This window comes from Lepidothrix coronata, unplaced genomic scaffold, assembly GCF_001604755.1.
Source record: "Lepidothrix coronata isolate B3197 unplaced genomic scaffold, Lepidothrix_coronata-1.0 Scaffold113, whole genome shotgun sequence".
In the NCBI taxonomy this organism is placed as follows: domain Eukaryota; kingdom Metazoa; phylum Chordata; class Aves; order Passeriformes; family Pipridae; genus Lepidothrix; species Lepidothrix coronata.
Window position 1 is genome coordinate 2102069 of NW_016690293.1, and position 72089 is coordinate 2174157.

Consider the following 72089-nt stretch of genomic DNA (forward strand, 5'->3'; position numbering starts at 1 on the left):
GTAATGAAATGATTTAATAACAATGTATCTTCATATTTCCTAAATGATTTTAAAACCTTAATGCACTGCAGGAATCAGCCTCAGTGACATAATGAAATGGGACAGTTCAGATTGCAACCTGCTGTGTGAGGTTCCCCCTGTGTACAGAGCAGCATGACAGTTCTGTCTCCTTTCCTTTTTATCTTTCTTTTCCTCTCCAAGTGCTGGGTCATATTCTTGAAGAGGGAGATGTCACTCAGTATCTCACACATCCAGCTGGTGTTTAATTTACACAGAGTAAAGATGAGATACTTCTTAGAACTTAATCTACTGCTGCAGTTTGATCATGAAAGTTGCCAAAAGATTCAGTATATAGCTCTCTAACTATTGGGTAGGGGTGGAAATGTTAGCCATTTGCTTGTTATGACCAGCAAATTGGCCTCTACAAACACACTGCCTGGACATATAGACACAGATGTACAGCTAGGCATAGAGATAAACATATATTTAGAGAGAAAGTAGGAGAAAAAGAAATGTGTACACACAAGCTTACATATACACTGCTGACATGATGATTCTACCTTGTCTAAGATTGCAGGCAGCTGGGAGGGGAAAATGGATGCAAAAGAAAAGTGTAAGTAAGCAGCATAAAAAAACTTCACAAGAATTTGAGCAACCCTTAGAACTATGAACCTTCAACCTATATTTAAATAATCTGATATTCACTGTGTTACAACCACTTTTCTTTATATTCTTTGGGTATAATCCTGGTAGCTTCATTTAGCTGTGCCTATGGCCAGGACAGAGCAAAAGTAACATTCTAAATAGAAGTAAATATACTGATTGCTGCTGCAGCCTTCTAGAGAAAATGTTTGCAGATCAATAACATTCATGAAGGGAGAACATAAGATCAGTTTTGGCTGGAAAGGAGTTTATCAGGGAGGGCGAAGGTGTGCCACTGGCTGACTATATCTGTTTACCAAATTGTCCTAGTGTAACTTTGCAGAGGCAAAAGTCCACCTCAATCTGGTGGACAAATAACAGTATTGAATTTCAAGTATTGTTTTGCTCAGGGGAGCTGAAACACCAGTCCTGGGTTAAGTTTGAAGCTAAAATCTACTAGATACTGCACAAATTCAAAATACAAGGAAAATTTTAGTTCCAAACCATAAAGTGTCTTGACTAGACATTCAGGGTAAAAATCGTTTCACCTAACTTTAATGCACAAATTTCTGCATATTCTAGGCTCTTCTTTGAATCAAATGGACACTTCTGGGCATTCCTGAGACCTATTTTAGATGTCTGCTTTAGGATAAAATGTATTGGACCCTGAAGTGCTTATTTCTCTTTATTGGTAGAGAGGGAGCCTGAGGTGACTGTCTTGAGTGTAGATGGATGAATCTCTATCCCTCTCTCTCTCTTCCTAGAACAGTGTTGCAGCTGAATTAATGTATCTGGTGGCACCCTCTCGAGCAGAGCTGCACTACTGCACGAGGATTAATAATGTAGGGGATCCTGTTCTGTGCAGGATTTCTTTACCTGAAGATGAGCTAAAAGTTATTTTAAGTCGTATCTTATTTTGTATTTAATAGTAACAGTCTAATGTGTAATTTTGCTCTGTGTACGTTGTGTTTCTAGCTTTTCCAGTCATTGAGTTGACACATCACAACACATGAATACTTCAGTCTATAACAGGATTAATGAAGAGGGAAGAACTTGAATATCAGTAGCCCACCAGCAAGCTGGTGACATGTAAAGCAGCACAGGATTTTTTGCTACCAACCTAGCCTTCCTACCTTAGGCTACATAATTCCATTATCATCTTTACCACAGGATTTCATCTCTTTCAGGGTTGTACTTTACAAACACTGTTTAAACAGTGACACATATTTCTTTAATGTGAGGCAGATGACAGAAAAGGGAATCCACTTCCAGATCATTAGACTTTTTGCCAGCTAATTTCCTGTCAAATTTTCCTGATCTAAAAGTCATGAAGCTGGTTTTTCCATATATTTCAAAGAATCTTAACTCTGTCCCCTAATGGTAACCCTGGATGACTACAGATATTCCATCATATATTCTTTGCTAGTTTTTTATATGTAGTTCCTTTTATAGGACCAAGATCTATCTGTGCCTTAACTGTTAAGTATGGAGATACTCTTTCCTAATAATCCACAGCCATGTTCACTGGTAGTTAGCTGTGTGACTTCTCACCCTCACTAATTTTTAAAGTTTCTAATATTCATTGCAGGTAGGCACAGATCAGAAGATATCATAGAATCATTTACATCGGAAAAAATCTATAAAATTGAGTCCAACTCAACCTAACACTGCCAAGCCCATCACTAAACCATATTCCAAGATTTGTATGTGACATATATTGCTTCATTTCAACTCTGCTGTTGCTTAATCTTTATTTTCGTTTCAGTTGCTGTTATACCTGGGCTATGTAAGCCAGAATAAATAAAAAAAAAATTACCGTCCTGAGAAAAATCTATTAAAATCCAAGTAAAAAAACTTGAACCTCATCATAACCTTACCACTAATAGCAATATCAAGACTGAAGTTAAGATCATCTGAAGATTTAATTTCTTCTTTTGTGCATATTTGCAGAGATGAACAAGAAATATGCTTGCAAGCAACTACTTCTTCCTAGGCAGCATGATCTTATTATTTTTTTTTCTTTTAATCTGAAGGCTAACTGAAGACAAAATGCCTGAATTTGCAGTGTTGTGCGTGCATTAATGCTTCCGTGTTCCAGTTAGCTAGGCCGCTGATGAAGGTGCCTAACTTGCAAATAGAGACATAGCATTCTGTCTTTTTATTTAACAAAAAATGAAAACACCTAAAAGGTAGTTCATCCCTCTTAAGATATCAACTAAAGAAGTGCTGCCTCGCTCCTACTGTGCTAAGGCAGATGCAGGTGACTGTGCCCCTCAGATGAGGGTCTGCATTTACACAGAGTAACCCCGGGCCAGCGTTTTGAAGCAGAGAAAACAAAAGCATTCCCCTCAAGCTGATGACACTCCCCTGGTTAGCAAATGCTGCACATGGCAGCAGAATTGGGCTGGGTGGATCGTACAGCAGCTGACTTCTGCAGCCTTGGCAGGTGAAGAGGGTTGTCAGAGGAGGCAGCAGGAGAGCACAGCTGGCGAGGGACCAGAGGGCAGGAAAGTGATTCTCTGCTCTGCTCAGGTCCAACGTGTTCGGGCAGCATCAGAAAAGGAAGCAATCGGTATGTTCACACCTGCTTACATTCAAACTATCTGCTAACTGCTGACCCAAACCTTCTATCTTCCTACTGAGACATCAAGATAAATTCAGAGGAAATGGAGCTGTACAGAAAAAAAAAAACCCACCCTACTCGTTGCTAAATTGAGTAATTCCTCTAGGCTCTGACCAACAGCTTGAGGTCAACATAAGCAGGAGAGACAAAAGAAAGTCCCTCAGGGATTATTCAGAAGCTAAAATAGAAAATTTGCTCAGCTCTTTTATCACCTGGGTTTGACCTCCCAAGCAATATCTCTTTTTACAATAAGAAGGCAATGAAGGATTTGGCAGTGAATGAAAGGGAATTCATCTTCCCGACATTTTGTTAGTGACATTCTGAGGCTCTGTTTCTGGCTTGGATTTCGTTTGGAGTTAGATCCTCAGGCTCGTTAGGCTTCTTCTTCTTCCCCTTTTTTTTTTGTGTGTTTTTTATTTTTTTTTTGATTGATTGGTTTGGGGGTTTTTGCTTGTTTGAATGAGCTGGTTTTTATGTTGTTTTGTTTTGTGTTGCACTACATCCATGAGCAGCAGTGCCAGATGCTGTGTATATTTGCAAGACATAACTGGGGCCAGGTTTTACCTGTGATTTTTTTTTACCTGTGATTTTTTTCTCAATTCCTTCCAAATAAGCACATCAAAAGCCTTTTATTCTTCATATCTATCTTTTTCTTTCCTGTTGTAAATCTGTTGTCATTGAAAGAACTTATCTTACAAGATGTCTCAAATCCTCCTCTCCCATAGATGCTGCCACAGCAGCAGGTGCTTGGCATCTCTCAGGATCAAACCCTAAAATGCTAGTTTCCATGGTGACTGAATGTGAAAGAACAATAAAGAGCTGTTTACCAGTGAAACTTATCAGCAGGGCTCGACAAAGCACCACAAAACTGTAATTAGGGTTGCGTTGAAACAGTTTTATTTCTGCAGCTAAAACTAGGCAACAGCCTTTGCCTTTGATTTCTTCTTGATATTATCCCTTGCATCCCTTGTGTAAGATCCCACCCAAACTCTAAGTAGATTATAGCAGAGTAGGCAAAAATTAGCATTTTGAAAAATCCATGAAAAACAAGGCTGCAAAACTGCATGCAAATGATTGTATGAAAAATGGTGCTTTGAGAAGCAGAGTGCTTTGAAGCATCCTACACACACAGAGGTTGCTACACTCCACAGCAATCTGCAGATCATGATAGTTTAGCATACACATTCGGATGCAAGGATTCTTTTCATATTTTTGAAATAAGATTGAAAAGGCAATGCCCCAAACAACACACAGAATCATTGTTCATGTTAAATTTCGGTTGGTTTTTTGCTTCTCAGGATTCTAGTTTCCTATGCTGTTAGTAATACTGCTGTCATAGCTGACAAGTTAAAACAGATATTGTTAATAGTAGTAATCAATGTTAGCTTGGCAGCTCTATGTCCTGAATGAATTCAGAGGTGCATTGTGAAAAGCATTTCACAAATACCTGTGAAGGGAAGGTCTTTACAGGGAAAAGCTTTCGCTTTAATTAAGTGAAACAGATGGTGCTGGAAGGAAAACAAAGGCACAGAGAGGTGAAGCATCTTGCTCACAGCTGATCACTGGCAGCTTTCAAGTAGTTATTCTCAAATTGTTAGGACTCTGAACCAATGTCAGTCATCAGCACAAATCAAGGTACACCTTTAGCATTCAGCTTAAACACCATGTATGTGACGTGTGTCTACAGGTCAGAGGTGATGTCGTGGATCACCACCAGCCCACAGGCAGCAGTTCAAGAGTCTCTGTTCAAGAGTTTCAGTGTTAGATGCACATCAACACTCCTATTTCTGTATGCAGGAGTTGCACATTAAGGAAAGTTTCAGTCTTCTGTCACAGCTTTCAGGAGGGTATTGGCAGATTTCGGCAACTCAGCAGGAGATATTGGGAAGGCTCATGTAGTTGTGTCATTTATGTGTTGGGTTATATAACAAAAAAACTAATGGTAAAAAAATAGTGTTTATTTAAACAAAATTCTGCATTAAGGATGCCATAGATAGAGACTGCAGCATTCATCCTCCCTGCTCTCCCACAAGGTGTTTTCGTGATGCCTCCATTGTCCTTTTTCTGCAGGTTATGTTGCTTCTTCAAACTTTCATGCAAGTTGTTCACCATGTGACTCCCAGAAATGGGGAATTTTTAGCACTGTTTCTGTTAGTGCAGTGTTTTAATCAGTTAAAATCCAAAACACTAACACTGCTCTTTTTAATTTTCTGTAGCAACAGATATCTAGTATGTTAACCTGAGAGTAATTTTGCTGAACATGTAAAAAGCATCTCTTGTGCATCCTCTAAACCATGCTTTTATATATGTAGAAGAAATGGATCATCTGTGCTTCCAGACAGAACCCTTCAGCAGTAGATAGGGAGTGATTTTCTAAGAAGAAAAAACTATTTCTTTCAACGTTCAAAACTCTGAACCGATTTCTCTTCCACTTCAATGTAAATCCATTGCTTTTGCTTCATTGTGTTGCTGCTGGATGACAGAGGGGAAAGTCAAACTCTTTGAAGTGATATTAGCTGAACTACAAACCAGGTCTTGAAGAGAGATAGTGGGTGGAAAGAACACAAGCCAGGACTGATCTCTGCATAAGCTGCAGCTGCTGTCAGTATCAGGAACACTGAAATTTGCACCACTGGTCTCTGATAATTAGCTGCTACATGAAGTAAAATGTCTGGTGTGTCCCAGGTAACTGTTGTTGTTGTGAGAAACTAGGAAAGATAATGATATCTGTTTCCTGCAATGTTCCCTCATTTCCATCACTCACCTTTGGTAATCACCAGGAAATCTCCTGGAATGCATTCCTCCCCCCCTGGCCCAGGGTGCCCTGCATCTCCAGGGCAGGGCATGGTGAGAGCTGCCCTGAGGCAGTTGCTGCTCATTTCCCAGCAGGTTTGAGAGACTTCAGAGGTAGTGTGAGAGGGAGGAAAACATAAGTCCTGGTGCAGAAAGAGTTGCCAAGACATCATAGTAGAAAATGAGAGAAAGGAATTAAAAGCTGGATCATAGAGCTGCAAATGATTGTTCTCTGCAATGTGCTGCTCTCCTCAAAAAAGCTGCTTTTGTCATTGACTACCTTTTTTTATTTTAAGAGTGGGACTCCATGTTTATGTGTCCAAGTTTTCCTGGCAGTGAAAGAAGAGGCAAAGGGCTTCCTCTAAGATCCCAGATACGTGGGGCTTGGAGGTTGCTGCAGTTTCACTGCTTCATACGCAGGTGCTGCCTGGTTCTAGCACAGATATTCAGACATCTCTTTGCTCCAGGTGAAGTCCTGCCCTATTGACCCATGTGAAACTTGAAAGGACACAGAGATCTTTGTGTTAGACCACTCATAATGAGTTACACCTATAATGAAGATGATTTCTTATGTCATTTAGCTACACAGAATCTGAAATGAATTTTGTGGGAGAAAGGAAGTTACGTTGTGCTTCATGAGCTGGACCCCAGCAACTGTTAGCTGTCCTCTGTTTTGATAGCAAATCAAAATAGCATCAAAGCTCAAAGTGTTGGGTGACATGAAAAAAATGTTTTGCTTAAGAACAAGAGTAAACACTCAGTTTGGGGGGAGACATCCTCACACTGTTGTGGCTGGTTTAAGTCAGGCTTCTGATGGAGAAGGAAACGGTCAGTTAGTGGGGGCTGGCAGACACCTAAGTTCATCCCACTAATTTTAAAGGCATTTTCAAATGGACATATGTCTTGTCCTCTACAAATGATGAAGTAAGCCTACATGGATATCTTGAATTATCCTAATTTCAAAGGGTGAGATAAGTGCCATCTTGTAGAAGAGGCAAAATTCTCATGAACGAAAGGTGTCACATGCAGTAACTAAAATATACAAATCAGTGAGAGCTTACCAACTTAACATGATAGGTGAAGCATAAAGTCTCATTATGAATCCTCCAATATATACACATACTAAACCTTTTCACTACCCACATTTTTTTTTCCTTAAAAACTGCATTTTCCTCCTAAGGTCAGGAGTTTCATGAAAATGCATCAGTCTGAGAATTCATTAAGTTCCATTAAACTGAATGGCCAGCTGAAACAGATTGTACCTGGGTGGCTTTGAACTCTATCTCTGAAAACAGGATATAGGGATAGATAGTTCAGTGGTGTCAGAAGTAAAGTACTTCACCCAACTATTAGGAACTTGGGATTTTACTTCATATGACCATTCCTTTACAACCAGACTCCATATGTACACTCACAATGAAGGAAAAATAGCATTCTTGAAACCAGAAAAATAACACAGAAAAAAGTTAAGAGTTACAAATATGTATTGCAGTATGTTGAGTATCAGCTTGTAAAACGGAAGATATTACTTTTTGGGGAAAATAATCCAAAATACAAATATTCCATGATATATACAAGTCTGTGAAAGTAAGGGCAATACTGATGGACTAAGGCTGGTAGTAGAGAGGAAATTAAACATAAGTTTACAGTGCATCCTATAAAGACTGCCATCTGGGGCTCCATTCAAAAACATGTTATTACCTCGCCAAAAAATGGTCAATATTTGGTAGGGCTTTTCCTCAAATACTGGTTTTAGTTATTGACACATAGTTAACAGACAAAAGCAGGAAAACTTCACAGAAATTATTGTGATAGAGGATAAACTATCAGGAAAAAAAAAAGAAACACAATATATAGTTTCCTTCAGCTGCACATTAACTGTGAAAGCCCCACTGAGTATCAGCTGCAAGACCTCTGATCAGCCTAGGTAGAGTATTAACCCTGGTGAAGGGGAGTGGACACAGAAACTTTACTAATATTTGTCAGCAATACAATGTAGGGTGGAGTAAAAGGATAAAAGAGAATGGAGCAGCACAAGGAGATGGTGTTGAAGAAGAAACTCAGAGGAGATCTGAGTTATTTCCCCGCTTTGCATAGACTTTCTATATGATATTGTCCAGAACTACTAAATTTGTTTTTCTCAACTTCCTCTAAATAACTATGTGGTTGTCTTTCATTTTGCCTGCTAAAATTACAAGTATGACCAGTCTCTGTGGATGTTGCTTCCTATAATGGGACCTATATTACAGCTATGACTTCTCCTACTACTTAATTACTATCCTTAAGGAGTAACGTAGAAGAGAGGAAATAAATGTGTTCTTGTGGTACTCAGGGGTGCTGAAAGACTTGTTTCTACCTTTGTTTAAAACTGGATTCAATAAAATACTGCAAAATTTGCTGTTAGGTGCTCTCTGGCAGTAGGAAATAGGAGACGAGTCATGTGATGACATTTCCATCCTAGGGATGTTATGCATAACCATATGAGTATTTCACTCTTTTCAAACACACAGGTACAAGTACACTCACAGTAATCTGGATTATACAGTGCAAGTAAGCAATCTATGCAGGTGTTTTTTAAAGATGTTATGAAGTATTTCTCAATAGGACAGATATAAATGCTATTCTGGTTTTCGATATATTTGTTCATTTAACTATCAAAAGAAATACATAAATGCAGCTCAGGTTGTCATATTTTTTCTGGTTTTCACTTGCTATCAAATAATATTTAAGTGGAAGACTGCAAGGAGGTAGAAAAGCTAGTTTTAATTAATACACTATCAAGCAAAACTAATCAAAGCTGCTCTTCATACTCCTGGATAAATCCTGCAATTTCACCGTCTAGGATCATGTTATAGATTTCTACGTAGCATTGTCTGACAACGATTTAGCCCACAATCAAACATAAACCTAGAATCAAACTTCTGAGCTTCCTTGTTTGTTGTCTTTCCCCTTCTTTCACTTCTGTCAAGATAAGAAAACAGAGCAAAAGTCAGAACTATTTTCTTTCAGAGGATACTGTTTTAACATGTGTTTCAACCTCCAGGGGAAAAAACCCCCACATATGTACACACAGAAAAATCCAAAATACATCCCTCAGATGTCCCCCAGATCCTTACTAAAGCACTAATTCCAGTTTTAATCTGCCCACATTATTTTCCTGAGCATTCAAACTTCAACAATAAGGCCATTTATAGAATAAGCAGATTTATTGTTGCACTGAGCACACTGTGTTGTATGGTCTGCACACTTTTAGTGAGCCTAGAAACAACAGTGGAAGAAAATGCTAGATTATTAGGTTATACTTCACAATTTTATGTCAACAAATAGCTTCTACTTTTCTAGCTATGCTACCTGTCTTTCCCTGTCAGCTGTCAATGGCTTGCTTCTTTTTAATGAATGCTGGGGCCTCCAAAGTTCCCCCAGGCACACATACATCAAGAAAAATGCTGAGATTTGTCAATTCCCCTAACATCCATTTAGGATTATTGTCAACATTTATAAATCTATAAGCAAAACATTCCCTTGAGACTAATTCTTTTTGACGGTTAGTTGAGGTAGGTCACCCAGCAGGGAAAATCTTGTTGGTGTATGGCAAGGATGTGCTGCCTTTAATGCCTTCTTTTTATCACTGATCTTTGAGACTTTTGACTGCTTCTAGGATAGAATTTATCATTTCTGTATGCATCAAAACTCTTCATTTTGTAATGGTGTTTGTGCTTTTATATAGAAGTGCCCTTTTGGGTTTGGACAGCATGGGAATGAAACATGGAAAGGCACAGAAACACCTCTCTCGTTAAGAAAAACATATTGAATTTTTATTTTATTTTTAATTATTTTTTGCTAAAGCTCCTGCACATATTCTTAGCTTGTTCAGATAGAAAAAGAATTATAAAGTAGCTCAGAAATCATTTCATTTAAGTTCACTCAGAAATTTGTCAGTTCTTTTAAAAAAGGGAAGATAAAGTACTACTCCATTACACAAGGTAAGGAAAGCAAGTAAATATAGAGGAAGGGATATTGTCAGGCCATCAGTTAAGGTGGGCTATATTTGTGTCTAACATCTAATATTAGGAATCAGTTTGGTCTAAAGGATCTCTGATGTACATCAGAATTATTCTCAGAGACATTTATCTCCACTTTTTTAATTGCTCAAACAAATTCAATTTGCTAGGTTACTAGGATAGTCTCAAGGATGAAGGACCACCACCTCCCTAAGATCTTGCTTTATGGTGAACTTGCCACTGGCTGCTGCATGAAAGGAGCTCCGAAGAGAAGATACAAGGACTCCCTAAAACAACATCTCAGCCTTGGCCATATTGATCGACATAACTGGTCTACTCTGGCCTCCAATTGGGAGATCTTGAGACACACCATTTATAACGCTGCTGATGCTTTTGAGAAAGCACGCAGGATCACTCTTGAGGAGAAAAGACAATGCAGAAAGAATCGTACCTTGCAGAATATACCACCTAAGGAGTCTTTCTGCTGTGCCTTTTGCAACTGGACGTGCCTGTCTCGTATTGGCCTTTTTAGCCACCAACGTGCTTGTAACAAACATGGGTAGAGCCCTTCCCAAATCTTCATTCACGAACCCTAGCCATGATGATGAGGACAGTCTCACGGCATTTCAGGCAATGAAACAACTTGCTTTTTAACAAATATTCTTAGAAAGTCCACTTAAGATCTGTACATAGATCTATGGGTACAATTGACACTAGGAAGCTAATTCAAATACTTTCTAACCTCCCTGAACATCCTGGGAACTGGTTGAAAGACATGTGAGGATTCTGAGCGTGTAGAGGAGTCCAGGGGAATATAAAGCTTCAGAATATAAAGTGGTTTGTAATGGTTCAGATCAAAAGTTCATTTAGCTCAGCAGTCTTCCTGCTACAGTAGGAATAATACAAGGACTGGACAGGGCAGATTAATTTGTCATTTGCATATGCTCCAAGCCTCCACAACCTGAGGCTGACAGTCTTCCTGAGCTGGATGTAGGGTTGTTACAGCTCATTCCTCACATGAAGAACTATGTGGCTCAGTTTTGAGCCCCTGTGAGCTGCTAATTTCAGTGTCCTGTGCTTAACTTCACATCACATGAAGCAGAATTGTGTAAATTGACACTTTGTGAATCTACCTTCTTCCTGAGGAATCTCAATTAACCTCATATATAAGTTTTTAAGGAGTCTTAAGGCTGGCAAAAAGAGAATGGTAGATCAGTTCATAGGTTACAAAGACCATGAAGAACTAAACAAACAAATTGCAACAACAGTGCAAGCACTTGAAGCCTTGAGGTTTTATCTGCATCTGAATGCTTCTTGTTGTTATGCAAGCACCACATCTACAAAATTAAAATGATTTTGAAAGTTTGATGAGTTGGGAAAGAAAAACAAAAAGGTTCTGACACTCAATTCAATGAAGTAGATGGTGGGCCATATCTGCTTCTTCTCCTGTTAAGATATGCACACTTTTGAATGCTGGCTCTTAAGTGGTTGTCCCATGCTCCTGTTATTTTTATGCCTGTCCAGGTTGGTCTTCAAGCATTTAGGTGGTTGCTCAGGCTTTGGGAAAATGAATGAATGACAGAAAAGGGAAGAGTTTTGTGCAATCAGCAAAGCTTGCTTATGAGTACAACATTTCCTTATGGACAGAACTCAACTCAATATGTGACTTCTTGCATATAAAGTATGCAATTTGACTTCAGCATTTCTTACCAATGGTTGTCAGTGAACTTAATAAAAACTGTGAGAAATGCCTGGTCGCTGGAGATAAGGAAGCTACGAAACCCAGTGTTGTAAGAAGAATTTAATGAGACCTCATATTCGATTGTGAGGCAGCAGGATTTGAGTAAGAGTAGAATTTCTCTGCCTCATCCAGCTAATTAAAATTTGTGCCAAAGGCAAATGACTAACAGTGGCATGAAAGGCCAGCACCTCAGTGAGGAAAGCTGGGTTGCAGTGGAGAAAATTGCAATATTTGGTTATGGAACTAGCGGAATGCTGCCATTTCCATAGTGAAGTTTAGAGGAGTACCCTAATAAATTGCTCAGGCAGCACGTTTATGTGTCAGAGAGAAGGGGGAATTGGAGCAGAAAGTGAGGGAAAGAGACCAGTGTATGGAGGAAAAGAGAAGCCTTAGTGTACAGAGAAGGAAAGCAAAGAGAAAAGCATGAAGAAAAATGACCCATGAAAGGTTATAGCTCACAAAGAAAGGGATCGTGTGTATGGCAATCAGGGGAGCAGAAAGTCCTCCTAGGTTGACTAAGCAGAGCCAGTTAAAAGGCATTCAGTCACGCTAGTGATTATTAGTCCTTTGAATCTTATTAATCCTATTATGAGGCTGTGGAGTAATTTTAGAATTTAAACAGACAAACAACTGTATTTAAACTTTTTTCCTTAGGTTTTCTTTTGCCTTCTTTCTTTCCTTTCCTTTCCTACTTTTAGGGTTTTTTTTTCTCCTTTGCAGCTTTTCCTTTTTGTCTTCTTGTTTTTTCTACATTTTATTAATCTTCAGATTAAAGGGGAAAGGCTGTGTGACCTTTACTACCAGCATTCCTTATATTAGGAGGATGGGGAGGCAAAATAAAGCTCCTGGAATCTTTCAGGCAAAACAGAGTATTATTGCATACACAGTAAAATAGTTCATAAAAGGAGTTTAGAAAGGATACAGTAAACACTAGCGTAAGCAGCAGAGTTTGGCCTCAGCCCACAGGTTCTGCCAGGCAACTGAATGCTCATCAGGCAAAATGGCAGCAGAGCCAAACAGCTGTGTTTTCCTCAGAGAAGCTGTAGAAACACATGGTCTTAAAAAGAGATCTTTCTCTTCTTTAGGCTTACAGACATGCTGCATAAGAGTCAAATTTTTACTCTTGCCTTAAGCAGATCTCTGTACTTGGAGAACTGTGGGAGTACTTGTTGTATGGACTCTGTTTTAGGTAGTTACGATCCACATGTAGTTGAACTTGCAGTTACTCACTGAATTGTAGTGAGGGACACTTTGTCAGCGCAGACATGTCCTATTCTCTAACTGCCCTGCCTATTGCCATCCATTTACCATCAGTGCATAATGATTCTTCCCTGGGCTACTGCCATCCCAATGCAGAATGATCCTTACCTGGGCAACATCAAGTAGCCACTGCATCTCATCCATGTTTGCTTCCGATTTGGAGGCCAAAGTCATAAGGCACATAGTAAATTGTTCTGCATCAATTTTAGTTCATGTGTATATAAACAGGCAGCTGCTTGCACACTTTATAAATCACAGCTTTATAATTCACAACAAAGAATGGGGGGGACTGTGAAATGCAAGAGAGCCATGCACTGTAATCTGCTGGGTTGAAGGACAGCTTGCCAAGTTACTGTAAGATCTCCGTGATCTAAGTGGATGATTGAGTCAAGGTGTCCCTAGTCAGTCAGATGTAAGGGGAAGCCTTGAGAGGATCACGAACACTTTCCTCCTAATCTGCAAAAAAATATACAGCCACAGGGTTGCAAGACCAGCCAAGCAGCATTTGTGGAATTCACAAAGGGTGAAGTGCTGTTCTCCATAGCGTGCATATTTATTTTGATGTGGTTGTCTGTGGGCAGTAGGTTATGAAATCAAACCACACAACTGACACCTACATTACAGAAACTTCGCTGCGATCTGGCAAGGGGGAGAGACCTGAGAGCAAATACAGCTGACCTTGCTCTCACCAATGTTCCTTCTTATTACTAAGTGTAAATGACAACAAGAGCCAAGCTATTGTATTAACACTCTTGTCATAACTACTTGAGAATTAATTGTTTTCACATCCATTTCTTTTTTTTTTTTGCAATGACAAAAGGATGAATCCTTCTGGTAGGCCGGTTAGGGTAAGCACTCTGTTTCTCAGGATCTTGTGTTTGAGAAAGAATCCAATGTGAAACATGTATGGCACTTTCCCCATGCTAATGAATGCCTACGAAGCACACATATGGGTGAGGGTCTCTATTAGGCGAGTTCACACTGTCTGTTTATCAATGTCTATAGTGCTGAAAATGTAGACAGTAGATATGTACGAGTCAGTCAGTGTTACTTGCATTCCTGAGACCTCATTAGCCACCAAAACCATTTGCTTGCTATTAATTCATTAATCAATTTCTAGTGTAAAAAAATGTTTCGTAGGGAAAAAAAATTCTTTCTACACCATTTCTTCTCATGTGTTCTACATTTTAAAAATTCAAATTTAATTTCTTTACACACCCCAGAATCCCATTTTCTAAGTCGATGAGTTTTGGAGTTTACCATAGTAATAAGCTCTCTCAACTCTTCTGCATGTGTTAATACTTTTCATACGAGAAAGAAGGTGCATTTCTGACAGAATGGTTAACCATTGGAACAGACTGTTAGTGGATTCTGTGTTTCCTTATCCTTATTCCTGAGCTTATCAAATAAGGGCTATAAGCCTTGCCAAATGCTGTGCTGTATTCAGATACAAGTTAGTGGTCTCTACAGTGTTAAGTAGAAAATATTATTTTACTACATCCATAGAATGGCCTGGGTTGGAAGGGAACTTCAACATCATCTAGTTGCAATCCCTATGTTGTGGGTAGAGACATCTTCCACTAGACCACGTTGCTCAGCGCCCTGTCCAGCCTAGTCTTGAACAATTCCTGGGGTGGGACATCCACAGCTTCTCTGGGCAACCTGTTCTAGTGTTTCACCACCCTCACAGTAAAGAATCTCTTCCTAATATCTAATCTAAACCTACTTTCTTTCATTTCCTTTCTGTATTCTTAAAAATAAATGAATGTATGAAATCAGGATTTGAACAGAAGAAAAAAAGATTGCTGTTTCTCTTTTGTGGGCTAAATTCCACAGATGATTTCTATACAGGATGTGTGAGGATACAATTTTTTAGGCCTTTTCTGAAGGGATATAATGTTTTTACAGTAAATGTTCTGTTGTAGAATAGTACAAATTTCAATGAACATGAAAAGAGAAAAAATAGGAAAATAATGGTATTTGATTAAAATGTAAATTAATAAACTCATTATCAGTAGATAACGGACACTAAATATATTTATAAAAACAAGTGATCCCTTATTATTTAATTACAGGGTGGTTTAATGCTTTTTTCACTGAAATTTATCATAAATATTTCACTGGTATATGCTAGTGTTTAAATATTTATGGAAGGAGAAGAGCTCTAACATAAGAAATTGGGATTGTACTTAATGCTCTCATGAAGGATATTGGGGATCTAATTTTAAATATCTGCTCCCGGTCAAGCTAAATATTTGAAAGTTCTTGATTTTCTTCTATTTCAAAACCAAGAAAGAAATTGCAAGCTCAATAAATGAAAAATATTTCTGTCCTTTACCTATAAGAAAAATTTAATGGCAAAATAAAAATATTTTATTTCACAAGCCTATAGGGTTTCATTTTGTTGACTTAGGCATTGTGTAACTACTATTTTTCTTTGCTATAGAAGAATCTATTTTTTTAAAAAAATATGTTTTACTTTATTTGCTGTATTTTATTGCCAAACTAATGATCAAACTAAATAAGGTCTACTTAGCCTAGCATCTCTTCTCTGACAGTGGCGAATACTTAATGCTTCAGACAAAGGTACAAGAAAATCAATGGTCAATTATGCCACAACTCTCCAAGAGTGAAAGATTTTTTTCCCCTCTGATTCTTATTAGTTAGTAGATAGCATACATCCAGTAGCTTGCTCTTTTACCTTGTCTATTACATATCTTGCCTGATGCATCTGTGAAATTCCTAGTCATCATTCAAATGTTTAAACTCCTTAAAAATCCCACTATGTACCCAATATTAACATGTGGCAATGAGTTCCACAGATAATTCATTGATATGGTTTGAAGCTGGCTCCCTGCCAAGTCTCCAAACCTTACCACCAGAAGTCGTCTCCCCCTCCCCCCGAAACCTCAGGGAGAAAAGGGAGAAAAAAAACCTAAGAAAACCCGAAACGAGACAGACCGCTAAAGTGATATATATAAATATATATTTACACTTATATACAATTAAAATATACAATTTCACAAGGGAAAGGGAAGGGGGAAAGGAAAGGGAACAAAACTAAAATAAAATATATATATATGTATCCTGATTAGTGACCCAATATCTAACAACTAAAAGAGTTAGCAAAGAAATATCTCACTACTCTCCTTGGGACAACCGAGAGTCGCTCCGGAACGATTGCCGGCAACCTCTGTCTCCCAAGGTCAGCAAGGCCTAACCAGGCCTTGCTCCCCAACACAGCAGACCCAACAGCAGGGAACCTGCACCTCCAAGCCGCCGGAAGGAAAGAGAGCGAAGGCCTCTCCTCCTTTCTTCTTATAGCCCAGCTTACGTAAAAATCGTAGGGAATACCGGGTAAATCTGGACCCTTCCTTGGTTACAAAACTGGTCACCAAGGAAGGCCTAGCTCAAACCACCACATTCATATATGCTGAAACAAACATATTTCCTTTTTATCAACCAAAAAAATGCCGTCTTTCAATTTGAGTGCATTTCCTTTTTGTTCTTAAGATGTAGTAAATACATTGAGAAAATACATTGTTGACAAAGTCAACGGTGGTAGATCTGGGTTTGATTTAGCCTTTAGTTCCTGATTTAGGAGGCTTTAGCCATTACTGGACCAAAACCACTGGTTCCCACTTATTTTTTTGTGTATTTTGTACACTATGATCACTCCTGTTCTGTCTGACCCAATGATATAAACTTAAAGTGCAGACATCAATGCCCTTTGGTACCAAATGTTAAAGCAGGAAGGTTATGCAAAAAAGCACTTTCTAAACCTCAGAGATGGAGGAATTAATTGAGTTTAGATTTCCTGTTCTCTGAGAGAATGACTAGGTCACATTGTGAAGAGAAAACTGGAGGAAAACCTAATTATGAATCTCACTCTGTTATAGGCATGAGTTACTCTGCAACATCTTAAAAGACACTTAACACAGCAATAGCCATGATTTCAAAGAGAACATGGAATGCAAAAATCTCTAAGGCTCGGAGCATCAATTGCTCAGTGCTAATATGGATATGTTTATAGAATAAATGCAAAAATAGATTTTTAAGCACCTCAGGAATTTAAAAAAAAAAGTTCCTTCAGTCCTTTAGTGTGTACTGCCTTGGCAACCTCAGAGACTGTGTTATGAGAACTTATATTTTGTATGTAAATGCAGAAAACAACATTTAAATATGAGTTGCATTCCTACATAATTTTGTGGATGAAGGTCCTGACTATGAATGCATTAATATTTGTAACTCTTATTTATACTTCAAATGTCAAATTTTTCCAGCAATGTTTATAATTTCCATCATTAAATGGGAATATTATCATACATAATAGGCATATTATGACTGCATAGAGACAGTATAAAGGTACAGTTATGTATAATTCCAATGTGTGCTTCTCTTATAGAGCAAGAGACCATGGATGATGAATGCATTCTGAATGTACAGTATGATCAATGGCATAATAATTGTATCTGTTTGCCTGTGTATTTTTCCATGTATAGTCTTTATAGGCACACAGGTATCTTTATAGTCTCAGAAGTGATAAGAAGCAATTTGAGAGTCTCAGGTTTGTAGGAGGTACTTTCTAATTCTGCTCTGGCATGGACTGGAGAGAGATTTGCTTTCTTATGAGGCTCTTAAGGGGACCATTGTCTAAGGTTTTAAAAGGCCAGACTCTTCTCTACTATTCACATGGTTTTGCCTTGAGGGGTTTTCTTGGGGGTGATAAAAGAGGAAATGTCTAAATAATTAAACTGACTAGATACAAAGAGACAGATTTGTAGGCTTCAAAACTCATTTAGGTACCTAAATAAGTGGCCAGATTCTTAAAAATCTTTGCATCCAGCAGGTCCCACTAAGACCAGTTTGCTGGGAACAACAGCAGCTGCTGCATGCCAAGCCCTTTTCAGAACCTGGTCTTTGTGCCCCACTAGTTTAATTTCTGCTCCTATATGGTCAATTAATGAGTTCATTTCCCCTGGTATTTGTTCAGGCCTTAGACATGTCAATGAAGGAGAAAAGAAACATTTCCTAAGAGGAATTACAGTAATAACTGACAAGGGCTTAGGAACAGCATTACTACTTGACCCAACATTGAACGTACTATTCATATCATTAAAAATATTTTTCGAGGTCTGGAACTCTTTTAGATAACCTTCTGCTGATTTACAGCCTCCAAATCTGAATGAGAGTCCTCTGTGGCCTGCTGAGTTACTGGTCCTGCATGAAATCGATGTACATAATACTGGACCCTGTTCATAACAGAGCCATATAGGGCAGACCTTTACACCTTCCTCTGAGGAAAGCTCAGAAGAGCTCTGCACTTAAGCCTCATAAAGGAGGGGTCTGCCCACCATCAGTGGATTCCTGTTACAATAGGATTAGACAAAAAGCTACTACAAAAGATTCAGAATATAATGATACTCCTGATGCTTTCACTTTTGATGCCTTAAAAGCTGTCTTTGCTTTATATGCTACTGGCTCCATTGCAGACTCTGGGGCATTAGGGTAAGTGAACATGCAAGGAAAAGGAAAATCAATCTCCAGCCACAGATGATGGAACTACTGGTGCAGATGGTCACTAAAAACCAGTGGTTTATAGGCTTCACTCTAGGGCTTGAGTTGCTGAAACGATTCCCAGTGGAAAAGGAGAAAACTTACAGAAAAAATATGGAATGTCCTTCTTCTTATTGGGATCATATGTACTTCAGTGCGCTGACTTTTAGTATTTAATCATAGCCTGCTCTGCACTCACAGCTTGATGTGAGTTGGGAGAGCAGCTCCATTTTGTTTGTTTTAATTCCACGTTCAGTCTCTGCCTCTTTTAGGTCTCAGATCCCAAGGTTCATGCCGGAAAGTGTCAAATAAATGGCCAGTGTTCATGATGATGGATTGCAGTGTTGTGCGAGTTACACAGGAGAGCGCCATTGTGTGCAGTTTTCCATATAATTAGCCAGGAAATAGATCTTGTTGGGCACATACAGCCTTTAGAAACAGAATTTTTATACTTGCAGCTGACCCTGGCCAGAGGTCTCACCAAGGTTTCATTAACAGTAACAATAAATACTCACGTTTTTATATACAGGAAAAAGATCAGAACTTAATGAACACAACTCTGTGTGTTTTAAACAAATGAAATACATATTTAAGGAAAAAACATGCAAATCTGAAAACATTTCCATTTCCTCACTTAGCCAATCTGGTAATTTGAGTTCTCAAGAATAAAATTCAATATCCAAATTCCTTTGGGCTTCCAGTGACTTTTTGTTTACTCAGATGTATGTATGTATTAATGAATCCAAGATTTGCAATCTGATTTTTAGAATGGCATTTTCAAAAACAATTAGTTATTTCATTAGTAGTAGAGTTGTCTCTTTTGTGATGGTCTTTGAAAAAGTCAGATCCTGATTTTTTTTTTCCTGGGGGAAAAAAAAAGGTTAAAAAAATGAGTAAGATTTAAAGAAAGAATAGGAAGATATATTCAGAGGACATCTTTCTGCAGGCTTTTTAGTTTCTAAACTTTTCTGAAATTTTAAAAAGTTTACATTCTCTTTACATTTTTTACTGCCATCCCTATTTGTATTTTTATATACAGTGGATATGGAGGAAACTCAGAGATAATAGAGGAATAGCTGGATTAAATGTACTATATTTTTATGGACAAAACTCAGTTAAATTCTCTACATTTTTTCATATCACATGATGCATTAATGAGGACCAGAACAATAGTTAAAGACCTATGCTAATTTGTACTTTCAATTTCATGTTGGATTTCTGTGGAAACATAATTATTTGCTAAATTATTTTACTACTTGCTATATTATTTTCATGTGTTTTAAAATTTAGGCATTAATTTTTACAGACTTTTAGAGTTAAATTATGTTTTATTAATGCATACATTCTGCATTGTTTTATTTTCTTTAATTGCTTTTAAAATTAAAATATGCAATAACAAATTTATGTAGATATTTGTCATTACTTTTTTATGGAGCTAGTTGATACACAGCTCTTCTCAGGGCTTAGTTAATTCAGCCTATCACTTTTGGAAGGCTTTTATTTTTTTTATCTTTTGACTTCAGGGTTTTTTGGGCATCATTTTACAAATACAAATCCCTGTTCAAGTACAGTCATATGGAAGAAATCTCATAAGATTTCAGCATGGTTTCCTACATAGGGGACAGTAAAAGAGAGTTCTCTAGGGAGCAATCCAAAAGCATGGTTCTCTTTTCTTTCTCTCCTTCTTCTCTGTCCTCAAAATGTTACTGCAAAATCAAGAGAGTCTAAAGAAAATCGATAGTAATGGTCGAGAACCTAAAAAATATTTCTTACCAAAAGTAATAAAAAAGTGTAGATATTTTAAATAGACACAAGTCAAGGGAAACATGCTGAAATTACATGATCTGAAAATTGAAATGGTCTGAAAACAAAAGTCCAGGGAATATCAATAGGAACTTCTATTTCCTGGAATAAGAACAACAATGTATAAAAGATGGGAAATTCAAAACAGAATCACCAGAATGTTTTTCCATGCAGCTTTGTGATTAAACAGTGGAACTTAGAAAGTAGATGAGAGCAATCTCTTGGCCAGGTTAAAAAGTGAATGTGCATTTAGAAGACTGCCAAGGCCTCAATTAAGAAAAATGAATAATTCCAAAGGCTTTTTAAACAGTCAGGTCTTAAACCTGTTAGAAGACAAAGCAAGATGTTGCTGGGGCTGTTTTATACCAGGTGCACTTGGTACAGAATTTTGCTAAATCTTATGTACCAACAGTTTCAGTCCTGATGGGAAAGGTGCACTGCCATAACCAGCTGGGACTGGCACTGTGCCTGTGCTCCATTTCTAAATAAATACACAAAATAACATATACTTGTATTTGCTGAGATGTGAGCACTGGCCTCAACATAACACAGTCCTGTTTGTACATTGGATTCCTCTAGTTTCTCCTATTGCAGGGTTTCTCACATGCTGCTACTTCAGTAAGAAGTTTGAGGAAGGAAAGGAAACATCTGGAGCAAAGGCAGAGGGTAAAGAGGTTAACGACTGATGGAAAATACCATCCTTACCTCCAGTTCAGTAGACATTCTGCATTCCTTTCCACAGAAAAACTCACACACATGTTTGCAAAACTATCAGCGTTTGGTGTCAAAATGCCAGACCTCCTTCACTTTCTTGTAGCAATCTGGATGTAAAGGTTTTTTTGTGTATGTAGGACCAGCTAAGCCCCTACAAGGATGATGGGCTGCTTAGTGAGCGGCAGAGCAATTTAGTTCTCTGTTTGAAGTGGGAGCTCAGCAGTCCCAGGGGTGCAAAGGTGATAAACTGGCAGAAACACTCTTTTTAACTGCATCTCCCAAAATGGGCAGTGAGCCTCTGAGTGGTCCAATTTATAATATTAGTTCATAAAACAAAACCAATTATAACATGAATTTATAATACTTCTTACTGGGAGGATCTCCGTGCTAGATCTCTACCGATATTTGATTTTCCTAGTTAGAACAAACTCCCCTTGTGTTTTTTGGTTGGTTGGTTGGTTGGTTGGTTTTTTTAGGGAAACTGTGCAATCACTTTGGCTTCAAGGTACTGCTTTCTCTCTTTAAGGGAAGTTTTATATTGTCCCATGTTGTTTAGGTTCTTTGGAGAAGGCAAAAATGCTAGCATGCCATAAGTTAGAATCGAAATGAGCCTTTTTTGCCTTTTAGACAAACTACATTGCATTATAGACTCATTTTTGCTCTGATTCCAAAATTTCCCTCCTTTAGCACATTAACTTTGTCAGCCCTGTGTTTTGCTAAGGCAGGCAGACTGCTCTGGATTTGTGTTCCCCTCTGAAATCAATAAAATAGTAATGAAGTAACAGTGGACAGTCGGGGCCTTGCAGCAGAGATTCAGACCCCATGCTGGGTTAATGTACTAAGAGATTTTGCAGCAGCCAGATTTTCATTTAATGAATTTCCTTTTTATTTCCCCCCTTTTTCCTGAACACCCCCACATTTCAGTTTGCTGCCCTTGCTCTTGTCCGCTCTCTCCCTTTCATGTGACAGCAAGTTGAACTTTAGCAGCTGTTGCAAAATAGGAGCTGTGAGAAAGATTGTAGAGCCAGGAGGGTCAATGATGGGTGCTCCTGGCAGGGGGGTTCTGAGAGAGTAGGTCAGGGCAGCCCTCAGTTGTGTATGTCTGCTTGGAAGTCACTGCCTGTCAGCCTGCTGGGGTGTGTGGTACAAACGACATTAACCCTCACCCTGATGCCAGCAGGGATGTCCCACTAATATTTTTGCATCTCGTGAAATGTCCTGGGACAAGTAATGAGATGGCTTATTACTACAGTACAAGAGTAGCAATCGTTGCTGCTCTACTTAAGGTTGAATACAGTTTTGTCTTCTCTCTCCTTGTCTGAAATGACTTTGACTCTTTTCGACCCTTCAATATATGTAACAGAATGAAATGCACCTAAGACACAGCCTTTCTGGAGCTTTTCAACGTGAAAAGCCATATTTTCACAGAGTTCAAAGAATTGATAATCTTATATGACAATGAAAATTTTTATTTTGAAGAAATGTTGTTTCCTCCCCTGAAAAAAGAGAAGAAAATTTCCTGTTTCCAGAAATACTTGGAAAGCTGCTTCGTGATCTGCTACATGACTCTATTCTTGCCAACACTTTTACATTTGCATGTTTTCTCCCTACATACTGAACATCTCTGAGGCCTGGGTGTAAGGCTGGTGTGCAAGCAAAGAGCAATCCCGTTTCATATGTGCAGTGGCTCTGATACGTCAGGGTGCATTTGAATATGCAGCCCACATATCAGCCACCATATCTGCACTTGCACAGCAAATCCAACATGATTTGTGTCTGTTTCAGAGTCAGTGGTAACCATCAGATTAATCTGGTAGATATTTCTTTTTGCCTAGAAAATGGTAGCTGGAGAGGCAAGGTCCACTTCCGAATTTTAAAAGTTGGCAAGTATGATAGATCTGCTGAAACATTGGAAAAGATTGCTGACTTAATGCCAAAGCATGTAAGGAGTATATGTGTGACTGTTTGGCAGTATGTGTCTTTGCATCTTCTGCTGAGCCCGTGTGCACCACTCACCTGGCTGGGAGAGCCCAGACACGCTACTCTGACATCACCTGCACAAGGTATTGGCATTCAAGTCCATCCTTAAAGACATAAAATATACTTCTCTCATAACCTGCCACCTTGGATATTTCAAGCACTTGAAACATTGTTAAAGCTGACTGCTAACCTTAACAACAGTTTTGAAAGCACAGGACTAGTTCAATTGTCCAGGACATAACAAGTGTGTGCTCTCTTGCCTGGTCTGCGAGTAACCTTTCATATGGACCTATTTTTACCACTACAGGAAGAATATTTTCATTAGGATTAATCATTGTTGCACACGTTCCCTTGTGTAATCACCCCAATGACTGATGCTTAATGTAGCCTTAAATTCCATTGTGCCATCTATTTTTGCCTATCTTATTTCACATACGCTTTTGCAATGCAACGCAGCAATCTGCACTGGATTATTAGTGAGGGTGGGGAAATCTCACCACTGAGTCTTTAATTCTTTCATATGGAATAGGACCAGAGAGCTGGATTTGCAGAGTGGAGAGTCAAGGGATATAAACCATCTTCCAAAATGAACTTTCTTTCTATTTGGAGTAAAAGGAATTCATTCTGGATACTAAGTTCTCTAAATATGACACAAATAGTAGACTAAGAGAGAGCCAGGAGAACAAAATGAGGTTGGTAAGCTCACTAAGTAGGTACCTGTATTCACTGTTTTCTTGTTAGGTGTTTACTCAGCAGCTTATGTCAAACTGATTCCCCATCGGAAGCAGATGTCTAACAGGAGGAAAAATAATCTTTTCTTTAGGAAGTTTCAGTGATTACCTGGGAAGTGCAAGACCTGGATTTGGCATCTTCTCTGCCCCTCCTACTGTACAGATGGCCAGAAAAGCATTGGGGGGAGCACTAAGTGAAAGTGCATCTGACTGTAATACACAAAAAAGACTTTGTAGGGTGCTATTCCTTATGCTGCTTATCATGGCTGGGCTTCATGAACGAAGATTTGGGAAGGGCTCTACCCACGTTTGTTGCAAGTGCGCTGGTGGCTAAAAAGGCCAATACGAGATAGGCATGTCCGGTTGCAAAAGGCACAGCAGAAAGACTCTTTAGGTGGTATATTCTGCAAGACATGATTCTTTCTGCGTTGAATGCTGCTTATACATTGTAATTTATGGTATTAAAATGCACAAGGAATCTGTTAAACAAGACAAGATTCCCTCTCCTTTTCTTGAGTCAAGCTAGAGGAATCATAATAGTCTGCTGGGCTCACAGTGAAATATGCATTAGTGTGGCAATCAAAAAAGTTCCTGGGAAGTTATTCTTTCTGATGGCATTTAACTACATGTAATTTTATTCAATTTTTGTCTCCCTAAGTATGTACACAACACTGGAACACAGGATAAGTTTTAAAAGTAGGTAAAGTAAATGACAGTTTCATAAAAGATAAATGTTGCCTAAATATAACCAAATCTGTAAGATTATAGACCCTGTCTCTGAATTCTACTTGTGGTACAGTCTGCTGATAACATGTAAAATTTCTTGTGTTTCGAGAAGTATTTATATGTATCCCTGTCCTATGATAAATATTAGACAGCCACTGTAGAGCAAATCTGGATTTGACATCACTGCATCTTATAAAGGGAGCACAACTGCTCGCTGTGATCAATAGATGCCTTTTACATTAAGCTAAAATTATTTAAGTTGTTCTGATGGTTTTAAATGTAACATAGTAATCAGTATATTTAAAGCAGAATTTTTCTTTTATTTCTTCTGAGTAGACAGCATCCAAAGAAGATATTTCAGTCTTTACTAATGCAGAGCTTCCATTATGCTTTAAATCATTTTTCTAGACTAAGGACTAGTAAAAGAGAGTAAAAATAACTGATACACCTGAGATTTGCACACATGCTTAGAAAAAATGTAGTAACTATAGTGTATACAACATTTTTAACATAAGGCTAATGTTCATATGTTTAAAGTTATGCACATTCTCAAGTCTTAGAGCAAGGATAAAAGTTTGAGACAAAAATCTCTGTCTACTTCTGCATGTCATGCAATTATGTCATATAGAAATGCTTGGCATTACTGTTCACAAGAGTTTTCCATGTGCAAACCATACAATTGAAAAATGTCTGTGTCCTTTGGTCCTTTTCACAACACACTCTCCTCTGTTTTTAGATAAAAATAGTGTGCATATATAGATTTTTTAAATTCCAACTTAGAATTCATTGAACTACCTTTTCACATTGGCATGCACATGTATATTTGATCTTTAAAGCCTCATTTGATTTCTTGCTATTTATTTAAGGAAAAAATAATTTTGTAGTTAAAATATCTTTTTTGGTACGGTTTGATTCAATCAGCTTTTAACTGTACTGACAGTTACCGGATGGTCATAAAAAGAAAGCAAAGTGAAAATGACAAAAAGCCCCATGTTTTTCAGAAGTTCACATTCAGTGCATCCAATCTGCAGTCCCTAGAGACAATAAGAGAAAAGAGCAGGTCTGTAATGCAGCTGCCAGTTTAGTGATCAAACCCAACAGATTGTGGTCTGGCCTGATCTGGTGTCCAGATAAAAATGGCATTCATGCTAACCATCTGCCTACAGGTCAGTGGGGACAAAAATTAAAAATAATTACCTCTAATGAATGAATAGACAATGACAATCCTGTGTGAGGTATGGTGTCATCTCTGTGCATGCACACATGCGCGCACACACACACTGAAGAGGGGTTGGGTTATTTTTTTTTAAATGCTGTTAGCTACACTTTTCATTTATGTTTTATTTTAATTGCCTAGCTGGCTTTATGTTATTGTAGTTTTAAAATACACAGCTGTTTTTTCTGCAACTAAATTGCATTAATGATGATACTAATAATTAATATCTCAATTACATCCAGTGCAAAACTCAAAAGTCAACTTCTTACTCCTAAAATCCTAACATCCAACTGCATCTCAATAAGCAGAATTCTAGATTCAAAATCTCAAAAGAGCTCTTTGGACTATTTACTTTCAGGTACAAACCCTTTAGAGTATTGGGAACCTTGAAAGAGTTAAGCTGAACACTGACTACTGCAGCTGGAGCTACATGGAAGGGGAAAAGGAAAGGTCCAGGGCTGGGATGTGAAGCTGCCTGAGGCTGTCCGATCTGGCTTTCAGATCTGCAGATCTAAATCCACCATTCAGAGCTGCAGCTGGCATCTATGTGTCACAAATTCATATTTTTTTTAGGAAAGGAAAGGCTTGTATGCAGTGAAAAATACAATAAATCACAGAGATTCATGAGCATCTCTTCTTAATAGCCTCTGAAATAGGCCTGCTGCTGTTACAGGAAGACTAGTAGTTGGTGGTGTAATTTCAAGAGATAACAATTTTTTGTTTATTTCTACAGCTATGGAACATAATTTATTTCTATACTAATAAATACTTTAACCAAAATTATTCTATCGTCTTCTACACTGAGCAACCACTATTAACTCATCATTTTGCCCAACAATTCTGGAACCAAATATTCTCTGAAGACATACTCCAACTTAACCAAAGTGCCTTCTTTTTACATGTCCATATAAAGAAACCTGAGCATCCACACAATTAATTTATTTGAAAAGGAAGCCAATAAGAAGTTCTTAAGAAGATTTTACTACTGTAAGCCCAAAGGCTGAGACTGAAGCAAGTTAAAGGATACCTCTGCCTAAAAGAGGCTCATAAGGCCCATTATTGACTTTATCTATATTTAAATTACCTCTTTTCTACGTATATATGTATTACATAATGGTAAAAGATGAGTTAACTGATTGCAGAAGTCAGGAATGACAGAAAATTTACAAACAATATCTATGCAGAAATGTGTGTTTCGGCTTTGATAGAAGAAGGCTAAATTTCCTGAATTCTAGGAAACTGAAGTTTCTTAGAATTAGAGTGAACTTGGCTTCGTTATTCAACTTTGCACTATGCAAAAATTCACAAGAACTTCTAAGCTCAAGCAGATTGTTGTAAATTAGATCTTCACCGAAGAAAGATGAGCTGGTTTCTCTCAGCACCCAGTATCCTCAACAAGTTGAGCATTCTGCCTCTGTACAAATCATTCCCAAAGAGCCTGTTCACAAGCCTCTTTGGAAAGATTCAGAGCTGTTCCTGCAGGCTCAGAAGAGCCTATATTGCAGAAGGCACTGCATTGTATAGTGGGCTCCTATTTTGTATCAACTGAAGTTCAAGGCCAAGAGGTTCTGGGCTCATCTCTTCGTCTACAGTTCTCCAAGAGCATCACTGCTCATGTCTAACAGAACCTAGCAGAGACTTCTTATCAAGGCACAGTCAGACTGTTGTTCTATGACTTTTGTTAAAGGCTGCTCAGACCATTTTTTTGGTTTTGATAGAATATATTGCCATAGAAACCACAGAAATAAAATTTTGAGCAACCAAATCTGTGAAACAAACAAAATTACTACAACTTTTTAAATACAGATCAGTGCTAATTTCACAGTTGCCTTCAAATGCAAAGCTTACTTATTTATTTGAACTAGTCATCTCTGTACAGTCCAAAGAGCAATATTTACATATAACTACACAGATGTTTACAGACGTGTAATCGAAAGTAAGAAAAAAACATATATCAGAATGAATCAGTGATTATGCATGTGACATTCCTTTTTGTGACAGGCTGAAAGAATTGCATGCGGCCAATACCATTACATTGTGTAATGCAGTACAGACAGGAAGCACTGAGACATGATAGAAACTCAACTGTAATATAAGAATATGTACATGATAAAGTACTTAATAACTTCTTAAAATAATATTGAAAACATTACGTTGTGCCTCTCATCATATGAAATCAGGATCCCAGAAATCCACAAAAAAATCTTACTGAGATGAAACAATTGTTTTCAAAACAGTACGGTGAACATGTTTCTCTTCAAGTTTTTTCTTAACAATTCTTAAATAAATCAAGTTGATGGGCAACCTAGCAACCAAATGCATTTACACATAGAAAGTCCTCATTTATTTCTGTAAAACTGAAACTGGAGACTTTTGGAAGTTCAGAATAGGGCTAATATTTCATATATATGCTGTGAAAGATTACGTATACACCTTGGAGAAGTTAAATAAGTCAAGTAAAAATATAGCCAACAAATTTGGACTCAGAATCACAGCACTCATTTTTAGAAATTTTCCAGCACTTTTTCTTTTGCCTCTCCTGGAAATATGGCACAGATTAACTTTCCCTTCCCATATACTGAACAGATGTCAGAACTACATGAATAAAGGTACCTCGCTAACTTAAATTATTTAGAGCTCTGTAAATATGTTAGAGTTCAATCTCTTTTCTTTATTTGCTTACTATTTATAAATGTTCTGATTTGTCCTGAATCATTACTCTTTTCATGGCTGCTCTAGAGGTTTTTTCCTACTCTGTGGAGCAAGCCAAAGATTGTCTCCTTTGTGAGTGATAAGGTGTATATAGACTATTAAAGCTGGATCTTATTAGCACAACCTAGAACAAACTTCTAGAAAGTAAGAGGTGCTAGGAATAAAGCCAGTGACAGCTTGCAGAGAGCCTGGTGTTTGAGAGGAGATTAAGACACTGCTCAGACCAACACGCAGACAGCCAGGCATGGAGGAGGTGGTGGCAAGGAGGATACAGCTAAAGCTCTTCTCTGTAGAGTTTGCTGTATCAATGTTAAATGTCAGTAGAAACAGAGCACTATCGCAGGAAAGAGCTCACCCTGCCTTACCTTGTGCAAGTCCATATGTTTTGAAAGTATCTACTTCTAGATTTTGTTAAAACTAGCTTTAAAATTTAATAGCCATGCCCTGTAAGGTTTATTGAAAGAGAAAAAGGCTTTGTAGTTTCATCTAAAAACACTGGCATCAGATCTACATATGCTCTTCTTACTGATTAGTGCTTTTAACTCACTCCTTTCAAAGCTATCTACAAAGAGAATCTATGCAGTGGGACAAGGCCTTGGCAGTGCAGGGTTAATGGTTGGACTTCATGACCTTAAAGGTCTTTTCCAAACTAAATGATTCTATGATTCTAAAAGTTCTCTTCTTTGTTTGTTTTCTAGTTATTTCTCATGCATTAAATTTCATGTTACTGTCTCTCCTTACTTTCACATCCCTTCAGCTGCTGGCTAACCAGGTTCTTATGCTTCTGTGGACTGCGTGTTTTCCAGGAAATGAAGACCATTTGCTTGAGACAGCAGCTGGCTTTATGTTTCTAAAGTGGATTTCCCTGCTGTGTAGTTAGCATTTGTCCATGCAAGCAGTGGCTATCACCATCTTGTCACACAGTGTGCATCAGCCGCCATAGTCCCCTCCAAAAAGGCACTTTGAGCTGAACACCAACTCGTATATGATGTGCTGGTGATCCCAGAACACAGATCTTTTTCAGTAATATTCACTTTTGGGGACTCAGTAATCCCAAATGATATATGAGGAGACATTTGTTTCCAAGCTTCTGTGCCATGCTCGGCACAAATAGAAGCTTAGGACATTTTATATGCAGTGTTACGCATACTGCTCATCTAAACCTATTGTTACTCACTGTTAATGCCCAAGGCAAAAGTTTTGGCCAGCTTCTGCCTGGGCATCATGCCATCCCAACAGATGGGTATGAGTGTAGACAATCAAGAAAGTATGTTTATTCATCAAACAAGAGTGGTTGGGGCATTTTTCCCAGCTGACACCAAAAACAGCTGTCTGCCTTGAGCATGCTTATTTCTGGTTAAAACGTCTGTGATATATTAGTAATTCCTCTCTGAACTATGCAAACTGTCAATAAATAAAAGCCATTTACAATTAGCTATGGTTACTATGTTTGAGGCTACTTTTAAAGAGTGGCCTCAAACAAGTGCCTATTTTTTGCTTCCAGAATTAGGAAGTGAGGACCAAGTGTCCATGACTCATTTGAGCTGCAATTAAACAGAACTCACAAATGTGTTCTCACTTTCTGTGTAACACTGTGCAGCAGGCTGCCCTCTATATTGAATGCTGAGGTGACAGGGAACTGTGGTACCTATACTCCTTTATCAGCAATGCTGTTCAAATGCTCCCTGACCCTAAACAAGATGTTTGGTTTTCATTACCCAGAGAGAAGGAAATATGAAAGATTTACCTTCATTTTCCAATGAAACAACTTGCTTAATTTCATCCAAAAGTAGTGATAGAGTCCTTTATGCTCTAAGGGTGCATTTCAAAATCTTTCTTTCATCTTAAACAGAGTAACTCACAAATTTTTGCATTTCATAATCTTCAGCCATTTGGTATTTATATTCCGGGAAAATATTCTAGCCAGCAGCAGGAGGGAATGAAAAACTCAACATTGACTCATCTACCAAGACAGCAACAGCAGTTCTGCTGTTTCACAGGGTGTCATAATGATCTATATGCTCAAGATTTTTACTGTACTTTATACAGTGATTTGTAGACATCATGTGCTTATACAACCCCAAGCACAATGGCTCCTCATCAAATTATTTACTTGCCATTTTGTAAACTTTTATCACAGATGGTCAAAATTTTTCCTTCTGTAAATTGCTGATATTTTACTAAAGTCAATGGATTCACGTGGGATTAAAAAAAATGATGAACGTATCCTAATGTGCCTCAGACTACTGCCCCCATGGCACATGATGAGCGTTCTGAATTCTGTGTAATCCCAAATTGGTTTTGAAGGACACCCCAGGAAAAGATCTGAGACATCAAATTTCAAAGTTCAAATTTCAAAGTTCAAATTTCAGCAACCATGTTTCACCACAAAATGTCCCATGTCACAATACAAACACTGAGTGCAGGATACATAATATGCACATATACAAAAAAGAATTCATGGCATATTGTGGTTTCCCACATCAAAACCTTTGAGAGAGATGAAGTTATACAGAATGTTTTCTTTTCCCAGTGTTTAGCAGAAGAAGCCAAAGCCCAAGAAGAAACAGAATACATGGAGCTGCTTAGCCGTCTCCTTGGGATGGCAGCATTGTTTCCTAAGGAAACATACCACTGTATCTATCACACATCCACATTTGGACCAAAATCTCCTTCTCAAAAATCTTGAATATTTAGAGTGAGAGCCCCTGGGAATCAAAGCATTCATTCACATGGCTATTTTCCCACAGGTTTAGTGGGGAATATCTTTGTCCTTGAAAATCTGCCAGGTCTGAGCCAGGCTCTGCAGCATTTATATGTACAGGGCACTCACTGGGTGATCAGAGGGATGACCATGCTCCATTTGCCATTCCACTAACATGTGCAGTTATTGGCTTCACCTAAGAGAGGTAGGCATCCTTTCTAGTCCTTCTGCATACTGTGTCCACCAGGCTGTCCTTGTCCCCCTGAACTGCCACACTCCCATCAGTGCTCTTGCTTGGGGAAGACGCCAACCTACTTGAACTGCAAGAAGCATCTGATTTCCTGAGTGCCATGAAATGGAAAAGCACTGAAAAAGGATAGCTCAGGTGACCCTGGAAAGGATACCAGGCAAAAATGGGACAGTGGGACACTACTGCATATCTCGTTGTCTGGTGAGTGAGGTAAAGGCCTGCTGCAGGCATTTCATGAATGGAATAAAAATTCCCAGGAAAGGGAAATTAATTCTGTGCACCTTTTTTCTTTTTTCTTTTTTTTTTCTCTTTTGTTAGTCAATATAATGTAAGACTTTTTAGCAGGATTGAGATGATATCGTGTCACTTCATCACAAGCATACCTGGGAAAAATGATGAAAGACCAGCAGTTACAACTCTCCCTTGTCTTTCAGTGATAGGTCTCTGATCCTTATCAAATATGGAAGTGGGAGCTTTTTCCAGCAAGCTCATTCCTGAACTATGTGAAGCTGTTTTAACAGAACCATGGAGCATCCATGAAGAAAGGTAGAGTAAAACTGTTTGTTTTGAAAGAGAGAAAAACTTTATTCACTAATTCTTTTCCCCATCCCCCATTCACAACTGTGCTTAAAAGGGGAAGCTTCTCCCAGTTTCATGAGGAAACTAGCTTCAGGACCACCCAGAGAGCTCTATTCCCTTCTCCTTGTCTAAATCACACAAAGAAAAATAAACAAATGAACACAACATTTGCCTTCTCATCCCTTCTTTTCACTAAAGGGTCAGAAGGGTCGGGGATCCTTCTTTTGCCATCTCTGGACACCCTCACCCTCTTCAACAACCAATCCAGATGGATCATGGCCTTTGAAATCTTAAATCCTTTAATCAGTTTCTCCAACTTTCTCTGTTGGCTCCTTTATGTCACATTCCAGGGCTAATTCAGGTACCTTCATACAGCGTAGGATTTGGATGACAGAAAACACATGGGGAAGTACAAGTCCAGAGATCTGTGCAAGCAGTGGGTTGATTATCCTCAGCTTCATTAAGGTTGCTCAGCAACATGAGCTTGTATTAATCATGTCAGAGCAGCCGCATCCTGACAAGCAATCTGCACTGCCAGGATACAGAGCCTTCCCTCACACTGCTGAGAAAACGTTCCCGTGAACTGTCCCTCTGCTGTCAGCGAGATAATGGGGTAATGAAAATTTAGACTTGTCAAAAATTTCATGAAGAATTATCCTCACTACAGTTATGAGTCCAATAGGAAAGCAACATAGGATGTTGTACAAAAGACTTTCTCAGTGATAGCAAAAGAAAGATATGAAAAGCAGCACTTGAAATATTAAATAGTGTGGCTAAATGATCTAGGTAATTAAAAAAGGGATAGAGAATTCCTGAAGACATACATCACCGGCTGCACAGTTCACATCTTTTCTATGCCTGGAAAGATGGAGGCAATGTATTCTTGAGAAATTCATCACTAAGTTCACAGTCATCATTTCCAGCTGGATTTTTTCCATTTGATAATTTTATACAGTTAATCAGAGCTCATCAAATACTGCAGAAGTAGCATTCAAGAACTTTGGTTTAAATTCCAAACAGCTTCCTGATGTCTTTCTATTTCTTATTAATATGATTATGTTCTCTCACAAAGGTTCTTTTTTTATCTCAGCTTTTTAATGTTTTCAAATTACCAGCAATTCGGTGGAGCAGCACTTCAAGTAGCATTACAGAACAAGGCTGACTCTTCCATGAACTACCCTTACACTGTCAAGTCAAATAGAAACTTCTGTGGACTTCCAAATATTTAGTATTGACAATATTAAGCTACATCTGGGGCTTTAAATTTGAGGCAGAGTTTACTGAAAAATTACTGAAGAACGGACTCATATTTTAATAATCGCAATTCTGGAAGTGGTTTTCCTTTAATGATATGTGGGTGAATTGAATGGGAATGATGTCAACCTTTTAAAATGAAGTAGGGGTTTCTCAGACACCTTGCAGATGACTTTAGGACTTCATCTCTAAAAGTCCATGCAGATAGTACAGTACCAAAGCCCTACTAAAGTCGAAGGAGATTCTGGAAAAGCCATAGGGTTTATTACCTTATTAGAAAGACAGAGAATTTGTGTTGAAGCACTGTAGAAGAGATATATACCCTTGTCTTTAGACACATGTACCTTTTTTGCCTACCACCAGCTTTAATTATACATTGAAGGATTGTACCCCAAGCCCTGTGTAAATGACACACTGGCTGTTACTGCATCAAAGGTGGAAAACTGTCAGGAACAGTTTGGTTTGGTTTGGTTTTCTTTTCTTAAATGTCTCTCTTCATGGAGCAGGAAAAACCATCACGGAATTACAGGGAGATTTACTTAAAACAAACAAGTAAATAAACAAACTCAGGCTTCAAAAACCAGTTTTGAAAACTTAGGAAAGATTTGGCTCCCATACTCTTTTCACAAAGAGGGAAAGATTCCTGCTAGTTTGTTCATACTTGACCACGTGAGTATGAAAGAATCACCTAAATCAGAGAGACCATTGAGGCAAGAGGGTTTTCTTCTGTTTGTTTGTTTGTTTATACAATTTTGCTGAGACTTCAAATACTTTCAAATAAAGAACACTTCAAGTCATTGAATGCCATGTGTACTCCCACACTTTTTTTTTTTTTTTTTGAGTCACTGGGAAGGAAGACTACTGTTGGCCCACTTCTCCGCAAGACAAACTTTAGATCTATGCATCTCCATTAGATTTAATAAGATATCTCAGCGCTATGCTGTTGTCTATATTTCCCCCCCAGCTATAAAACTAGAACAGTGCAGTTTGATTTGGCAGTCACTGTTTACAGCCTGGACTGTAAATCTGAGTGGCTGGGGACTGCCCCATCCTTTACACAGTATTAACATGATGAACTTTTAGTTTAGTTTCTTGTAAGCAGCAAACAAGCTAAATATTATTATTTCTAAAAGAACTTGACCTGACCAATAATTTTTAGCAGTTAAACATCTGAATTATTAAAACAAAGAAATGTAACTTCCAGTAGTGATGTGGTTACTAGTTACATGGTAATGGGATAAATTCTGTGTTATTAATAGCAATAGAAAGAAATTCTTTACTGTGAGGGCTGTGAGGCACTGGTTTCCCACAGAAGTGGAAGTTTCTCATCTCTGGAAGTGTTCAAGGCCAGGTTGGATGGGGCTTGGAGCAACCTCATCTAGCGGAAGTTGTCCCTGCCTATGGCAAGAGGGATTGGATTAAGATGGTTTTTACGATGCCTTCCAACCCAAACCATTCTATGATTCTATGAATAACTCTAAATGCCATTTATTTCAAATTTAAAGAGATGCTCTGTTGCCTGTTAAACACATTGGAAAGTTCTTACATTGCAATTTTTTTCTCTGAAACCTAAGCAAAGATAATGCAAAACTGAAAATCAATATGATATGTACACGCCATGTGCCAACATTTTAAATCACTATTATGTTATTAATGGTTTATTCATCATAAAAATAGAGTATGGTATCAGCAGAAGTACCAGTTGATATATGTACGTGCGTCAGTACGTGGATAAATCTTTCATTTTCCATCTCAAAGGTCTTTTCATCCAGAAAGGTGATCCATCTACTTCATAGAATTCCTCTTCTTCCTGCTTCTACTTCAGACAATCTTTAATCTTTGGCATCAGGATAAGACTTTACTCAGAGCAAATCATTTGTGTCTGTCAGCTACAGGAACCCCTTACTTTCATCTGAAGAATGCATCAGTGGCTAATGTCAGTTAGGATAATTTGAGTAGATGTATCTACTACCTTGTTGTATTAGGAGAATTTTAAGTTGGAAAAGGGGTTTTTTATATTGACTTTAAACAAGTAGAAAGTATCTAGCAGGGTAAGTAAATAAGTTTGTGATGCCCCCCTACTCCACACTTTACTGACACTCACAGAGGCCAGCATTCAGCCAGCTCAGTCTATCCTGCTCCTGTTCAAGGACAATGTGGACTTGCTAAGGGAGTGTTTTCACCTCCACACCTCACATCCAGGCAACAGATGCTGCCCTTTACTCACTACACACACAGTGGTTTAAGAAGAGTGAAACAACAAAGAAAAAAACCCAAACAAACAATTTAGGAAAACCACGGAACCTATGAAAAAGCTTGAGTTAAAGAAAGAACCCTTGATGTACTGACTTTGCACACAATGTAAGACAGAGAGAGAGAAAATTCACACAGCAAAAATTCACATGTAAGACATAGAGAAAATTTAGAGAAAATTCACACAGCAGTGCCTCATTTCTGTTTTCTCTTTTTTGGTCTATGAAAGACCAGCTTAGTAATAAACACAGGAAAAATCTACAGGACAGGAGGAATGAAACCAAAACCAAAATAAGCATTTTTTTCTGCAGAAGAAAGAATGGAGTGTCAAACCTAGAAGGAATAGCCATGCCAATCAAATCACAGATTTTGGAAACTGAGAGAAGCTATTATCTGAAAACAGTTTGATTGATGGATGGATACCTGAAAGCACCTTGTAGCATTAGAAACAATATAGGAAGTGTTTCAGCTGTTCCTCAGCTGCACTTAATCCTGGCAAAAAGTGTGATCTTTGTGAAAATTATTAAAAAGTGTTAAGTTCTTCTGACATCTTATTCAATCCACTAAGTATAATGATAAACTTATCCTCTCAGTAAGATAGGTAGAAAGAGAATAACAAACAATTCATTCTAGAAAGGATATATGCTTGCATCTATGAACAAAAGGGGGATCCTGATTTTCAGTTGATGACATTATTCTTCTCCTCCAGAGGAAGTAATATTTTCTGTTCTTGTGTGAATCTCTCAAGATGGACTGAAAAGTTCAAGAAGACCAAGCTGTCCTGTCCTTTCTTGGGCTCTTTGTTTCCATCTGGCAGCTGAAATACAGTAGTTGAACGAGAGAAATAAGCTGAAATTATTGCTGCCTCTTTTGCTTACTGACATATATCTCAGAGACATCTGAGATTAAGATCACTGACTTTCACAGAATAATTTGTTTAAGAAGGGACCATTAAAGGTCCCTGCAACAGGCAGGGACATCTACAATTAGACCAGGTTGCTCAGCGCCCTGTCCAATCTGACTTTATAAAACCCCAGAGAACCAGAAGACTCCTGAAAGGGGGAACTGAGGATTTTTTGCATCACCAGAATGATGTAAGAAGAACAAATTGGAGCAGACAATTAGTTTGGGTGTTCTGTGACTTCTCCCATTGCCTAAGTAGGGACTATGGCTTTCTCTCATCTCTGAATAAGATGAGATTTAATTTCTTTTGGACTGTCAATGTGACTTTGTGCAGAGAACTTGATTTCACATCAAAATTTTCATGAAAACCTCCCATGGAGAGTCTGCACACGAAACCCTCAAAAAACCCCCCAACTCAACAAATCAATGTCTTTCCTTCCCGCTTTTACTTTCCATCTCATATACAAACTTCAATGGAAAGTATTAAATTGAAAATTTACTGTGTAAATAATTTCATCCTTGAGTTACTCTGAGCTGTGAATTATCTGTGACCTTCTTTCTTTCTTTTAGATGGAGGAGTTTTTCCTTTTGCAAGTGCTCTCATTGCAGAGGGAACTCCATCAGATTTCCTGCCTCTACATGCCCTCTGCAATCCTTACTTACCCTGCTGCTCTCACTAGAGAGCTCACCCCTGAGACATTCCCATGCTGGTGGGAGTGGAGGAGGGCAGAGCTCCCCAGCTCCACCCACTTCCAGAGGAAATGTCATGAGAAAATGTTTTCTTGAGGTCTTTCCTGTTAAAATGCTCTGAGAATGCTTGCTATCAGCTGTGCATTTTTATGGCATTTTGACTGGAAGTAATGTGAGAATGTTCTTTCTCACATTATTTCCAGTAGAAATACCCTGAGAACATTGTTGTTTGTGATATTTCTAAAAAATGTGCTTGGATACTGGATGTGACTAAATTTGCTTTTATAATTGTGGGGCTTTTTTTCTTTCCTCCAGCTGAAATTTGGGCAGCATCTAATGTCTTTTCATTTTAAACATTTCTTTTATCATTCAGCCTTGTCCAGATTTGTGCCAAATGAAGCCTTTAGCTGAAATAGCTGATTTGTTTCTTTTGTGCCCTAAGACCTATCCAAACTGAATCAGAGGTTAAGAAACCAGATTAAACTCCACAGCAATTACAGTATTTATAGGATTTTCTTCTGAGATGAAGTTGTTTCGACTGCCCTTTCTGTTTCAAAGTGGACCTACAATAGGGTTGAATAAAACTGTGGAGGAGTAGAGACCTGAAAGAACAAAGACCACATACTGTAAAAAAGCCATTCTAATTAAATCAGAATGAAAACAGAAGAATGCCTTTGCTTTCAGAGAAACAAGTAAGTGACCTAGAGAACCTTATGACTTGGCAGTCTACACATTTCTTTTTTTAAAAGACAACTCACATCTTTAAAAGGAAATAAATCCTGGAAAAAATATAAGATGTGTCAAGTCAATCAGCTATTTATGCCATTTTCTCCGATCCTGATGTTTCCTTCATGAATTATGCACTTTCAGCTGCCACTACTTACATATGTGGGCCCTTGTGGCATGTTTCCCAGGACCAGCATGTGATTACAGATCATAAAAAATGAACATACACATTGCTCCTTCAGTAAAGGCTGAGATGCAAAGTTCCAACTGCTCCATGTTAGAAATATCTCTTCTATTTGAAAAATAGCAGCTGTTATTAAAAACATCTATAGCTATAATAGCTGCAGCCGTGAAAATTAATCACCATATTTTCACTTTAAATTGCAACAAATGAATTAAGAGACAAATGCCCATGAAGAATGGAAAGGTATAGTAGCCACTATAGTTTCCCCATAGCCAGAAGGTGGTGCTGCATTGTAATGTAGTCGCAGGGGGTCAGGTTTGCATCTTTGATAACTTATGCTGTTTGATTCACTTTTTAAAGCGAAACAGCAGAGGAGATTAAATCACAATTGTGCTGTGGGGTAGTGTTCACCAGAGGTAAAACGAAGCATAGAATTTACTTCCTGATATATTGAAAGCCCATGGTTGTGATGATGTAAGACAGGGTCTTTTGGTGGAAGCTTTAAGTTCTCTCTCTGTATTTCTTTGTTGCTGGTTTTATTAAACTCTCCTGCTTCCTTAACTCTTCTGTTTCATCAAGACAGTCAACAACACAAAACAGAAAAATCCCATCAAACATCCCATGATGTGTTTCCTTGAAGAAATCTTTCTTCTTGTAACATTTTGCATAATTTTAACTAAGAAACTTTCTGCTCTTTCCTTTTGTTGAATAGAAGCTCAGATATTCAGCTCTGAGGTAGACGCTGTTGACTTTGATGAAACTCTGCAAGACTTTGCCAACTGAGGCGGTGCAATGACCTTCTTTAACAGCAGAAGAGAAGGAGAGCAGAGCTGCTGTGACATCATGTGTGTGTGTCTGCAGCGGAGACAGGTATTGTGCAGACAGGTATTGTGAGACAGGTATTGTGTAGAGAGCTGGATCCCGGTGATTTAGCTCAGGTAAGGCAGCTTGGGTGCCCTGTCTGCCTGGTTAGACTCCCTCAGTCATGCTGCTCCCTGGTCTGCCTGGATGTGTCTGCATTACTTAGGACTATGAATGAGCTTTTGAACCAAATACCTGGTTTGCCCTCATTTTCTGCACCTTGCTCTGTGTTTCAGAGTAGTCTTGGAGAGCATGTGCTGGATGACAGTAAATGGGTCGATGTGCTCCAGCAGCTTACCCTGTGCACTGCTGCATTGAGGGACAGTCACGACACAGGATCCCTCCCTTCCTCTCTCCTCTCTGAGGTTCTACAGGGTCGGGATGTAGGGCCTCAGTACCAAGTGTTTCTCTCCTACAGATTCATTCCTATTGATCTGCTTTAGTCGCTCATGTGGATATAGCTCAGGGGTACCTCTGTATGAGCTAGGGGTCATATGGCCAATTCCCCTGTGTTCTCTGATAAGAAAGACATCCCAATTTGCTGTGATTATTCTTCTTTTTTTTTTTTTTTTTTTTTTGGTGGGAAACAAACCAAAAAAAAAATAAAAAAAAAAAAAAAAAAAAAAAAAAAAAAAAAAAAAAAAAAAAAAAAAAAAAAAAAATTTTTTTTTTTTTTTTTTTTTTTTTTGGTGGGAAAACAGTCACTAAGAATCAGGCAGCTGCCTCGTGGGAATACAGTTTTGACTGTGAGGAAAATGACCCTGACCATCAGAGCAAATCATCTCAGGGACATGGAAAATTATTGCAGAGTAATGCCATTGTTGTTTGCATTGCTAAGGCACGTTGAAGTCATGGGCCAACACTCACTTATACTAACTGTTAACAGAACCCTGATGTATTTCACAGCAAGGGAATGACTCTGGATGTTAAAATCCTGTATGGATTAAAGCAGAGACACTGCAAGTCCATGCAGATGGTCAGATAGATTTGCCCTCTTCATACTATTCTGTAATCACTGCTTTGACCACTTCTCAGACTGCTCTGGGGCAGATAAAAGACGTAGTTCTCTCCTCCAAGATCAGCTTCAATCCCTTTACATGAGATGGGCTTAGGACAGAACACCTTCCTCCTCCCAGTGCTTTCCAGGAAGGTGCCTGTGCAGCTCCTGGATTCAGCTGTAGCACACTCTGAGGATTTGGTGCCCTGAACTTTCAGGAGAAAATTTTCCATCAACTCATTATAAATTGGGACCTATTTATCCTTGGCATGACCTTTCTGAGTAATGGCTACTCTCACATCAGCATGGAACCTGTGATTATGCAGTGGGTGAGATATGCTTATGTCAGCCATGAAGAGATTATCCAAAATGGAAATCCCTTTTCCACAGGAGATGCCACCTTTGCACTATGCATAATGCCTATCACTGTAGATTTTCTCCTAAATTTACAGTGATAGAAGGCTGCTTCCAGTTTGGAAACCTACCAGTTCTCCTGATTGGGGAAGCTAAGATGTGCAAAAAAAGTATGCAAACTTTGATACAGATGAAAACTAAATAGAGTTTTCTTTCTTCTGACAAGGTCATGTGGTCTGACCTACCTTAGGTAGAGTAACTTCATGAAAACTTTGCGTTCACACAGAAATAGATATGGCTTCATTTTTGGTGATGTTTTTTCAATGTAAATATAACTCTCTCTCTAAATATATATATGTGTAGTTATACAGTAGCTTTTAAATTTACCAGATGCTTAATGACTGCTTTCAATCTGAAAAGTGGCCCATAGCAGATGGAATATGTCTAACCCTTCCCGAAATCATGGAGTTTTATTGCCTTAAATAAAATGAATTTTGAACAATGATGGGGGAAACTGAAACCTGACTTTAACTTGCATAATGAAAAAATAGCCAAATTATTTACATTAAATATTATTTAAAGCATCTAGAGATCTAAGATCTTTACTGGTAGAGACCATGTATAGCTTGGGGTAAGTGCTTGTGTGCGAATTTCTTATTGCTGGAAACAGAGTTCCATAATAGAAGTGGTGACAGACCTTGAATTAGTGCAGTGCTACTGTATAATAATGTGTATTCTCAGCACCATATGGTTATGATATGCAGCTGTTTTCCTATGCTGATTATAAATTTGGTCTGTCTGGCAGACATTACAGAAGGGAAAGACATCATTGATCATTTTATCTATCCACTCTGGGTCAGTGAAAGATCATTCCTGCCAGTCTCAATTTCTGGTTTTTAATTATTTTCATTGCTGTAGTGCCCCAAATCCCCAGGCAGGTCAGCCTCCCCTTGTTCTGTGCATTACATGTCAGGTTAAGTGTTGCTTGCTTTGAAAACGCAGAGCAGTTAATGTGCAGCTGTAATCAGAGGCAAGTAGAAACTAGGCCAAGGTGACACCACACTAAATGCAAAGGCTACAAATTCTTAACCTTTGTGGCTTCATTCTCTGTTCTTTTATTATAACCCAACTATCTTGGTTTGCTTACCAAGTCACCTTACCTGGTTAAAGCTTCACAAGCACTCCAGCAGACCTGGTGTGAGAAGCAGCTTCCTATGAACAAACACAGAAACAAGAACCACACAGGAAAACCTGAGTCATTTGTCTGAGAAGCAAGCAAGACAGAGTATCACAGGAAAAGTAGAAAGACAATGTCAAATGGGACAGAAGAGCATGTAAAAACATTTGCAGAATTACTGGAAATTTGACTATGCCATAAAATGGATAAGTGGCAGAAATGCCACAACTAGCGGGAACTCATGCCATTAAGGCCAGACTGTACATATAACACAGCACTGTGCCCAAGTGACCTGTCACTGTATTTTCTCAGCAGGGCTTATTAGCTTGGGCACAGCACTGTCTGATGTGGGAACAGTGCAACAGATGTGAACTGGCTCGGGTCCAGGCAGCTCAGTGCATCCCTGTATCACACGCCCCGGCACACCAGCTCTGGGATTAACTTGGATAGAACTCACTTGAGTCTGCTTTAATTGGTTCATAAATGATAAGGAATCCTCATTGCTTCCCTCATCCAACTAATTTCCAGTTTAATAATGGAAGTTTTTTTCTGATGATTAGATGGGTCTTTTCCTTTAAAAAAAAAAAATCATCCTAGTATAAATTAATTGCCCTCCAAAACCAGAGGAGACTCCTTTGAAAAAGAGACATCCTGGCAAGGCAAGCAACCATGTGTTTTGTTGCCATTTGAGGGGACTTGCACTGAAATCCCAGCCTTTGCTGCCTTTCTCCTGCTAAGGAAGAAGTACCTCATATCACAAACCAGCAGCCCCTTCAGGCAATTGCCATTTAAAGAGTGGCATTGATGGACTCTGTAAGGAGTCCTATTCAGCGCTCTCTGGCTGGCAGCATGATGTCAGTGATGTGGGCGGCAAACTCCTGAATTTGCTTTGATGGTATTTGTGCTCTTTTTTTTCCATTTTTCACGAATGAGTGATTCATTTATTTGAAACAATGTGTTTGGAAAGCCTGCCCCGCTAAGGAATTGTCTACGCAGTGGGGGAGGCTTGGAACATTGTATGTCCTCATGGAAGTACCAACAGGGGTTGTGCCAGATCCTCAGTGCAAGAGGTAACAGGGATGCTTGTATCAAAGCCAAAGCTTCATGAATCAAAGGCGCTGACTCTCAAGCACAAGTGCCAGCATTCGGGCAGATAACACAGTTCGTGCCAATTTAGGGTGAGAGAAATCCTGCAGATTCAAAGAAACACGACATAATCAATTTTAAGTATCACATAGCCTTGAGAGTCTTCTTTTCATTTATAGATATTAAGGGAAGAAATTAGGGTAATGATGTGGGCTCATTTCCCAAATAAGAAAAAGCAGAAAAATTTTTGCACCATTTTCTACTGAAAACTGGTTTTACCTAATGTGGTTTGTTCTAAAACACAAGGGGATGGGGGGACTGGAAGAAGAAACTGTGGATATTGAATTACATGCTTTGCAAGTGGATCAAGCACAACACAAATGCTCATGTGGCAGGTGACCAGAAGCAGATTTTGGCCAGTATGAGGGCTATTGAATAATTCTGTACCATCTTCAGTAGTAAGAACCTGACACTCTACACTGACTAATAGGGTGATTCAAACTGCTTAGGTTAGGCTGACTAAGGCAAAATATTAGATGCAATGAAGAGAATAAGACACCCATGGAAAATCATCATCTATCCTATATGCAAAATGGAGCTGGAGGCAGCATTAGATTAAACTCAAAGCAGGGTCACGTCTCAATGAAATTCCTGGATTGGGCTGAAAATTATGGTTCAGGCAGGAAGAGAATGTAGAATCCCCTTCTGCTCCGAGGTGTGTAATCAAAAGTTTCTTATTCTCTTAAAAAGGTAGCTAAAAGACAATGTCACTGCGCAAGTTTTGCGTAATGGTTTTGTGATTCTAAAGAGGAGTGTGAACGTAGCTTTGTAGCCTCAGAAAAATACAAGGAGCTTAATAATTTAACTTTTTGATACATAAAATGATAAGTCATTCATTGCAATAGCTGTTCTTTACCTTTCTGAAACAACTGTCTTCCTCTCCCAACAACTCTTGCAGGCAGAAGTCCCATGGGAAAACTTATCGCCTGACTTTACATCACAACAAATATCTGGTTCAAATGATGGATTCCAAACTGTAGGACAGAGAACTTTGTGTTAGTGGCATCTAATACCATCATATATCTAATCAGTGTTTCCTTAAGCCTTTTCATAACAGCAAACTGCATAGATTACTTATTCAAAAAGTGGAAGACCTGACTCTACCTTCTTCTGAAGTTTGAATCTATAACTCCTACATGATAGAAACTTTTGGATTGAACATCATCATGCCTTTCTTAAGAACAAGACAATGGGCAAGTGTCTAAGTTCAAGAATAGTACTGCTTTATTTCTGTGTCCCGGATAGAGAAGGATGCATATGCACTTGACAGCACAAACATAGAGCACGATCCAAATCATTATTAAAATGGTCTGTAAGAGAAACCTGAAATTCAGTAAGTCAGCATGTTTAGATTCCATCTCTGCTTCACAGTTTGAAATTGGTGAGTATACAGAGACACTGTATTTAATGAACTCTCCAATCCTAGAGAGCAAAAAGCATCCTGTTCTCCTCCTCCCCTGCTTCTCTCTCCCAGAAACCATCGTATGTAAGAAGATGCTGTTCACAACATCTGCTGTGCTCTAGTTTTCTAACTCAGTTTGTCTGTAGGGTTTCTTGGGCTCAGTGGTGCCCATTAAGAACAGAGGAAACATCATTCTCGTTAAACATTAAGAAGCAGCTCCCAATTTGTCCTGCAGTTACATACACACCATATAGTGAGTAGAGACAAGGAAATGCTTTGAAATCAGACCCCTTTCTCTTTTTTTGGCCCTGGAACTTGGTATTCCATATGAACTGAGTAGATTTTTTTCTTCTGGTTTTGACAATAAATGCCATTACAGCTCTGAGAAACCTGCCTGGTTGAAAGTGTTGTCAAAATGGCACATACAGGAATTTATTTTCTGAGAATCGTTTTGGTAGGAATTTCCCAACTTCCCCTTTCAATTACTTACAGAGACCTTCTATATTCTCTAATATATGGAGCATTGGATTTTTTAGTGCAAATTTTAAAGGTGTTGAGTTACAGTAGGAATATACTTTCAAGAGGAAATGTCCCTTGAATCATTCTATTCTATAGGTTTTTTTCATAATTTTGATGCAAAACAAAAAATCAAACCTTTTTTAGAACAGAAATTCTGAAAAAGCTTACCAAAATTGTTGCTTCAATGACATTGAATTCATATAATATTAAATATTAAGTATTGAACATTTAATGTTTGTTTTTACACAAAACAGTTTACTTTATACTTGTGATACTCCATTAATATTATCAAATCCAAATCAAAAGACTTTCTTATTTTAGAAAAATAATAAATAAATAAATAAATTCCAGCATTTCCAGATTCCTGACAAATTATTTGGTTTTTGTTGAACTGCATTTTCTAGTGGAAGGCAATGTAGCTCAAAAACTTTCAATCAGCTTTAGAATTATACATAAAGGAAAAGACAAGTGAGGCTGTGATTTTCAAAGCACTAGTGAAAATGAAAAGCATATGGATCCTATTGAAAGCTACTGCAATTTGGGTACCATGTCCCAGAGGATTCTTTGAAAACCCTGAAAGAGTGTCTCAAGCACAGTATGCACTCACTGTCTATTACTTTTTAAAAATAAAAAGTGCTGGAGGCACATGTTTAGGAAAACTCGAAGCACTGTACACTGTCTTTAACTTCTAAGTAGCTGTAAGACAATATTTTCTTTTTTTAATCCTTATAGATAGTAGGAATTTCAATACTGTTACATGCTGTTCTTGGTAGTTTTGGGATTTCTGTTTTGCACTTGTATCTCAAAATAAAAATAAAATAAATAAAAAAAAAAGATAACCAACCATCTGAATCATGTTTTAGGATTTTATTGGAACTCTATGAAATACTTCGGAATTTTATTTGAAGTCCAGAAACTGATGTTAAGTCATCAAACGAGATTCCCTGCGTTTATATAACATTACAATTCATTCTAAACTTCAGTTGTGTCTCCCTGCATACTAACTCCACAAATGCAAAACTTCCCACTGCACTTTTATTCACAGGCTTGTCAATCAGGTGCTCACCGTTCCCTTAAAGTTTAAGCCTTATTAACCTACACACTGGATTTGACTGATGATAGGCCACAACAAACAAAGAGCACCAACTCTCAGGTTCCAAATCCTGTCATCCTAGTTCAGAGGGTCCCTGAAAACCCCCTAGAAGAGATGAAAGGATCACTCAAATGTCTGATTATTCAAACACACAGGCAATGAGGGCACATTGTGGAAAAAAAAAAAAAAAGTTAGTGGAGTCCCCTGCTGATTGAGATATCTTCTGAAAAAATAACTTGGTGCTGATCTTTGTACACAGATAGTGTTGGTTTCTAGCCCAGGTCTTCATGGGTTATGTCAAATGCACACTGGGAACACCATGTGCAAGGTCTGGATTGAACATATATTTGGCAAATATTGTTAAGTTGAATTCACCTCATGCCAGTGTTGCCCAGCTACGATAGGAAGCCACAACGTTAGCTACTTCAGAGGAACTGAAAAATCACCACAATTCTGGCAAGAAACATTTTATTTCATTCATTTCATATGCAATTTCATGGTTTAGGGCTTCAGTATAGGCTTATACTTATGTCCTGCTTTGGTGTATTACAGAGATTATTTTATTATGACGATTCTGATCATTAATGGCCTGAGAATGTTGGTCAAATGTAATTCTTGCTGACTCAGCATCACTGTATTTATTATGATTTTCATAACTGTTAGTTAATATTACAGCATTGTTCAGATATCCAACTCGGGCATAGGACCCTATACAACAAAAAGCAATGGTCCATTAATGTTCTAAAGTACAAATCTAAATAATAAGTATGCATTGTAGAATGTAAAGTAGAAGAACTGAGAGGAAGAGAAACATAATGTTAATGAAGAATCCGAAAGGGGTTTTTTTGTTGTTTATTTTTTGTGTACTTGTTTAAAAAAACTTTTTACTTCAATATGAGATAAATCAAGGGAACAAGAATAAAAAAGGACCATCTACCAAGAAGACAGACTACAAAACAGAAGCTGACCTTAGATTTTCCCAAAAATATTTGCTCTTTTTTATTTCAGTTTTCTCCTAAATAAAGAACAATAATAACTGTGCAGGAGAACGACTGTTGAGCCTGCATGAAACAGCGTTCAGCTTCTGACCTCAGTGGCTTATTCGCTTCCCACTGGGCTAACTACCAGTTAGTAAAATGTAAATGACACAATAAACAGAGCTCATGAGAGGATCAGATCATAAGTACAATTTTAAATAATACTTTTTGAGAAGGGAGAAACAAGTACAGGTTATAGCTGAATAATACAGAGAGGAAGTGGCAACAGGTCCTTTATTCTGTCTACCAAAGCAAACTTTTTTCTTCTGGGGGAAAAAATGCATAACAAACTGCTAGGTGAAATACTTTTGTCACTGAAAAAACTAGTTTTCCATCCCAAAGTAGCAGATTCAAAATGCAGATGGCTTTACTGACATGTCTCAATACAATACATTAAAATCAGGGTAGTAAGAGTAAAACAAGGACAAATATCCCATCAGGATGAGATTTTCTCGTAACAAGTTCAGAATCCCACTTATACAATATTGTCATCTTCCTAAATCATAGTGGTATAAACCAGATTATTTAAGAATATTCGACTTCATTTTTTTAGTATGATGCTGTATCAATTCTCAAAGCTATTAAAATGTGTATCTTGCACTTGTTTTCTGTTGTCTTTCAGTATGTTTGACCATTTCTTTAGAAAATAATAATACTAAGATTTTCATCTGTTTTCTGTGTCAGCTACATCTTAATACTTCTATCCTTTAAGACGATTCCTGCCCATTCAATAAGCATGTTAAATAAGGGGTAAATGTATGAATAAACTCGTTCTTATATGATTCAGGAGCTCACAGCAAAAAAGCAACGAAGCATATACAAGTAATACGCTGTTCCTCTGGGAATACAATACTTGTACCATAGCTTTGGCTTTATGTTGCAGTGTTGGACTGAGGCTGAGAGATGAATGTAAAAGATAAAGAAGCATTGTAAGGTCAGTGACTGAGCTCCTCTTTTTGCTAATCGGCTTCCCTTGTTATCCATCTAATGTACTGGAAGGTTAACCTTTTCACTACTGCTAGAAATTAACTATTTCTTTTTTATGAAATAGCCAGGGTGACAAATTAAACTTGTTGCTGTTTATACAGCTCTGAAACAGTAAATGAGACTAAAACTTAATAAATAAATAAAAATTCAGCACTCAGCAGCATTTTTCCCTCCAAAGAACATTCAAATGCAAATGGGTTTACATGAAAAGAGGTACCAGGCCTTCGTAGATAAAATATTTCATGGAGATAGAGCTTCCAAGGCCACGGAAGGAATGCCAATGTCACATATTAATTAAGAAAATATTTAAGATGGATTGACCTTGAATTTTCCAAGGGAATATATTCCTTTTTAAAAAAGCATTTTCTTTTAAACCAAAACTTTATATGAAGATTTTGCTCCAAATAACTTTTAAATGTTAGGTGCACAGAATATTGTATTGCAGTATGTTTTAAATGCAAACATAGTGAAATTTTCCAGGTTAAAATTATCACAAAAGTCAGAAAAATAAAGTGGAATAGTTATAGATAAGTGAATCAAAACTCATTATGTATCCACAAGCTTTTAAAAGGTTTTTCCTTTCTTTTTGGATCAAGACAAACTAGTACATTTGTTGAAGAAAATGCAAAAGTTAGTTTCTTCTAAGCTATATTTTATATACGAGGTAAAAATTAAAAAAAAAAAAATTGAGTCAGGATGGAGAACTTAAAGGTGAGGGCATTTGTTTAGCAGTTGGAAGATTGAGATTGAGTGCTTGGTTCTATTACAAGCTATTTTTGTGGCTTTTGCCCAGATAGTTTGTTCCATGTTCACCTGTCCTAAATTCAAGGAAGCAGTTACATCTCTGTCTCAGACAGCACCAGTTGCCCCCTAGAAGTCTACACAAGCAATTAGTACTTCTGTTTTAGAGCACACAGAAAGGACTGGCCCAAGGACTGCCTTAAGGTAATGTGGCAGATGGATACATACTCCTTAGGAAGTGCTGTCCCAGGTGAAGAATTGGTCCTAAATTACAATTATGGACTTTGAAGAGGCTGACAAGAAATAAAAGTCTCCAGAAGGACCACATTCATTAGGTGTATCCCAGCTGTTGCTAATTTACACAGGTAATACAAACAGCAACTGATCTGCAGTGCAATTTCCTGTAGTAAGAAAAAGAAAGTGGTGTGTAAAGGACATATTTAACTCAAATGTTCACTGATCATCCCAGTGATTAGTGGTACTCTCTGGATATCTTCTACCACAAAGAATCAGTCTAGGGATTGTGCTGGGGGGAAAACAGTTTTCCCCCTGAAGTTATAAAATGGTAAATCCCCAGGGGGTAGTGATCCTTGAGGTTTTGAGCCAATGAGCACTTCTGCAAAATATAAACATATCACACGTAGACTGGAAAAGAAAGTAGTTGTGGTAGTTGTTGAAGAAGTAGCCATGTTGTAGAGCCACGAGGAGAGAGGGCAGGAGCCCCACCCTGGGGGGCTCTGGACCCCCAGCCCCAGTTGGGGGCTGCAGGGACTTGGAACAGTGTTAAACTGGGCTAAGTACCTGTTGCTGAGAGGCTGGAAGTTTTTTCTCCACCGTGAGTAGCAGAAGTGGCGGCAAAAACAACACTGGCCCAAGAAAGTGGCATAGAGCCAAGAGATAAGAACTGAAGAAGCAGCAAACGAGTATGCAGTCGAGCAAGAGAGACACAGAATTGTCTGAGAGACGAGAGCCAGCAGCAGAGAGAGAACTAAGCTCTACAGAGACAGAGTTCTGGGGTAAGAACTGAATCAAAAACCCCCAAACTCCTTGGAGACCCTTCCTAGAAGGGAGGGGCAAAGTGCAGTAGCACTGCAGAGAGGAGCTGAGAAGCTCAGGTGTCCTGGAAGCTGGACCAGGACGGCCAAAGGAATGCAGAGGAGGGCCTTCACCTCCCCTGCTGCTTTGAGTCAGAGCACGGGAGCTCGGCAAAGGGGAATTTGAATCCCCTGAAGATAGGGACGGTCACGAAGACCCCTGTGCTTCGTGGTATGACCGTAGTGAAGTGACCTTTGTCCCGGTGAACACAGCCTATGGAAGAGAAGACCCTCGCTTGGAGACGAAGGGCCGAGAGGGCTTGGATACCCCCCTCGTGTGTACTGGCAGAGATCCAGCTACAGCTGCTGCATGAGAAGAAGAGAGCCTGCTGCCTTGGAGACAATGCTGCTCTGAGAGTGGAAAGGATCTTTTCCTTCTTCCCTCCTGGACTTTTATTTGGAGGGAGAAGAGATTTGATCCATTGTAAATACTGTTTTGTCATGGTAGAGATAGTTAAGATTGTATATAATGTATTGTAGTATTTATTTTGTACAGTCATTGTAATATATAATCCCTTTCCCCCATTTTGAGTCTCGTGTGGTGTCTGGAAAACCCATCTCACACTGGGTTGAGATGTGGGAGGGAGTTTGGACTAGGGAATTGGATTTTGGGGCTATCAAACCATGACAGGATAAATATCCTAAATTAATACTAACTCTGCAGCCACTGTAGTGATGGAAGGGAGGGATGGAAGTACCCTAATTCAAAGTTGTCTGGAAGAAATATCTATATTTTGCCTTTCTCAAAATATATATAACAATGCAGAATATTAGGAAGAAGAACATATGAAAACATTTAAAATATAGTGAAGCAGAGATGCAAGAGAAAAAAAGATAATTCAGACCATCAGTAATCATGTGGTATATCAAGCAAGTTCAGCTATAAAGTGAAGGAATTAATGTAATGGCATCAAACACCAAAGAACAAGAAAACTTTGGTGGCTGTTCCAGACAGAAAATTAAACTTGCAGTGTTCTAAAAATATGATCTTAACACACTCGGATATAATATGAATTCTTTAATCCAAAAAATATATTTTCTAGGAAAATCTCCATTGTGTGTCATATTCTGTCTCAATGGTAAAAAAAGAAAGTTGAGAATTTTTATGAAAATTATAACAAACCACTGAACTTCAGTCATTCCATTGATTTGTCTTGTGTTCTCAGTCTGTATACTTTCACCTTCTCTTTATCCTTCAGTTCTTACTATAATGTAAATAAACTGTTGGCTGAATCTCTGAAAAATTTTTATTCTTTAGGCCAGACTTGGTTTTAATCATTCTTCTTAGAATATTTTAAAATAGTGGTGAAAAGAAATGAAATATTCTGTCCTTTCATTCATGGCTAGGCTTCGCGAACGAAGATTTGGGAAGGCTCTATCCACATTTGCTACAGGCACGCTGGTGGCTTATGAGGCCAATACGTGACAGACATATCCGATTGCAAAAGGCACAACAGAAAGATGCCTTAGATGGTGTATTCTGCAATACACGGTTCTTTCTGCGTTTCCTTTTTTCCTCGAGAGTGATCCTGCGTGTGTTCTCGAAGGAGACAGCTGCGTTATAGATGGTGTGTCTCCAGGCCTCCCGATTGGAGACCAGAGTAGACCAGTTATGGTGATCAATATGGCCAAGGCTGAGATGTTGTTTCAGGGAGTCCTTGTATCTTTTCTTCGGGGCTCCTCTCATGCGGCAGCCAGTGGCAAGTTCACCATAGAGCAGGATCTTAGGGAGGCGGTGGTCCTTCATCCTTGAGACGTGCCCTGCCCATCGCAGCTGTGTTCTCAGTAACATGGCCTCAATACTTGTGACAGCTGCTTGCTCTAGAACAGATGTATTGGTCACATAATCTGACCAGTGGATGTTTAAGATTGAACGGAGGCAGCGTTGATGGAAGCGCTCTAGGAGACGCAGGTGGTGGCGGTAGATGACCCATGATTCGGAACCATATAAGAGAGTAGACAACACTATGGCTTTGTAAATACTGATCTTGGTGCTTTTCTTCAAGTGTTTATTACGCCATACTCTTCTGTGGAGTTTTCCAAAAGCACTGTATGCCTTTGCCAACCTATTGTCTATTTCTCTGTCGATCTTACCGTCTGAGGAGATGAGGCTACCAAGGTAATTAAACTGTTGGACTGATTTGAGCTCTGATTGGCCAATGGTGATGTGGGGATGATGGGGGACTTCCTGAGGTGCAGGTTGATGGAGGACCTCTGTCTTCTTTAAGCTGACTTCCAGCCCAAAGAGCTCAGCAGCATCTGCAAAGCAGGATGTTAAACGCTGCAGAGCAGCTTCTGTGTGGGCAACAAGGGCGGCGTCATCAGCATAGAGCAGCTCCCGGACAAGATGGTTTAAGGTCTTGGTGTGGGCCTTCAGTCGCCTTAGGTTGAATAGGCTTCCATCAGTAGGGTATCGAATGTAGATACCGTCCTGATCATCGAGGTCTGCTGAGGCCCTTTGGAGCATCATGCTAAAGAAGACGGTGAATAGAGTAGGAGCGAGAACGCAGCCTTGTTTCACACCATTCTTGATTAAAAAGGGCTCAGAAAGTGTGTTGCCATATCTGACTTGGCCGTGCTGATCCTCATCACTGTGTCCTTTAATCACAAGATTAATAATAGGCATTTGCATAGGCCATAATTTTCGAAACACAATTAAGAGTAAAAAATATAAAAGAAAAACTAAGTATTTGTAAGTTTGGTATCAAGTCAGGATGAAGATTCTTAGGCAGAGAAAATGGGAAATAGCTTTGGAATAGTTTTCAAATGAGACAAAAGGGAAGGATAGTGAAAAATTGTAGGAAAGTGTTCAGAAGCTTCAGTTTAGGAGCTTAACATTTAATAAATGCTCTCACTCACGCCAGAGCTTCATAAATCTACTTTAACCCTTTGCACTTTTTGAGTGCACAAGTTATTAAGGAAGAAATAGTTTTGTGGTCTTCACACAGTAAAAAAATTTGCACCAGTTTTGAACTTTTAATTTTGAGATTCCAAAGAGCAGCATTTCGGGTTTTCATTCTATCCTCAATATGTATTACAGGTGCTTGACATCTCTTAAGTACTGCGACTCATCATCTCAGTTTGGATCTCCAACAATTTAGCCTTACTATTTTGACTTAATGTTGGCATTTATTATAATCATGGATAATTATGTATAATTATAATTAAGCCCTAATCCTCCTCAATTACACTGACATAAATTAGGCATAAGGAATAATTTAATCAAAATTAATGGATTTGCACCAGTGTAGAGCTGACACAAGGATAAATCCAGATCTTGTATCTTATTATGAAGTATAGTATTCCAAATACGCCTGAGTGAGCCCATCTTATAGGTAACTATTGTTCAGTTACATGAAATGTTTGTTATTCATTGATTGTCATTACAAACAAAAAGGGAAAATGTATTAATTCAGAAAATAAAGCAAATATTACAAAGGAAGCACTGAAATATGAAAGAATTTCAAATCTTGTGCATAAGAAAAAACATTTGTAAATCATAAGGATGTTTATAAAGATTACTTTTGTTAAAAAAAAAATCAAAGGAAAATTCATTCCCTTGGGCATTTTAAATGTATGTGGTAGAAATACTCACATCCAGATGCTAACTTTTCTAACTGACCAAGAGTGGCCTTAGAGAGGGTAGTAGGGGAAATGATCCTTTACAAAACATGGGATACAAAGCTTATGTTGTTGAAAGGAGAAGCATGTAATCAGCTAAAGAATTCCTGAGAAAGACCAAGGGCAGCAGATACTGAAACCTTGAACTTCCTTACTTCAATGCATTTTTTGCATGCTTCCTGAAGAAAGGAACAACCAAGGGAATTTATTAACTTTTAACTTAATTAGGTAGATGCCAAAAAAATGTTCATTCCTGAAGTAGCCTATTTAGACATTGCAGCCTTCAGAAAATTGTAGCTCCTCTCTTAGACTTTGGTGGAGATTTTTTTTTTGGACGCTATGTGAATCTTTTTGTCTTCTAAATATAACACAAGAGAAGTTTTAAAAGATAATTTTAAGTGCCCAGTTGCATGACAACATATCTAAGGCAACAGGCAGTGTGGTGTATATATGTGTGTAAGTTTAAATGAGACATTCCATGGAAATCTAAAATAGACCTTTACAAAATAATATAGCAGTCAGTTCCTGTGAAATCTGACAGACATCTCTCTCTCTCTAACTCTGTATCTACATATATATGCAAACATACTTTTTTTTTCTAGCTTTGATTCCTATTCATTGCTCTCTGTGAGAGAATATATAACCTAACTTTCCCAAGCAACACTGTGTCAAACCTGTAATATAATTTAGAGTTATGTTTTCCCTTGGCTTACTTGTATAAAACTTACCTTTTATTTTTTTAAAAATTTAGTTGTCTCTTATTGTGAAATTTTTTATGAAAAGAGACATTATTTTAAATTTCTTTCTCATGTTATGCTCACAAAAAATTGCTAACAGAAGCAACAGAGTTTAGATTCCCTGCTTCCCTCTAAGCTACAACCACTGTTTCACATGATATCTTCTGTGTCAATGAAAACAGATGAGGAGATGATGCTGTCCCTGGCAATGGAAACTCAGTGCTGGCATTCCAGTCTGACAGGAGCCATGAACTGTGTACAGGGCTAAAACAAAAAATAGGATTTTAAGAACCACTTTTACAGCAAAAACAAGCTATAGGTGCAAAACAATCACTGTATGCTAAACCATAATCAGATTAATTTTATTCACTGTGTTGATTTAGAGTATCAGAATTGCAAAGAAGGTTGAAACAAGTGACAGAAACTGCCTAATTCTCTAGCCTAATTCACCAGCTACTGGTGGTGAATTCATTGGACTACTTCCAAATAAATTAAAATATGTTTGAATTCAGAACAGTCTAATTACAGTAAAGTGGCCAGACTTCCTCAAAAACAGGGCTTAGAACTCCAAGACAAAATTTATAAAGAATAATTTCATTTTTAAAATGGATTTTTAAATCCATGCACAAGTATTCTCTGTTGCACCCCTTTTGAGGCATAAATATTATACAAAGAATGAGACATAAATGAAAGATATCACAGTACTGGGATAATAATAAAAATCCCACCTGTAGTAACTCCTATGTTATCAGAACTGCTGTTAAAGTGTGGGGGTTTTTTTGTCATTCACAATGGATGCTGCAGTCATGTCACCACTCTTGTATTTCTACAAGCAAACCCTACTGTTTGCTATCAGTGTTACAGCCTTTTTAATATTGTCATCAGCTGCATATTCAGTCCCTGAATCAATAACATTAATCATCTTTATGGTTGTTCTTTTATTCATGTCTATTGATTACAGTACCACAGTATGAAACAGCAGGGAATGAAATGACAAAGGACTATTGGAAAAAGCAAAACTAACCAAACAAAACTAAGAAACCTTTGAAATGGAATAATTCTTTAAAAATGCTGTCTCTGAAGAATTTTGATGCACCAGGCAGGCAACTCAATCACTTGTCTAGGTGCCTCAGTAAACTTTTATACAAAATATATTTCAGCAAAATCAAGATTAATATAATTTTGGTGAAAATTCATATACATGAGGACTTTTTTTAATGATACAAAACAAGTAGATGATAGTAATTGAAAGACTGAATGAGGTTAACTAGTGTAATTGAAAGATAGACTTCTGCTCCACTTTTTTTCAGTCACCAAACTGAATGGTGCCCAAATACTTCTTTGGTCTTTTAAAAACTAATTACTTGGCATATCTGAAATAATTCAGTAGACTACCCATCTGACTAAAACCACATGGTTGTATATCACTTGAAAAGTTCCTGAGTTATTCTATAAAGATTGCCCTGACTCTGGACTTAGTTTCACAAAGGCAGAAGATGCCCAAGTGTTCACTTCTTTTGTTTAAAGTTAGCACATTTGTTTTAGTCTTGGGGAGGCCCTTTGCTCTATCTCCCTACTGTCCAGTTACAAGACATTTTTGAGGGCAAGACAGAAATTTTAATATTCTGATTTTCATAGAATCATGGAATCATAGAATCAGCCTGGTTGGAAGGGACCTCTGAGATCATCAAGTCCAACCCTTGGTCCACTACTGCTGCGGTTGCTAGACCATGGCACTGAGTGCTACATCCATTCTCTTCTTTAAAACCTCCAGGGATGGAGAATCCACCACTTCCCTGCACAGCCCATTCTAACGTCTGATTACCCTCTCTGTAAAGAAATTCTTTCTAATATCTAACCTAAACCTCCCCTGGCACAACTTGAGACCATGCCCTCTAGTCTTGCTGATAGTTGCCTGGGAAAAGAGACCAACCCCCACCTGGCTACAACGTCCTTTCAGGGAGTTGTAGAGAGCGATGAGCATTTTATCAGCGTTACAACAGTAATAAGAAACTATGCAACAGTTGTCAGAAATTATAACAACAACAATGACCAAAACAAACAAACAAACAAAACTAGGAAAGGTGTTACATTGCAAGGCTGAGTCTTGGGGCTTTGGTAGAATCTGGATTACCTTTGGGCTAGGAGAACTTCTACAGTAATCCTTGCTTAAGGCTGTGTCTGAGCAAATCTGAGTTTGTTAGCAACTTCACATGGGTTTCAGAAAATACTAGATTCACACCCTTAGAATTTACCTCAGGAAGCTCTCTTACAAGTTTGTAGGAGTTTCTATAGAATAGATTTTGAGAAGGAGATACATGCACATACATAGAACTTGCAGCTTATATCTCTTCTGAATAGTGAAAGAATGAAATCTATTTTGATGTGCTGGAAGTCAAAACAGTTTCCTGCATGTGATTCATCCATCTCTGTTACATTACACAGAACTGGATAAAAACAAGTTTTCATTTTTTTCCAGATTGAAATGTGGGCGTCAGGGGGCTAAAAGAACAGTTTCTCTCTACCCCCCCCAAACATTTTTCCCTCTTCATTGGAAACATAATGCTGTCAGCTGTCCCTGCCATCTTCCAATTTCAAGTTCTTTCTCTCCATCTGTGTTCATACTTTTTTTAACTCTTAATCAGGTCCTGCTTTGTCTTTGTATAGGAATTCATCATCATATGGCACCAATTCAGACCTGTAACATGAATAAAGGTTGGTATTTATCATAACTGCTGTAAAGGAAGTGTCTTTAAAAGGAAAGGGAGCATGTAATTCCCTGCCATTCACTTTCTCCTCAACCTTTCACCTTTTAATCAGTAGCCATAACCCAAGAAGATCTCACAATGGAAAGTTAATTATGAGGTCATGAAGATGAAAGCATCTGACTTGCATTTTCTAAAGGTACTTTGCTTTTAAATTATCCCTGATTTACCTGCATGAAAGGAAAGGAAGTTCCCAAAGATTATTGCAAATGGACCAGACTTTCAGATGCCAGCATTTCTAAGTGAAAATGGAAATGCAACCCTGTCAAAATGTCCTTGGAATATTTCTTAGGAAGAAGTCTTCCATTTACCAATCTGATCTGACTTATAAATTGAACATATATTCATGGACACGAGTGGAACACTCAAGGGCAATACTCCATGGACACTCCACTGTTATAAGACTAGTGCATAATTACCAAGGTGTCTAGATGCTTTTCCCATGAAACTGAGTAAAACATAGAATTTAGATATTTGAGAATCTGGGGTGTACTGTGGAAAACTGCAGGGAGAAGTGTTTGAAGGACATTGTTCCATTCTATGCTGAAAATTCCAAACTTATTCTGTCTTAATAATTGTATATGTTGAAGGCAGCAGGAATAACTACAGAAAAATATTAGTTTGTTTTATAGCGTCTAGTATTCAGGAAGGTAAGATGGAAAGTTTGGTAGCTTAAATAGTAATAGCATGTATTTAAAATTGTCTCTTTTTACATTAGAACGAAAATATTCTATTCACATAGTGGTTAAGACTAAAACCCCAAAGACAATCAAACAGTTAAACAACATGTTAATTTCAGAGCTATCCGAACTGAATTACCAGACTATGGAATACATGGTTTGTCCATCTGACCTGTGCCCTTTCAACTTAGAATGTATCCTCTTTAAGACATGAGGATTGCCAGAGAGAAGGAGTGGCTCCATCAGAAAAAAGGGGACATGAGCACCTTTGTCAACTGGCCTGTTAACCTAGAGAGAAGTTTCATAAACAGTACAGAGATACCAGTTTTCTGATGTTATTATTGGCTCCACTGTTTCTCTCCTAATACTCCTTTAAATTATGTGTACTTGGTTATTAATACTTCTTCAGTTGTTTTTGTTTCCTCTAAGGGATAAACAAAACATTTTCTTTGGACTTTTCATGACAGTTAATGGTAGAGGATGAATGGAAAAAAAGAGGTTGTGATTTGAGTTGGCAAAGGATTGATTACATATTGTTTCTACTGAACTAAATCTTAATTCCAAGAACTGAAATCAACAGTTATTAGGAATCTCAGCTCTTCCAGGATCATGTCCAGAGTGTCCACACTTGATAAAGTAGTAGTCTTTCAACAAGTTTTTTTTGACATGAACAAGAAAATATTTTGTGCAAAAGAAAATTTTCCTTATAATGCTATAAACCACGAGGTCAGCTGCAGTATATAAAAGAAAAGAAATGCAAAGCTTAAACAAGAGTCTCATGTCTCTGGAATTTCCTTGAAATGCCTTGAAATCGTCATTTGATACCACTACCTCATAATCCCTTTCTCTAAATGCAGATGCCAATTGTATGTTTGTGTTCAGAGAACTGTACCTAAAATGATATATGAGGATCACAGAAAATATGGATTAATAAAAAGATGAAGAGACAGCACAAAACCTATCCAAATCTAGGTGATGTAATTTGTTGTAAAATGTTATTGTTTCATGAAGAAATGGAATGATGAAACTCCTTTTCCTTACAATATTATCAGTTCAGCTGTGACAGGAAGCCCTCTGGATACTATTCTCACAGGCTTCTTGTTCACATTCTCAGATAAAGGGAGTTTTTGATAAGTTTTGAAGTTAGGTATGATTATTCAAACCAGAATTTGCATGAATGAGCAATAGTGAGTTTATAATCTATGCACCTGGTAATCCATGCCTGTATCCCCTCCAAACACAAACAAGCCTCTTAAGTTCACCATGGTACTTGGTTGTTTAGTAATTTAATAGGCTTAAGGTTTATTCCTTCAAGGTAATTGTGCAGATACCTTTAATAAAATACACTCAACATTGCCAGAAAACATTCTAGATAAATGAACACAAGAAATGTTAGCTGCAACTTTATTATACTGTTAATCCTTGCTGGAAGGCTTCCTGGAGTGTTTGAGGGTAGTGTTAGTAGTGCTGATAAACTAATTTGCCATGGCTCTTAAGTTCATGTTATCTTTTCTTATCAGCCTAAGGCCAGGTCAGGAAAAAAAATTGGAAACATTTGCCAGAGACAGCAAAGTGGCTAATTCAAATGCCATTGCAGAGTGTCAATCCATCCATGTCTCCATAACCGTTAGTGTAATGGTCCATTTAATTCTTCAAAGCAATTGAATTTCCACCCATATCCTGATAAGGTGATATACCACAGTAATGTTGCCAGAATTTATCTTTTTTATAGGCAAGACAAGCTTTATATGCAATACAGTCTAATTTCTCCAATGCAGATTGAGCTAAGAGCAACAAAACACTTGAGATTTTTGCTCTTATGTTTTCAGAGTCAAATAACACCTAAAATTGTGGGGATTGTTGACTTTTTGAATTTCGTTCGGTTGGGTTTTTTAGTTGTCTCAGGATACCAAGGCTTAAAGTGATAAATACATTGTGGAGTAAGACATAAAGAGCAACATGGCGAATCATCAGCTGTTCCTAAATCTCAGCATGTGTGCTCAACTCAGTGATAGGTGAGGCGGTAAGTTGCTGTCACTACCTTCATCCTGTGGTACTTGCTATACCTAGGACCTCTGAGATCTTCCACTGTTTGCACTGGTTTGCAAGATAAAGGATACTGAGCCTTCTGCTGTCTTCTACTGCTCCTTTTTACACCACTTTGCAAACTCAGCTCATGCTTGTACCATCCTCACAAAGTCAGTCTACTGGCTGGCTGCAACTGCCTTGATTCTTCTACTCTGTTTTATCCAGGTTGGCTTCCACAAAAATCAAACAAACCTACCAGATTAGAAACTACCAAACAAAGAGTGAAAGAAGACTTCTAGATGACATCCTTGGGTTTCCTGCCAATTTATGGTAACTGCACAGTCCCTCCATCCTGTTGGATTTGCATCTATTATGTGGCAGGATAACCTGCTTCCAAAAGGCTGTGATATTTATTTTATAATTACCTTAACTTATATATGTTCAAGTGCAGGACCAGGTGAATATAGTTTCCAAAATCTGATGACAATTTCCAAAAGGTTTAACATATCATATTGAGTGGAATTGATACAACTGCAATAATTGCAGACAGACCGCCAGAATGTAGTTTTCCTATGTGGAAAAAGAAAGGCTTTTTTCTCTGTAAGACTTTTACCTCTTAAGCTTAAGTGAATGTTTTTGTGTAAATGACCTTCAGCTGAAATATGCTTAATAAATATTCACTCAATTTTATCTATCAGCAAAAAATTATAAGATTGTGTGCAATAACTTTGAAAATACTGAAATATATTATTTTACATAGGTTGTTACATATTTTTAAATTGTTATAATGTCTTATCTATTTCACACGGGTAATGTAATAGCATTCCATGAATATAAAAAACCACTCCCAGATGAAGATATACTAAGAGTAATGACTTATTTTGAAGAAAAAAAATTACATTGCACTCAAAAGTGGACAGTGCTGAAATTAAAAATAGAGTTACTTTCTAGTCAATATGTATGAAAGGTCTTTTAAAAATGTGTTAAAGGCCTGTACTTAACAGTTGAATTATTTTGGAACTCTGGTCAGAAAGGCATCCTTCACACCTAAGTGTTGGCTCAGCAGAACTTAGTTCAACCTGTGACTTATTGTTTTCAATAAAAGTGAGATGTCAGACCCAGATAACAACTTGAAAATGTACCAAAGTACCATCATGACTGAAGTGTGCTGTATATGCTTCTCCTGAGATAATAATGAAGGTTGATAGTTTAGGGAAAAAGATTGGCAAAAATGTTCAAATTTTCACAAACAAGGTTTGATTACAATATTAATAGTCTGCTTTGCCATAATATTTTCCCCTTTTCTTGAGGCTCTAGTATTGGTTAATGTTGGAAATAATATAAATCCAAAGGAAATATTTATCAAGACTGCTGAGAAACAGTGACCAAACTGAAAAAAACCAGAATTTTATCTTTAAGTGGAGTGGGATTTTGTCAGTGATGTATTCATTTGCCCCACTTACTGCCTTGCTCCAGCCTTCTGCAACTACTTTCTTTCTCCTCAGAAAAACATGGTTTGAAATGTTTGATTAAAAAGCAAAGGCAAAAACATATCTCAAAACCCTGCATGAGCACTTCTTAAACAGTTGGAAGAGCATTCTTAAAAATGAAATTTCTCAAACATAGGAAGAGCAATGTCAGCAAGCTGGGAGAGATGGTCATGCATTTCTACTCAGCCCTGGAGAATCCACGTCTGGAATGCTGTGTCTTGTTCTGGGCTCCTCAATACAAGAGGGACAAGGAATTCCTGGAACGAGTCCAGCAGAGGGCAACAAAAATGAGTAGGGGCTGAAGCACCTCATTTGTGAGGAAAGGCTGAGAGGACTGTCCCTGTTTAGCCTGGAGAGGAAAAGACTGAGAGGAACTTCATCAATGTCTATAAGTATTTGAAGGGAAGGTATCCAGAGGATGGAGCCAGGCTCTTGTCACTGGTGCCCAGCAATAGGACAAGAGGTAAGTGGTAGAAACTGATGCACAGGAAGTGTCACCTGAATATGAGAAAGAACTTCTTTATAGTGTGAGTGACCGAGCCTGGAGCCAATTGCCCAGGGAGGTTGCGGAGTCTCCCTCGCTGGAGATATTCAGGAACTGTCTAGATGCAATCCTGTGTAAAGTGCTCTAGGATGACATTGCTTGGGCAGGGAGGTTGAACCAGATGATACACTGGTAGTCCTTTCCAAGCTTAACTATTCTGTGAAATTCTGTGAAATTCTGTGAAATTAATATTAGAAGTCTGAATTATTTAAATGTGCGTGTGAATATATACATACATATCATTGTAGAATAAGATATACATTTATAAAACAGAGAAGAGGAAGTTAGTTTTAAACCAATCTAACTTTGGATCTGCTTTCTTTACCGTCATCCGAATTTTTGTGTTAGAATTGATAAGCAAATAGTAATACATTAAATAAGAACAGGAAATTAAATAGAAGAAAATATCAATTTTAGGACCTATGAATTATTTTTATTTGTGTGCTTTAATCAAATGATATTTTCTTGTCTAGATGTCAAATTAGCAATTTTCTTTTCTAAAGATAATGCTCAGGTTTACAGTAGTCTCATCTTAAATATAGCATTCAGTAGAAGAGGTAGTCTGGAAGTAACCCCATCATTTTCTTATTTTTTGTGTGCAGCCAATGAAATATAAGACTAAATTTTGTGGAACCTCTCATGCCTTGTAGAAGGCACACTGAGAATTTTATGTAAAGAAACACTGCAGCGATTTTTTTGACATAGATGTTACTTAATCCAATTGAAAGTATCATTAGCTTCCTTACTTCTCACATTGGAACCTTCATTTAGAAGCTACGTGGTACTTTTAAAACTAAGTTGCAAAAGGATAAGAATTTTACATTAATACATAAACTTGTTTTCAAGCTTCTTCATGTAAAAGTCTGCAAATTGCTAGACTGCAATATACGCGAATCCAGTCCCTCCTATCCTTCAGAAGGATAATCTAGTCCTGAATGCAAGACTCTTCTGCCCTTTGAAGGCCACATCCTATCCAAGCCTGTCTTTCTGGAAGGTTTTCTCTACTCCCTGAAAAGCCTTTGGCAGGAATCTCTTGATGAAGTAAGTCCTCAGGTTATGCGACACAGGAAGTCAGATGACACGATCTTAACAGTCATGATGGTTTCAGTTTGAAAGCATGTTAGACCTAAGTCTTCTTAGAGAATGTTGGCTTTGAGACAGAAAATCAAAAACCTCACTGTCCTTGCCATCCATTCTCCTTAGCACTTAAGCTTATCTGACTTTCAGAGAACGTTTGATGCTTTGGGGGAAAAAGTTTCATCCTTAGTTTATTTGTGATGTAAATACACTTTACAAATAGAGATATTAAGACCTTATTTTGGGGTTTCTCTCCCCAAAGTTAATGAGTGAAATGAATGCAAATCTTCTCAGAACTCAATAGGGAATAGCTCCTGCATTAAACAAATACTATGGATAAGAGGGAACAAACACTCTTAATGTGCTATAACGACAGAAGAGCTAGAGACTTACCCACATTTTATTGTAGAGTCTCCATCAGGATTAGAGAACTTTGTTCCTTTAATTGATACAAGGCAAAACTTTTACTCCATGGCTTCTCATCCTCTTCTGTCCTTTTTTATTTCTTAACATTAGTTCTTTAACAAATCCCTCTTTTCAGGGACCAAAAGCTGATATGTTCTGGGGAAATGCCAGCAAGATGTTAGAGATTGGCACAACTAGCTACTGTCATTCTATCAAGACAATAGGATTTGAGCGAAAGGGGTAGAGTTCTCCATGCAGAATTTAGCTGCTTAATCCTCTCTTGTGGGCTGGCACAAAATCAACAAAAGAAAGAAACCAAATTACCCAGCTCTGCTTTGGCAGATTTAGCCACTGTCAGCAGGCCAGAAGTTAATTCCCTCATATTCTTGTTTGCCACCAACTACGGCAGGCCTTGCTGAGCCAGCTTTCCTGTGTAAATCTGTCAGCTGAAATGATGCACAGCATGAAGAAGGAGAGAAAGGACATGCAAAGAGTGTGGTCCTTTTGCCAAATCAAGTCACCAGAAGTCAGGGGCTGGCACTGGAACTGCCTCCTTGCCTTCAGCCTGAGTGATGTTTTTGACACAAGATGAGAAAGATTTATAGTTTCTTAAATTGCTATCACAGACACACAGACACAGACACACACACACACACACACACCCTTCCTTGCCAATAAGTAGGGATAGCTGTTACATTAAACTCTGTGCGTGGGAGCCTGTTTCCCTTCTGGCACTCAGCACAAGCTTCCAGCTGCTTAGCATCTTTCTGAGACTCAACAGTAGGGTATGATATGTTAATAATGAGGACTACATAGTCATCAAGGCCAGTAAAATTGCAGTGAGGGTAGGAAATGCATCATCAGTTTGCTCTGTCACAAATACTTACTGACTAGTCACAGCGTATGGTGCCTTTTATTGTGTGCCCAAACTAAGCTCTCGGGTGGATAACAGGACATAGGGGAATCAGGCTGTTGTTGTGTGTCATTCACTATTCTCCTCTTTCCTTAGAAACCAAGAAGCAGCGCTACTGTGGGAGGAGGTAAGTCAGGTGCAAAATATTTGCAGTAACTTGCAAATCGGCTCAAATCACACAGCTTTTGGGTTCTCATAGTGAACCCGAAAATGGGTATTGTTTCATGAAAATTTTTACTTAGGGATGTTTCTTTTAATGCAAAAACAATCTTGAGAGTGCAAGTGAGAAAATTAAGAAGAAAAATTCAGTCTTCTTAAGAGTGAAGTGAAGGAATATAAATATTTTTTAAAAGGTAATGGTTTTCACATGAAAATCACAAATGCCCAGGGATTACACATTTTAAGTGCAAAAACGGACATTTCCTTTAAGTACTCAGTGAAACATGTTTAACAGAATGAGTAATCCAGCAAAAATGTAGACCTGTGTGTGAAATTCTAAGGCTAATTATGTGTTAACAGTTTTGGTTGCCTTTATTTTTGTAGTGAAAGAAGTTTCTACTAATTTTAGACCAGTAATGTAAGCAGTGTAATTTAGTGAGATCTCTTTAAGTTTGATAATTTCTGTTTCAGACTGTGTAAGTACTAAATAATTGTGCACTACAATGAGGAAAATATTTTGGTTTGGGTTTTTTTTGCCTGTGTTGAGACAAATCTTTAAACACTCATCACAAACACATTTATTGATTGCAATAATCAGATGAAATGAAAGGATAGATGAAGCATTTTTTCTCCTAAAATCTGGATTCCTTTCTTGACATCAGCTACTTCTAGCTATAATTGCATCACTTTAAGTAGGTGTTAGACTTGGTAATTATGGCCACTGAACCTAAATATTAATGGGCAATTTCCTACTATTCCTGTATGCCAAATCTTGACACAATCAATGGACAAAACTTGCTGCAGTTTCTAAATTAAATTGACAGAAAATCAGTACAAAACCAGCCTCTCATCTATTTTGTTGTTTCTAGCTCTAACCCAAGACAGATGTTCATGTTATTAAAAAACACTATGGAAATAGTGTTTAATGGAAAACTGCCCACACTCCCAAGCAGGTTAATCTGGATAAAACTCAGGATGCTACCTAACAGAGACAAGTGCAAGACAACATATTTATGGGAAAATAATCAACTGCATAAATACAGGTCAGGGAATATTTAGTGGATGAGGTTCCAGTTCTGCAGAAAAGAATGCAATTTATCACTGGTTATGCCATAATATTTTATTTTTTTTTAATAGCCTTTCAGCACCAAAACTGAATTTTGGAGGCAGTTTAAAAGAGAAAGAAAAGAGGCCAGATCCAACTTTGGCCTCAGCTCTAAGTCTAAGCACTTAATTGAAACACCTGACCCAGGAATAAAATCACTGTGCATGTTCTCTGTAGCTAATGGAGAGAAATTGGCATTTCCAGAATAAAAAAGATTTTGATCAAACTGGAGATCTTCCCTAGATATCTCGATAAAGTGTTTAGATCGCATGGAATAGGTCCAAGTGTGTCTATGTGTGGTGGTTTGAAACTCCCAAGAATCTAATTTTAAGTTAAAGCCCCTCTCCCACAGTTTGCCCCTGTGAGAGGGTTTAGTGATGGTACGGACTTGATATCTTTTTCACCTCATGTGGAGAGTTTTCAGACAAAACACAACCATTGGTTATTGGGGGAAGGGAAAATATTTACAAAGGTTTATTTACACTCAATTTTAGAAATCCTGTGGCCTTGTTAGTTGCCTAAGTGATTCATGTGCATTTTTGAACTGTGCTTCTGAATTCCCATGCTAGTATTCTGTCTAAACTCATTCAAGTCCCATAGAGAAGGCCCAGCAGGCATTTTAAAGACATTGGACATTTTTACCTCATGTGTATGACTCCAAAGAGGATTTCAGTCATGTAAGATCATAAACCAACACATGAATTAATATGTATAAGGTTGTAATTACACATTAGGAACATGGTTTTAGTGGTGGACTTGGCAGCTCTGGGTGAACAGTTGGACTTGATGATCTTAGAGCTCTTTTCCAAGTTGCATGACTAATTCTATGATTTTAATGCTGCATGCTGCAGTGCTGTACTTGCTGAGATGTGCAGAGCTTGCACAGCCTTACCTATAGCACAGGTGGCACTCTTCTTCACTTGCATACAATATATAATGATGGGGAGGTGCTTTCCTATGTGTGTTTTCTGCACTTTCCTACATGATGGAACAGCTCCTGAGCTAGCTCAAAGAAACAGTCAACACAAATCCAACCTACAGAAAAGATCATGATAGATCCTTGAGCTTTATATAAGTGAACATCCCTGTACAGCTCATTCAGCTGGGATTTATACTTAACAAAGGCTTGGGGGAGGAGGGATGGGAGGGATATTGTTTGTGGAAACTTAGTCTGGACATTTTGTTGTAATTTTGATGTAGATTAAAAAATGCTTCAGAGAAACAAAACAAAGATGGCTCTCTATGTAGAGAAGCCTTTACTCTCATAGTCTAGTCAATAGGAATGCATGGGTGTAGCTGAGAGCAAATTTGGGCTCACATAGTTTGAAATCTATTTGAACTCTTAAAAAAATAAGTTTTTAAAAGGATTTCCTTCCTGTCAGCAAAAAGCCACAGACATCAGACGAACAGAGTCAACCACATGTGTGTTTCTTTTCATGCTTCCTAATCAGATGTAATGATTGCTCACACTGCATAGATAGTTTTTATTCAAGGGTGTGCATTCCTGAGTCTTAGGACCCTGCCAAGTGTAAAAGCAAACAGAACAAGCCACACATGAGGTGATATATGCCCTTAGGCTTTCCTGACTTCAGGACTGGAGGAATCTAGCAAAGTTCTTCTTCCATCCTAGCTGTTATAAAGTTCTCAAGAGAAACCACAGCTGGCCTATGTCCAGTAACCATCCCTTTATTGTGCTGGCAAGTTACTTTTCTGAGAGTCCAGAACAGCAGCAGAAGGAAATGCACTTACAGGGGCTATAAATAGCTCTGTAGAAAGCCTAACAAAGGTATAATAGTGCATGACTTAATCCACCATGCATGATGCTGTTATTGACAGTGATTCTTCAGTCTGTTTCCCAGGAAAGCAGGGTAAAAATTAAAATGTGCGTTAATAAACTAAAATGTTGAGGAATTATAAAAAAAAATTATATCATTTTTGTATAAGTTTTTCACTAGAGTCCACTTTTTCTAGGTCTGTCTGTACTACAGATATCACAGTGTTTGCATGTGCAGCTGAGTTAATTCAGGTATTACCACCAAGTAGTAACAGCAATGTAAAACTGACTAGATATGAAGTACCTAAATTTTCATCCCATTTCTAAAGCAAATATTGTGAAGGAGCAAGATTCAGGATGGGAACAGTTCCAGGCATGGAGGAAGATATATAGCAATTGACAGGACTTTATTATACGGACTTTACAGTTTTTATGTGTTTATATACGCATTGTATGTTGCCCCTATATTTATATTTATATTTCCCGGGAGTGCCCAGACTGCTTCCTTGGTCCCGCTTCCCTCTCTGAATGGCCGGAGAAGCTGCAGAGAGGAGACAGCCCCCATTCGCCCCTTCCTTCTCTGGCTCCTCCCACGTTCCTCCCCCTTTTGCCTGTGTCCCTATCCCGATTTGTTCCCTCGTTTGTCTGTCTCATGCCCCACCCCATGTTCTAGCCTTTTCCCCGCCTGAACTGATAAAAAAATCCCGTGCCCGCCTCAATAAAGTATTCCATCTGCACCCCTACCTTGTCTCCGGACCCATCCGTGCTGTGTCATGGCTCCATCCTCCTTGGACCATGGCAAAATATTGCATCCTTATGAAGCTCTGTGTTATTACAGACAGATTGGTGATCATAGTAGATCATTAAAACTTAAGCAAGTATATCCACATGATCTACGTTATTATATACCTCATACATCTTCATATCCTAATTCTGTGCTGCTAGAAAGCTTGTAGCTTTGGTTTCTTAAGAAATCTAAAGAAATAAATTCACTACTGGGTGGAAAGTCATGAGAGAGAGGATTTATTTGCATTCGTTTTTTTGCTCATCTGAGATCTTGAATATATAATTTCCCTTTGCCTTTCCTCTTCTCTGTCAGCTGCCTTTGAAGAGGGAAGGATGGTGCAGACAACATACACAATGCCTGTTAAAATTGGTCTTAATTTTTGTGACTTCAAACCACCTTTTCCAGTTTAAGTCCTACTTCTGGCCAGGACTGTGCACATTGTTTCCCTGCTGTGTACACCTCCCCCCCCCCATAAAATAGCATAAAGAAATGATTTTCATTCAGGCCTGCCATTAGTCGTGACTTCTGCATCAGGAATCACAACTGTAATGCAAATGCTTTTCTTCAAAGTGCGAGGAAAGCTTCCTATGATTAATAGTATGTTACACTTTTTCTGCATGCTTTAGCTTTGAGTACCTTTTAGTTCCATTCAGTCCAAATGACTGTGAGTGGTGACGGGCAGACAAAACAACATCAGATGTCTGAAATAAAAAACCTGAGCTTGTGACATCACTAAAATTTTTCTTTGCTTCTGATTCTGAAGACATATGAAGACAGTAGTTCTCAAACATCAAATCCATTCTCACTTTAGGAGGATATTAAAACTGTCTGTTCTAAACGTTTGACTCAGCAAAACTAGGTAAAGAAAAAAAATGCTACAGTTGTAGCTGTGAGTATATGACTTGGAGAAGAAATAGCTAAAGAAGATCTAGATTAGCAACATGAGCTATTTTTAAACTAAAATTGACTTTTTTTTTTTTAAAAAAACCTGAAGTTTAAGGTCAAAGAGTGTCAGCTTCAGTACAGCCACACTTCACTGAACTATAATATTCTCTTACCTTTGAGCAGTGGATCCTACTTTGCCTTCAGGTGTTGGTTGTCTTTATTAAGATCGTTCGAAGTCACTGAAATACCAATAGTTTAAGTAAGCACAATTAATATAATTCCCAAAATTATGCTGCTCGACACTGCAGTGATTTCCTAAAGAGGAGACACTACAGATTTGTTCTGTCTAATACAGCCACACCATCCTACTAAACAAAATGTACCCAGGGATGTTCTCAATTGGGAAAGCCAACTGGCACAGAGCAGTCTGTACACAGCAATAAATTCCACTAGCAACCAAACTGCCCATTGGGAACAGTTTATGCCCATATTAAATCCCAGGAATTCTGGGGGAGAGTGCTAGCTGGCTGAGGTCAAAAATCAGGACAGAGACCTTTCTGACAATTTCCTAGTCTAGATCACTGAGTACCAGTACCACAGAACATGCTCAGCAGGTGTACAGCTTCGGTGAGATTTTTTTATAGAGAGGAAATAGATGTTTTGAGTGCAATTCATCCTACATTTCCAACTACAGTCATGTAAAACAAGTCAAATGAATCAAGCTCTGATGGTGTTTATTTCTTCTCATTGTCTGTAAAGTGAACCTAGAGAGACTTATAGAAGAGATTATAGGAATCTAGAGGCATGAATCTCCCTGACATGATCAGAGCAACTAGTTACTGAGGATGCACAGCCAGCAAACATTTTTACTTTCCCAGTATATGAGGTTACCAACTTGAATAGCAGCTTCTTTCTGGTACAAAATCCAGATTGACTCCTAGTTTTCAGATATCAAAAGGCTTCTGTGTATATTAGGTTTTGCTTATTTACATGTGCAATACATGTTTTTCAGGAATCTGAAAGAAGCTGTAATTTTGCAACTGTGGTACAAAATAATTAGACACACAGTAGTAAGAACTTGTATGATGACAAGTTCTGGAAGAAAAGTAGGAATGTATGATCAGAAGAGCACTTTCATGATACTAAGACCCCAGTAAAGGCAAATCACACACACACTGCAAAATCCCTTTCTAAATATTTATCTGTACTAGAAGATATTTGTTCCTGTGCTTTTATTGAATGATTAAGTCAAATAACTTTACTTTTCTGGTTCTTACAAAGTTGCTTCCAGCTTCCAGCCTAAATTTATACATGACTATTCTGTCTTTATTTGTTCTTGCAACAAGTTTGTCATTTATGTTAAATAGTCATTTTACTTCCCGCTGCTAACCTCCATTACATCCTTGTGGAAAGATACCATATCTTCTCTCTTGTCTTTGTTTCAGTGAGCAATGCCAATGAAAGATTTTGGGTCTACTACCTGTGTCTAGTCTACCTTCTGCGTCTGTTTCACTTTAAATTAGCCTTTCTTGAACACAGAGTTTAAAAAATGTACAGTTAAATTTTCTCTAATTCCTTGTAAAATTATTTTAGTTTATTATTTATTTCAGCTGGAAATAAGCCATCAAATGCATCTGTTCTCGTTTTTCTTTTCTACAAAGACATCACACTGAGTCTGGAGGTTGTCCTGGTGCTTATTCTGTTCTTTTATTTGAACATAATGAGATCTTTGACTTTTTCTCACATCTGAGGTGTGATTGTTTCCATCTTGTTTGCATTAGATGAGGGCCTTTCCCCCACATTCAACTTCTTCATGATTTTTAAGACTAAGGCAAAAAAATCATATTATTTTGAAGAATGTTTTATTATCTTCGATGACATTCTCATCCTGAGCAGAACAATTTTTGTTTCTTCTTTCTAAGGTACTTTTACAGCTGAACAACTGTTTCAGTAGTTGTGAGGTTTAACTGATCTTTTAAGTTGAATATCTTGCTTTTACTTATTTCTGGGTCATAAGGTTTGTTTGCTTATTTGTTAAATTTTTTTGTTCTTTCTTGTTTCTCTGCTTAATCCACACATTCTTTTGGAAGAGAGGGTTCATTTATCCATTGAATGGTAGGTTTTCCTTTGATGGTTATTTCTTTTGCTTGGGATGAAACATTAAGATCAGTTCTGACTGTTTAAGGATATCTGACTTCTTCTTCATATTACAGTCATTGAGTTATGAAATTTAGTAGTAAATTTTATAAGTTCTACGCTTTATTCCTGAGTGTTCTGTTCTAAAACTAAAAATGTTAGCTAGTTACTTAGTTTTGTTTATCTGGTTATGTAACTTAAATTGAGTAAGTTCATGATGACTTTACCTAGAGTTATTTTCTACACTATTGGACTACTACTAATGGAAAGATAATATAATTTTTTCAAGATTCCATTACACTTTGGCAAAATTCTGTCTTGGCTTTTTGTGATTACACTGTCATTAGTAGAATATGTTTTCTAACCATTATCTGTGAAATAAAATATCATAATGACTTACTTCTTACCAATATTTATACTGCTGACAGTAATAAATCTGTTCCCATTCAAATCCCACCTTGGGACCCTGCAGCATAACTGTGGTAATGAGAACCCTTCCTTGTGTCGAAGAAAAATCTGTCAAACCTGAGATATTTTGACATAAAGTCTTAAGGTTCAGTGAACAAGCATATTTCTATAAAACTTTTATTTCATCAGGATTTTTTCTCACCAGCTCCACACACATCCCCCAGATAGATGACATAAACTTTAATCAAACACAGATCTTGCAAATGACAACCAGACAAACTACCAAGCAACTGAGAAACAAAGACTTGGTCCTCATTCTAAAGAACATATCTCTCTCATGCTCATTCCAGTGCTTTCTGCTCTTTGCTCACTGGTCCCTTTAAATTGCCTGAAACATTTGATAAAGAGGGGAACTATGTGGATTCCAACTGTAAAAAGCCAATGGGCCCTTTTCCTATTTTGAGAGCTTCCACAGAAGGAAATCATATTAAAGGCTAGAAGACAATTTTACAATATAGGACTAGTGGTAGTCAGACAGCAGCCTAACACATTCAAATTGTTCTGCTAAAGTGATCTAAAGTAGAAGGAGGTGTGTGTATGCATGGTGTATATACATAAACATACACATATGTACATACATAAATGAAGGCTAGAGAGTCATAACTTAAGAACTTGAATAAAGCAATGGGCTAATCATTATTTTTCCATCAGTACTTTTCCACCTCCCTAAGCCTGCAAGCTGTGACACAGCTTGATATGATACCTAATATAAGAAGCATAGAGTCATAGAGAGGTCTGGGTTGGAAGGGACAGTTAGAGGCCATACAGTCCAAGCCCACCCTGCAATGAGCAGCAACATCTTCAACTAGATCAGGTTGTTCAGAGCCTCAACCAACCTGACTTCGAATTTTTCCTAGGATGGAGTATCCATCACCTCTCTGGGCAGCCTGTACCAGTATTTGACCACCATCATGGTAGAAAATTTCTTCGTTGTAGAAATTGTGTAAATCGACCTTCTTTTAGTTTAAAGTCATTACTCCTTGTCTTATCACTACAGGCCTTTCTACAAAGTTACAAAGTCTGTCCCCGGCATGGCCTTACTGGCTAGCTCTGTAAATGAGATCAG